Raw genomic sequence first — 66,377 nt, 5'->3', positions numbered from 1 at the left:
CCACATAAACACATGACAACTACTGAACATAAGATTCCTGACTTAGGACAGGTGAAAACAAAACGTGTCCGTTATGCATACATTGGAGATCCGGTAGACCAATTCACCAACGGACGTCTACTGGACGCCTAACGGATAAAACGGATGTGAAACGGACATTAACGGAAGGATAACGGATAAAACGGATGCCTACCGGATGCAAAACGGACAAAAGCCAATTGAAATTTCTAATGGTTTATTGCCTTTAATTTTTAGATGGTTTATTGCCTTTAATTTTCAGATTATTTTGTTCATCCGTTATATCCGTTACGCTTCCGTTAGGTGTTCGTTTTATCCGTTACGCTTCCGTTAGGTGTCCGTTTTATCCGGTACTCGTCCGTCGGATTTACGTTCGACGTTCGTTCTGTCCGGTACATATCCGTTTCGCGTACGTTCAATGTCCGTTGTGTGTCCGTTAGGCATTCGTTACATGTCCGTTAGTACACAAACGGACTCCCAACGGATACAAATTTTGTCGACGGATAACTTTTTTTTTATCCGTTAGGCGTCCGTTCGAGCTATCCGTTAAGGTGTGACCGAGGCTTAAATGACATATTTTGTTTCAATATTTTTGTTTTGCTTATGCATACTGTATGTTCAATGTATGACTGTTTTCTTGTGTGTTTCAATGACAGTATTCTTAGAAACAGTATGTTCAATATCATTCCCTTTTTTCTAGAATATTATGGATTAATTTTGTTCGGCTTAAGCCCCTTTAAATTGGTGAACAATCATTTGAAAAATGACCATATCCGCCATTAGTGAAACATTTTCTGCCAATTGGTTGCTCTTCATATCGCATTGTTATCAGTTGTGCCATCATATATAATTTACTGGGAAATTCTTTCAGAATTCTGGTGACTTTTCTATCTATCAATATCTGTGAAATCTGAAATCTTTATATTTACTAATATTGCATTTTCTACATGACAGTATAAGATAATTTTCCTTTTACATACAAGAGCCTTAGATGTCAACAAGGTTTTTGTCTCGCCTTGACGGAGTCAACAATGTATTAGTTTGTGATTAGCTCAGTTTTATGGGGAACCACTAGTGGTATGTCAATGATAATTGGTATGCAGATGTATTACCATTGCCACATCTCATTGTCATGGAGATTATTTGGCTCCGCCCCCTCAGTCAGTGTCTATTGACTTTGAATGTTTTTCTTACTTTACATGTATTAGTTTGTGATTCAGTTTATTGAGATCCACTAGTGGTACGTCAATGATAATTGGTATGCAGATGTATTACCATTGCCACATCTCATTGCCATGGAGATTTTTTGGCTCCGCCCCCTCAGTCATGGTATATTGACTTTGAATGGTTTGCTTACTTTACATGTATTACTTTGTGATTAGGTCAGTTTATGGAGATCCACTTGTGGTACATCAATGATAATTGGAATGCAGATGTATTAGGATCTATTAGCATTGTCACATCTCATTGCCATGAGATTATTTGGCTCCGCCCCCTCAGTCATGGTCTATTGACTTTGATTGGTTTGCTTACATTACATGTATTAGTTTGTGATTAAAATTACAAAAAGGCGAGACATATCTCTGTGATAACAGTTTATTGTTGCTAGCTATAAAACCATGTTTTATCCACCATTTTCTACATAAAGCGATGTCTTTTTTAAGTCTGGACTATGTTTTCTATTTTTTAACTCACCTGGCCCGAAGGGCCAAGTGAGCTTTCTCGTCACTTGGCGTCCATCGTTAACTTTTACAACAATTTTCTCCTCTCTGAAACTTCTGGGCCAAATTTAACCAAACATGGCCAAAATCATCATTGGTGTATCTTGTTTAAAAAATGTGTCCGGTAACCCGGCCAACTAACCAAGGTGGCCGCCATGGCTAAAAATATGATATAGGGGGAAAATGTAGATTTTTGGTTATATATCTGAAACCAATGCATTTAGAGCAAATCTGGCATTGGGTAAAATTGTTTATTTGGTAAAACTTTTTTCAAAAATCTTCACCTCTGAAACTTCTAAGATGAATTTTAACCAAAGTTGTACACAATCATCATTAAACATTGTGTCCGATGACCCCTCCTGCGAACCAAATGGCCGATATGGCTAAAAATACCATAGAGTAAAATGCTCTTTTTGACTCATATATCTGAATTCAAAACATTGCGAGCAAATCATTCAAAATAAAATTATTCATTAGTTCATTATCTATCTGCCCTGAAATATTCAGATGAACCGAACAACCCGGTGTTGGATTGCTGCCCCTGAATTGGTAAGTATAAGAAAATTTCGCATTTTTTGGTAATTATCTTGAATATTAGTGTAGATAGACCAAGGTGAGCCACACAGGCTCTTTAGAGCCTAAAGTTTGAGGTTTTTGAGCTTTTTGTTTTACCATTTGATAATTATGGACTTTCCGATTAAAATTTTCAATGGAGTTCGGTATTTTTGTTATTTGACTGTTTTCTTTCAATTTTTTTCCAAGATTAAAGAGACTGCAAATTTAGATTTGTTTATTAGAAATGGTCGGAAAATTTCTAAAAGTCAAACACTCTTTTCTGTATCGAAGATACACCTTTCATTATTCTGTACTCGAAAAATACTTTACACTTTACAGCTATGAAGCAACCCGGTCTAGTAATGTGACGTAGCACCATCCTTACATCATATTAATTGGGTTGCAAAATCTGTGAAAAATAATAAACGTCGATATGCTAAAAAAGGGATGAAAGACACCAAATGGACAGTCAAACTCATAAATCGAAAATAAACTGACAACGTCATGGCTGCAAACGATGAAGACAAACAGACAAACAATAGAACACATGACACAACATAGAAACCTAGAGAATAAGCAACGCATAAAACAATGTCTTTTGTAAATTTATAATGTGATTCTATTTGTTGATTCATTTATATAAACATACTGGTTGTTAATATATTTGACCGGTCACTTTTGCGTTCAACAATACAAACAAAATTTAAAAAGAAACCCATTATATTTCAAATCACGAAATAAATTATGTCTCCCAAGGTTAATCTTTTTTGTAAATACTTTATCACAGTGTTTTCTTTATATTGAAAGTATTCCATCTATTCTCACTAAAATATTAAATGTATAAAATAACATGTAATAAAAGAAATACGTAAAAGGGATTGTTCGGATTAAACGGTCTTTTCATACTCGTCGACTTCAAAGATCAATTACTATCACAATTTTACAAAGTGTTGCCTGGAGCTCTAATCCGATTGATATTTTAAAGAAACTAGAACGCACCCACGAAATCGCGGGCATTCAGAGCGTAGTTATAAGTATGTAAAGTGTTGTTGGAAGAATTTTGTAAAATATTGAATGACTGGAGAGTTTCAGCAAAAGTATGTCATAGGTTATTGGGGATAGGATTTTTTTTATCCATCCTCCTTTATTTCCAATTTATCAATTTCAATATGACCATACATTTAGTATGTTATGAACATTTAAGTAATGAGCCTGTTATTCAGTGGTTGCGTTTGCTTATGTGTTACATATTTGTTTTTCGTTCATTTTTATGTACATAAATAAGGCCGCTAGTTTTCTCGTTTTTATTGTTTTACGTTGTCATATCAGGGTCCTTTAAAGCTGAGTATGCTGTGTAGGCTTTGCTCGTTGTCGAAGGCCGTACGGTGACCTATAGTTGTTAATTTTTTGTGTCATTTTGGTCTCTTGTAGAGAGTTGTCTCAACTTGGCATTCATACCACATCTTATTTTTTGGGAATCAATGAATTTTGTAAAAGATTTTTAATGACTGGAGAATAACAGAAAAGGTATCAAAAGTTCACATGAATAATTTTAGCATTTATCTGTATAATATGAACATTCAAGGTGAACATGTAGAGTCACTAAAAGAGTGGCTTCTTGATTACTATGGTACTACAACATTAAATGTATGTAAACATCAACCTCTACCACTTATAAATTACGAGCCTCTTCAACTCCATGTTGATCCTAATGCCACACCGGTAGCCGTCTACAAACCAGCACTTGTTCCTATCCATTGGCAGGATAAAGTTTATGTTGATCTTGAGAGGGATGTTCGCATTGGTGTACTGGAACAAGTAAGTCAAAACACACCTACAATTTGGTGCTCAAGAATGGTTGTAACCAGCAAGGCTGATGGCACTCCAAGGCGGACAGTAGACCTACAACCACAAAATAGACATTCTGTTCGACAAACACATCATGTCCCAAGTCCTTTTCATCTAGCTGACCGTGTCCCTCAAGGTATGAAAAATCAGTGACAGACGCATGGAATTGGTACCACTCAGTGCCTATTCGTGAAGAAGATCACCATTTCGCAACATTCAACATTACACCATGGGGGCGCTACAGGTACATGGTTGCTCCACAGGGATTCATGGCCAGCGGTGACGCTACAATCAACGATTTGATGCTATAATATCAAATTTCAACGACAAGGTTAGATGTGTGGATAGCACATGTATGTGGGAGAACTCCAATGAAGCAGCATTTTTCAGGCATGTGAATACTCGACCTGTGTGCTCGTAACGGCATTACATTAAACCCAAAGAAGTTTCAATTTGCTCAAGACACTGTCAACTTTGCAGGACTTACAATCAACCTAACAAACATACGACCAAGTATTAAGTTCCTAGATGCAATTAGCAACTTCCCAACACCAACTGACACTACTGGTGCAAGAGCTTGGTTTGGGCTAATAAACCAAGGAGGATATGCATTTGCCATGGCAAGACAAATGAAACCTTTTCGTGCTCAATTTAAACCATCCACAACATTCTGCTGGACAAATGAATTAAATGAAGTATTTCACAAATCCATAGAGATCATTATTCAGGAGAGTTCGTCTTTTGACCCTGCTCGTATGACATGCCTAGCTACCGACTGGTCTGTTGACGGAATTGGATTCTTTTTGGTGCAGAAGTACTGTCAGTGCTGAAGCAAAACCCCTACCTGCTGATTTGACGGTTGGAAACTATGTCTAGTTTGCAGCAGATTCACACATCCAGCAGAAAGTAGATATGCTCCTATTGAAGGTGAGGCCTTGGCTGTTGTGTATGTACTTAACCAAACACGCTACTATGTTCTTGGTTGCAAAGACCTTCTAATTGCAACTGACCACAAGCTACTACTCCAGATTCTGAACGATCGATTATTCACAGACATCGACACCAGACGACTTCTCAACATCAAAGCGAAAACTTTGGGGTACAGGCTCACAATTCTTCATGTACCAATCCGAAAGAACCTTGGGCCAGATGCAGCGTCACGGTATCATGTTGGACCACCAGATCATTTGAACTTACATGGAGAAGCACCTGAACTTGATTCCCTAGTTAACATGTCTGTTCGTTATTATGATACACTTACCTGTCTATGTCTGCATACAGATGATAATGATACAGCTAATGACGCCTCCACAGTCGCTGCTGCCACTTGTGCCTTGAATACTGTTATCACAGTTGTTACTTGGAACATGGTTCGTGAGGCCACTGCATCAGACCCTACATTTGTAAATCTAATCAGGCAGCTGGAAGCAGGGTTCCCAGGAGACTACAAGGAGCTACCAACAGACTTGCGTCCTTGATGGCTTGTTTCGAAGCTGAGACATTTTTACATATGTGGTTAAATTTTCGGGGTACGAAGTGTGATTCATTTTTCCGTAATTTAGCAAACCCCGAGTATCCTTTTGCGATGTCGCTCCTCATGGTAAAAAATCCCAATTTTAACACAATAAGTTCTTTGAAATTTTAATACTTTGAACACATTTCCTAGCTCCATGGTTTTTACACATTTATTCTGTGTTCCCTTATTTTCTAAATTAACACTAATGGTTCAGCTCAGTTATTTGTTTATCATAGAAATGTGTCAAATATCACTACACAGAGATTTTTTGTTTACACGTGACTTTTGTGTTCCTCATTTCAAGGCGCATTAGGGATATTGTCCCATATGGAGGCTGCAAAGGGTTTGACTTGGCCATCTGATGGCAGTGAACACACTGGTCTCTCACCCGGGCAATATCTACTGTGATCTCAGGCCAATATACAGAGTCCATGGCCCTCGCACGCATATCGTTGACTCCTTGGTGGGCTGCGTGTAAAGCATTGAGTACTGGTTTGCAAAAAGCTGGAGGTATACCAATTTGTTGGCTCATAAGAACTACACCAATTCACGGTGCATAAAGTTTACGATATGGGCTGAGCAACAGAAGAAAACGTTACCATTACGGCCTATGGAATAACAATTGCGCATATTGCCCCATATTCCATTTTTGTACGAATTTTTCAAACCTCAATTATATCAAAACTACAGATAAAATGATTAATAGAGATAGGCCATTTAGTACATATTCCAAGGGGAAACTTGATGCAAAGCATTATTTTTTACTGTTTCATTGCATTTGATAGAAAAAGAGGACTTTGTGGCAAATACATCAAGATTTTTATAGAAAATCCACAGCTTTTAATACAGAGATTTTTGAAACAGAAATTACTCACTTGATTTTCTATGATGTGCTAGTGTTTATTTTTTACAAAAAGTTCTAAGCAACCTGTAAATTCCAAATCACCTCGTGCTGAGTCACTAAAGTCGAGCGCACCATATAAGGTGTACTTGATTTTGCCCATATTTATATTCGTTTTAACCAATAACTACATTTATAAACTTGTTTTAAGGAAATCAATGCTAGCACTGCATGCAATGATCCTATATCTATCAGTCATCAAATTGCCAAATATGAGAGTACAAGGATAAAGGCTACGGATTTTCTATAAAAAATCTTGATTTATTTGCCAGAAAGTCCTCTTTTTCTATCAAATGCAATGGAACGGTAAAATAATGCTTTGCATCAAGTTTCCCCTTGGAATATGTACAGAATGGCATATCTCTATTATTCATTATATCTGTAGTTTTGATACAATTGAAGTTTAAAAAGTTCGTACATAAATGGCTACAGAAGGGTACATAAACCTTAGTTGTATAAAGTTTTATACTGTTAGTGTTTATAAGTTATAAAGATGACAAACCGTGGTTTAATTACGAGTGCAAAAGACTTCGATGTATCTATATTAGTTCTTTGTATACATTTAATAGAGACAAAAATGTTGAAAATCATCAAATATTAATTACGTCTAAAAGACAATACAAGTGTTTAGAAAATAAACTAAAACGAAAAGATAAGCGTCAAGAGGGGGATATGATAGCTACATTGCGTAAAAGCAATCCAAAGAAATATTATAAACTGTTTCAAAAGAAGAGAGCCATAACTTCTGATGTGTCACTTTCAGATTTCTTCGAACATTTTAGAAATTTGGTCACAAATGATGGTGTTAATGTGACAGTCGATACTCCAGAGACCGTTTCCGACACAACATATGATGAACTTGATCAAATTATTACACAAGATGAAATTTTGAAGTGTATTTCTAACCTGAAACGTGGTAAAAGTCTAGGTATTGATGGTACATTTAAGGAGTTATTCATTGAATTTAAGGATATCCTGCTACCATTCCTAGAGGAAATATTCAATAAGATATTAGCATCAGGACATTTTCCGAAAACTTGGGCACTCGAAGTGTTAATTCCTGTTTAAAAAAAAGGCGACTCGTCCAATCCAGCGAACTATCGTGGAATCAGTTTAGTCAGTAATTTAGCGAAACTTTTTACATCTATTATAAATTCAAGACTAATAAAATGGTCTGAGAATAATGATATTATTACAGATGCGCAATTTGGATTTCGCCCGGGAAGCATCACTGTTGATGCAATTTATTCTTTGTTGACACTCGTTCAGACAGCACTTTTCAAGAAAAAAAACGTTTATATTGCTGTTTTGTTGACTACAAACAGGCATTTGACTCCGTAACCAGACTTAACTTATGTTTGAAACTATCAAGAGTTGGTATAACAGACAAATTACTGTCTGTTTTAAAATCAATGTATTCTACAGTAAAATATGTGTGAAAGTTGATGGTTTTTATTCTGAGCAGTTTACAAGTTCAGTTGGTCTTATGCAAGGGGGGGTTCTTTCTCCTATACTTTTTTCGTTATATGTAAATGACTTCGAAATGGAATTTCTACGTAATAGTAATATACCATATGAAGTGCAAGACTTGTCATTATTTTTACTTATGTAAGCTGATGATATGATTTTATTTTCTGATTCAGTTATTGGCTTGCAAGATATGTTGGACACATTATTATTATATACTTGTAAATGGGGTTTGACTGTAAATATTGCCAAAACAAAAATTATGGTATTTAGAAACGGAGGTTATGTAAAAGACGAAGAAATTTGGTATTATGATGGCAATGCTATTGGCATAGTGGATGAATTTTGTTACCTTGGTGTACTGTTAAATTTTAACGGTAAATTTGTTAAAGCTCAAAAACATTTAGCTGAGCAAAGTAGAAAAGCTGTTTTTGGTTAAAGTCGAAGGTTTCGTCCTTGTATTTGAATGTTTTTACGTATTTGCATTTATTTGATACTTATATTTGCAGTATTTTATGTTATGGTTGTGAAATTTGGGGCTTCCATTTAGCTCCAAATATAAAAAAAAATACAACTTGATTTTTGCAAAAACATATTAGGTGTCAAACAATGTACAACAAATGTTATGGTTTATTTTGAATTGAGTAAATATCCTTTGATATATTTTAGAATGTACAAAATAGTGAAGTACTGGTTAAAATTGTTATCCACAAGCAACTGTATTCTTAAAAACTGCTACAGGGAAAAACTGTACAATTTCTGTAATATTAGAAGCAGTTGGATTTATCAACTACAACAATTATTATTTAACTTAGGTTTAAATGAGATCTGGCTTAACCAAGACATTTTGATTATTGATACAAATTTATTTTTTTATTTGTAAAAACAAGGATATATGATCAAGCAAAACAGACTTTGAATGATCAACTGAACGTTTCATCTAAGTGTTATTTATATAAATATATTGTCAATAATGTCTGTTTACAGAATTATCTAACTAAACAGGGAGAAGGGTTGGCCCCATTAAAACGTTTAATCCCGCTGCAAATGTTTGCACCTGTCCTAAGTCAGGAATCTGATGTACAGTAGTTGTCGTTTGTTTATGTAATATATACGTGTTTCTCGTTTCTCGTTTTGTTTATATAGATTAGACCGTTGGTTTTCCCGTTTGAATGGTTTTACACTAGTAATTTTGGGGCCCTTTATAGCTTGTTGTTCGGTGTGAGCCAAGGCTCCGTGTTGAAGGCCGTACTTTAACCTATAATGGTTTAATTTTTAAATTGTTATTTGGATGGAGAGTTGTCTCATTGGCACTCACACCACATCTTCCTATATCTAGATGAATTTTAGAGTGTATTTAACTCGCCTTAAATTGTCATCTCATAATTTGTTTGTTGAAGTAGGCGGTTATCATGGGATAAATAGGTTAGAAAGAAAGTGTACTCTTTGTTCTTTAAATATCACTGAAGATGAATTCCATTTTGTTTTACAATGTGAATGTTATAGAGACTTAATGAGACAGTGTTTTAAACCTTATTATTGTGGACGTCCATCGTCGTTCAAATAAGTGCAACTTCTCAGCACTGAAAATGTAAAAGATTTGCGTAATTTGTGTAAATTCTTGTTTAATGCACTTAATCATAGGACCAAACTGTTATTGGTCAATACTTCATATTTATTTGCTTCTCTGATGTATTATGTCATGTTGTGTTATAGAAATGTATTGGTATTTATTGCACTGATAAGCATAATGTGCTTAAAGTAATAAAGAATTGAATTGAAGTCAGTATTTATGGCTGGATATCGAGCGCACCCTAAAAGGTGTACTTGATTTTGGCCATATTTATATTTGTTTTAACCAATAACTACATTTATAAATTTGTTTTAAGGATAGCAATGCTAGCACTGCATGCAATAGTCCTATATCTATCAGTTATCAAATTGCCAAATATGAGAGTACGAAGATAAAGGCTACGGATTTTCTATAAAAATCTTGATTTATTTGCCACAAGATCCTCTTTTTCTATCAAATTCAATGGAACAGTAAAAAATAATGCTTTGCATCAAGTTTCCCCTTGGAATATGTACAAAATTGCATATCTCTATTATTCATTATATCTAGTTTTGATACAATTGAAGTTTGAAAAGTTCGTACAAAAATGGCTACAGAAGGGTACATAAACCTTAATTGTATGAAGTTTTATACTGTTAGTGTTTATAAGTTATAAAGATGACAAACCGTGGTTAAACTACGAGTGCAAAATACTTCGATCTATCTATATTAGTTCTTTGTATACATTTAATAGACACAAACATGTTGAAAATCATCAAATATTAGTTACGTCTAAGAGACAATACAAGTGTTTTGAAAATAAACTAAAACGAAAATATAAGCGTCAAGAGGGTGATATGATAGCTACATTGCGTAAAAGCAATCCAAAGAAATATTATAAACTGTTTAAAAAGAAGAGAGCCAAAACTTCTGATGTGTCACTTTCAGATTTCTTCGAACATTTTAGAAATTTGGTCACAAATGATGGTGTTAATGTGACAGTCGATACTCCAGAGACCGTTTCCGACACAACATATGATGAACTTGATCAAATTATTACACAAGATGAAATTTTGAAGTGTATTTCTAACCTGAAACGTGGTAAAAGTCTAGGTATTGATGGTACATTTAACGAGTTATTCATTGAATTTAAGGATATCCTGCTACCATTCCTAGAGGAAATATTCAATAAGATATTAGCATCAGGACATTTTCCGAAAACTTGGGCACTCGCAGTGTTAATTCCTGTTTTAAAAAAAGGCGACTCGTCCAATCCAGCGAACTATCGTGGAATCAGTTTAGTCAGTAAAAGAGGGACGAAAGACACCAAAGGGACAGTCAAACTCGTAAATCTAAAACAAACTGACAACGCCATGGCTAAAAATGAAAAAGACAAACAGAAAAACAATAGTACACATGACACAACATAGAAAACTAAAGAATAAACAACACGAACCCCACCAAAAACTAGGGGTGATCTCAGGTGCTCCGGAAGGTAAGGCAGATCCTGCTCCACATGCGGCACCCGTCGTGTTGCTTATGTGATTACAAATCCGGTAAATAGTCTAATTCGGTAGGTCAAATTCATGAAAGGGAAGGAGATTGTAGTTACGACGTAAGGAACATATCCGATATCATTTGTGAAACGGTTATTCCATAACGGTCAACCAACTCGTGATGGCGTCCGTAAAATTTACGAAGGGATGATTTCAACTTCACCATTTGGAACTCTTGGTTTAATAGCTTCCTTGTGAGCAGTAACCCTCTATCAAGAAAATCATGATAGGAAATGCAAGCACGGGAATATCGTATCAATTGGGAGATATATACCCCGTATGCAGGTGCTGCTGGAATGTTGCTACTTAGAAATGGAAAGTTCACAATTGGAAAGCTGAAATCATCTCTTTTGTCGTAAAGTTTTGTCTTCAACCGACCCTCATTGTCAATTTCTAGATGTAAGTCAAGATATGAAGCCGACTTAACTGTATCTGTAGTATCCTTTATCTCCAATTCGATGGGATAGATGCGATCCACATAGTCACCAAATTTTGAATTGTTTAGTGAAAGAACGTCATCTATATAGCGGAAAGTAGAGTTAAAGGATATTGCTAACTTCTTATCTTTCTTCTTAAGAAGTTCCTGCATGAAGTCAGCCTCATAATAATAAAGAAACAAGTCAGCAAGTAGAGGGGCACAGTTTGTTCCCATTGGGATGCCGTCAGTCTGTTGAAAAACACGTCCTCCGAACGTAACAAATATGTTGTCAATCAAGAAATCAAGCATCTTGATAATATCGGTTTCAGAGAATTTTTTGTTTGAATCAGAATGGTTCTTTACAAAGCAGTAATTTAGCGAAACTTTTTACATCTATTATAAATTCAAGACTAATAAAATGGTAGAATAATGATATTATTACAGATGCGCAATTTGGATTTCGCCCGGGTAGCAGCACTGTTGATGCAATTTATTCTTTGTTGACACTCGTTCAGAAAGCACTTTTCAAGAAAAAACGTTTATATTGCTGGTTCGTTGACTACAAACAGGTATTTGACTCCGTAACCAGACTTAACTTATGGTTGAAACTATCAAGAGTTGGTATAACAGGCAAATTACTGTCTGTTTTAAAATCAATGTATTCTACAGTAAAAGTATGTGTGAAAGTTGATGGTTTTTATTCTGAGCAGTTTACAAGTTCAGTTGGTCTTATGCAAGGGGAAGTTCTTTCTCCTATACTTTTTTCGTTATATGTAAATGACTTCGAAATGGAATTTCTACATACTAGTAATATACCATATGAAGTGCAAGACTTGTCATTATTTTTACATATGTATGCTGATGATATGATTTTATTTTCTGATTCAGTTATTGGCTTGCAAGATATGTTAGACACATTATTATTATATACTTGTAAATGGGGTTTGACTGTAAATAGTGCCAAAACAAAAATTATGGTATTTAGAAACGGAGGTTATGTAAAAGACGAAGAAATTTGGTATTATGATGGCAATGCTATTGGCATAGTGGATGAATTTTGTTACCTTGGTGTACTGTTAAATTTTAACGGTAAATTTGTTAAAGCTCAAAAACATTTAGCTGAGCAAAGTAGAAAAGCTGTTTTTGGTTAAAGTCGAAGGTTTCGTCATTGTATTTGAATGTTTTTACACATTTGCATTTATTTGATACTTACATTAGCAGTATTTTATGTTATGGTTGTGAAATTTGGGGCTTCCATTAAGCTCCAAATATTGAAAAAATACACTTGATTTTTGCAAAAACATATTAGGTGTCAAACAATGTACAACAAATGTTATGGTTTATTTTGAATTGGGTAAATATCCTTTGATATATTTTAGAATGTACAAAATAGTGAAGTACTGGTTAAAATTGTTATCCACAAGCAACTGTATTCTTAAAAACTGCTACAGGGAACAACTGTACAATTTCTGTAATATTAGAAGCAGTTGGATTTATCAACTACCACAATTATTATTTAACTTAGGTTTAAATGAGATCTGGCTTAACCAAGACATTTTGATTATTGATACAAATTTATTTTTATTTGTAAAAACAAGGATATATGATCAAGCAAAACAGACTTTGAATGATCAACTGAACGTTTCATCTAAGTGTTATTTATATAAATATATTGTCAATAATGTCTGTTTACAGAATTATCTAACTAAACAGATGAATTTTAAAGTGTATTTAACTCGCCTTAGATTGTCATCTCATAATTTGTTTGTTGAAGTAGGCCGTAATTATCATGGGGTAAATAGGTTAGATAGAAAGTGTACTCTTTGTTCTTTAAATATCACTGAAGATAAATTCCATTTTGTTTTACAATGTGAATGTTATAGAGACTTGATGATACAGTGTATTAAACCTTATTATTGTAGACGTCCATCGTCGTTCAAATTAGTGCAACTTCTCAGCACTGAAAATGTAAAAGATTTGCGTAATTTGTGTAAATTTTTGTTTAATGCACTTAATCATAGGACCAAACTGTTATTGGTCAATACTTGATATTTATTTGCTTCTCTGGTGTATTATGTCATGTTGTGTTATAGAAATGTATTGGTATTTATTGCACTGATAAGCACAATGTGCTTAAAGTAATAAAGAATTGAATTGAAGTCAGTATTTATGGCTGGATATTGATTGTTTTTATGTAAAAATATTTAAATTGTTGTATATGTTTTACAGCAATCAATATGTGACACTTTAATATACAAATTTATATATTAAACTAATTAGATTTAATTGATACGAATCGAATTCGAATTACGCGTGAGCGCAGCTTAAGGAGTTAAATTAAATTTCACATGGATACAGATTCAATGGGTTCGAATTATTCACTTGCAAGTGAATAGTTCATCATCAATGTATTTTAGCTTAATTTAACATATAAACACATCAAATTACAAACTAACCTGGAGAAGTGACCCTCACATTTATAATTTTATAATTTTTATAATATTTATAAATTTACATAGTATTTCACGAACAACATAGAATGAAATTCAAATCAGTGTGGCTGTGGCCATTGATTGACACATTTAATTCATCCATTGACTAGGACAATTTAGGTGAACGTTTGTATGTAACGACCACTGCTCACTATGCACTTTTAACAGACACTTTAACTATGGAGTCACCAAAGGTTCTCAACACCTAAATAAAGTAATTCGAATAATTAATCAGAAATAACACGATGTTTTGATTTATATCAATTATATAAATCAAAACATAAAGATTATTCCTGATTTATTTTTCGATTTATTTTATAATTAAAGGCGTTAAGAAACCTTTGATGACCCCACATTTTAAATGTCTATCGTAGGTACGTCGTCAACAGTGGTCGCTACAGACAAACGTTCACGTAAACTGTCCCAGTCAATGGATGAATTTAATCTGTCAATTAATAGCCACAGCCACACTGTTTTGAATTTCATTCTAATTACAAAAGCTCATTTAATTGTTGATATTTATATATATTTGGACAAACAACCTTCTTCTCTTGATCTAGCATTACATGACATAGCATAATGGTATGCATCACATAGAATGAAATTCAAAACAGTGTGGATGTGGCTATTGATTGACAGTTTAGATACATCCATTTACTGGGACAATTTAGGTGAACGTTTGTCTGTAACGACCACTGTTCACGCCGTACCTACGATAGACATTTAAACTGTGGATCACCAAAGGTTTCTAAACGCCTTTTATTATAAAATAATTCGAAAAATTAATCTTGATAATCAGCTTTATGTTTTGATTTATATAATTGATATAAATCCAAGCATCGTGTTATTTCTGATTTATTTTTCGAATTACTTTATTTTGGTGTTGAGAACCTTTATATATTAAGTTTAAGAGTCTTTTAAAGTGCATAGTGAGCAGTGGTCGTTACATACAAACGTTCACCTAAATAGTCCTAGTCAATGGATGAATTTAATGTGTCAATCAATGGCCACAGCCACACTGTTTTGAATTTAATTCTATGTCTCTTGCATGCAAAGATGACACAACCTTATTAATCTCGATAGGTAATCGGTGACTTCCAAATCTAAATTTACAGAATGAGATTTTTTTTATCGATAACTGACAATTTTGAAAAATCTTAACCAATTTTTATATCAGTTTTCACAATTCTACAACATAATCAGTAGAGTCAAGTTAATGTATAATTCTTCAACATTTGTAATTATAATTAATGTATATTCGTCAAATATAAAACAATAGATAGACTTGCCAGTAATTTTTTTTTGGCAATACAACTTTTGTTAAAGGGCAGGTATGAAGCGACCTGTACTTGATGTATCATATCATATAAGTGTATACTTCTGATGAATGTAAAATAACCTTGCAACACCATGGCTTAAAAGGAAAAAGACCAACGTACAATCAACACATAAAGACTTAGCAACACGAACATAATTAGATAACAATAAACAAAAGACAACATACCATTTATTAGCGTAACATTTTATTTGGTAATAAAACGTGACAGACCATGTGCTTACTAACTATATAAATGTTGTGTGAAAATGAATAATGTTTTGTAAGTGGATCAACTCTGAAATCCTATCATTGAGGTCATCTAAGAAAAAAAGAGGAAGGAGGAGGAGGGGGTGATTGTTTCCCCATGATTATAAGTCCAAAAAACAATGACGTTAGTAAATGCAAATTTGGGATTTTTTTATGTAAACAGTAGTGTGTCGCTGTTAAATAGTCATAATTCGGATTATAAACTATGACCGAGGAAAACACATCAGCTATAAAAGGAAAACTTAGAAACAAAAGAAACAATGAACTGCAACAAAACCAAACGCCAACATAAATAGAAATCGACTGTAGATAGCAACTGCTATATTACCAATTTTCTTGGCTTCAAACTCCAACTTTTGTGTTTTCATCACTAGATAGACTGTTGGGTCGTGGCCTGTTTTTATACAATATACTAGTAGTCCTCAACATATTTTGGTGTGTTCTCTTCCTTTGTATGTTACTTGTCAGTGTGTGAAGGTTTGGCAATATTCGTCTACTTCGGGGCTATACAGTTTCAAGAGCTATGATTGGTTTATTTGCTTCATATATTGATGGGTTTAAAAACGGAGTAGTTTGGTGGACACCTGAACAGTTGCTTCTACAGCTTCCTCGTCAATTTAGTTTGTTCTACAGCCGTTATGTTGTCCACAGTAAGAGTGATCCATAATTTTAAACCAGTTCCTATTGATCGCTAATACTGCTATATTGTCCACAGAAAGAGTGGTTCATAATTTTAACCCAGTTCCTGTTGATCACTACTATCTGCTTTATTGTCCACAGGAAGAGTTCCTCCCTGTTGATCACTAGATCGGTATCATCATGGTAGACCTATCGGACCATATCTTCTCCATTACTGTAAGTATTTTCCTATGTACTAAATGTATCATAGAAACATACTTCTGTTCCAAATCCTCATCTTATTCCTTTGTTGGTTAGTTTTCGTTGGTTTCCAATACTGTTTCCTCGTTTTCTTTCTTTACACATGACAGTTTTTTTGCCTACTAGTATTTAAATTATTAGAAAATCTCCACGTGGCAAAAGAGGATTCATCTGCAGTGTCTTATTTCTCCCCGAATTGTTCTCTTTCTGTTTTCACAGATGGGATGGATTTTTTTTTTGAAAACCAACACGACAACTGAAACTTGCAACAGTCCATACAGTTCAATTCATATTTTTTTGAAATCCTAAACCAGTTAGAAAAAACTCTATAAACATCGTACGTCTGAATAAAGGCAACAGTAGTATACCTCTGTTTCGAAAGTAATAAATCGAATGAGGAAAACACAGCCTGTTTACAAAAAAGAACCGAGAGAAACACATCAACTATATATAATAGGAAAAAAACGAAATAACAGAATCAGTGTTACAAAAAAAACCCTGAATTTTCCTTCCTTTACAGACTGCAACACATTATAACAGGTTGAAATCTACTAGCAAGTTTGGAATAACTACTAGACCAGAAGACCAAGGACGACCAAGGACATCGAAGGATGCCACAACAGCATAAAGATTAAAGAACCTTAGTGAGCACGCTCACATACCCCACGTCCCCACAATGTCATTGGAAAAATTAAATAAGTGTAAGAAAAAAAATTGTAATTGTAATTTCATGAAACTGTTGAGTAGTTTCAGAGGAGTTTAGATGACAAACTGTTGCAGTAGTACATTAAAGTAAATAAGTTCAAAGGGGCGTAACTCCTAGAAAAAAAATGAATCGCAATTTCCCGTCAATATGCACAACTACATAATATGTCCTTTTTATCTGAAAAGGTTTCGTGAAATTCTGTTGTGTGGTTTGAGAGGAGTTGCGATGACAAACTGTTGCAGTAGTACATTAAAGTAAATAAGTTCAAAGGGGCGTAACTCCTAGAAAAAAAATGAATCGCAATTTCCCGTCGATATGCACAACTACATAGTATGTCCTTATTATCTGAAAAGGTTTCGTGAAATTCTGTTGTGTAGTTCGAGAGGAGTTGCGATGACAAGAAACAGGACTGACGGACGGACGGACTGACGGATGGACGTACGGACGGACGGGTCAAAAACATTATACCTTCCGCAACTCGTTGCGTGGGGTATAAAAATGATTCATGTACCACATCCAAACATTCAAACTTTGATCAAGTACTTAATAGACGATCATTCAGGAAACAAAGTGATCGTTATCCAGTACCAGGCCGCATTAATATAACCTACAGAGCCAAATATATAACATTAGTTTTGTATGTAATTGTACATTCATTTCACAATTTTTAATTCTCTATTTGAATTTTTATTTTGACTGATGGAGATGTGCATGGAAGACTTTTCACACTTTGTGAAATTCAAGGAAGCAATTATTGCTTTTAAAAGGTGGACATGCGACCTCTAATCCGATTAATTTATATACTTTGAACAAGATTTTAAAATGTGTTATCCAAACAGTTGACGTTTTATAAGGTTTATTTTGAATTAATGGATAGATGTTTGTTTATTGTTACTTAGAAAATATTCTCTTATATTTTGAACTGTAAATAAATCGGATAAATAAATCTATATATAGTCAAAACGGTTTAAAACAGACACGATGTCAACTACTGACCAAATATAAGTTATAGATAATGCATATTTTAAGGTTTTTCTTGTCGTAGAACACACCGAGGGGTGTCAGGATTGATCAAACGAAAGACCGACCGGTACTAATACTAGTAATAACAAAAATACTGAACTCCGAGAAAATTCTAAAACAAAAGTCCCTAATCAAATGGCCGGAAATCAAAATCTCAACAACACCAAACGAATGGATAACCACTGTCATATTCCTGACTTGGTACAGCCATTTTCTTATGCACAATGTAACATATGGCTGTATAATATTATTATTACTGTCTGTATTTTATATTTTGCCTGGTAGTTAATAGTTTGAATGGTGCATTTTTTGTTAAATCAAGGTCGATAAAAGTCAATACTGAACATTCCTAAATTTCGATAGAATGAGATAGAATAACTTTTACTAGTCTTTGTATGCTTTTTTTCTTCTTCATAAAACCATTCGAACATAATTAAACAGCATATAATAATTTGAAATCAAATGCGTATCACAATGTTTACACATGACAGAGGCAAAATCCATTTGATCTTACTGTGGGCACTGGCTAAATCTGGATAATGCACGGGTCAGGTGTGCATTAACTACTTCATTAATTGCACAGGTAACGTGTACTTCACATCCTTAACGGATACATGTATCTATACTCGGACATACAAAACATTCACTTGATAAAACATCAGAATTGAAAACATACAAAACAAATGTAGTAGCATTACAATCAACAAAATAAAAATCTAAATTAGATAAAGAACACAGGTTTTCATAATACTAAAATTATTTTTCCATCAATATGAAATAATTGTCATTAAAAAAATGAAAATAAATAATCCTCGACATTTTCCTATTATAGTCTTGATATGTAATTCAAAAATTATCAGTGTCACAACCTGACACAGTGAAAACTAAAAAGCACCCAACTTTTTCATACATTTCTATGTACGGCTTGAAAACAACTTAAAATATCGATTCAGTGTTTTAACAATAGAAAACAAAAATCTGTGAGGTTCACATCTTCGTAACAAAATTGAACACGCAGTTTTGAAAAGAGCTGTCACTTGGCAATCCCCGATATTTTCCTTCTGGTTTTGAAACATTAAATGCATTTTCTGTATTTTCAATATTATCTTGTTCAGGGAGGATTGCACGAGTATTGGTTAATGGTTTGGAATCCTCAAGTTTTATCTGCCTATTAGAAGGATTCAAAATGTTAGAGACATCTTTCAGCATAGAATCCACAGGTCTTTTGTAGGTACGAACAGCCTTTTTACTCCTGTGACCTATTCTATCCATTATCATCTACTCACTGACTCCTTCTTGGTACAATCTAGTTGCAAGTGTTCTTTTTCCCCCAGTGGTTACTGAAATTCCCCTTTTGGCATATTGTCTTCATGAGTGACCCTAATCTATTAGAACCCAGTATGTGGTCAAACTTAACAGAACCATATGATAATAAAAACAGGTCTACGATAAAAAGGACTGCTAACAGATTTATCAATTTCATATATAAAAAAAAAGTAAAAACACAAAAATACTGAACTCCGAGGAAAATTCAAAAAGGAAGTCCAAAATCAAAAGGCAAAATCAAAAGTCCAAACGCATCAAACGAATGGATAGCAACTGTCATATTCCTGACTTGGTATTGTATTCATACAAATCTGATACGATTCAAGTATCTGACAATTCTTCTCCGTTCATTCAAAGAAAAGACAACCAGAAATTTCAAAGCTGAGAGGAAATAGACAACAGAAATTAAAAACAGATAGTGATGCCAAAAAAAATTAGTCTTTGCATCGGAATGTAATACATTTATTCTGAAACCAGTTGTTGGCATGACAAAAAATGATGGGTTTCCCTCAGTTTTAGTTGTAACCCGGATTTATTTTCTCTCAATCGATTTATGACTTGCGAACAGCGGTTACTACTTTTGCCTTTATTTGCCTACTCGCGTTGTGGTATTGACCATATGTAAATTATAAAAAAAATACCTAAAGACCATCTGGATAATGTTTAATCACAATCTTTCTCTGAATATAAACTCATTATAGATACCAGGACTAAATTGTGTATATACACCAGACGCGCGTTTCGTCTAGTTCTATAATAAAAAAAAGTTGCAACTGCTACTCAGACTTTATAGAACGTTGATAAAGGGTTATGTCGAAGAACGTCTCGTCCTTTGTCTAAAAAAGTTTTTATCAGAGGATACTAAGACGTTGTTGATAGATATACCGTGTCAACTCCACAAATAATACACGATGGTCTTAAAGTATGGATTATAGGTACTGACGTTGTTTATCATTTTAATGACGTGTTATAACGTTCTTTTACTTCATCATAAATCATTACTTTTCTATTTAGTCTAGATATTCATATGACGTGGCTTGGTATTAAGTTTCAAATATGACGTCACTTGGCGTTGAGGTTTACGAATCAGGCAGTGGTGAAAACATGACCAAAAAACCCCACCCAATTTGACATTGATTTCAGTTCATAATATGTAGTTATGCACAAAAATAACACTCATTTCCATTTTCTGTTCTGGTAAAAGAAGATACAATTTGGTTGAAATGCACTAGAAATTAACGAATAAGGGGAAATAACTCTGTAATTTGCTATCATTCTAAAGCCTCGGTCACATCTTACCGGATAGCTCGAACGGACGCCTAACGGATAACTTTTTCTTCAATCCGTTCATGTCCGTTAGACGTCCGTTCTTATCCGTTAGACGTCCGTCCATATCTGTTGCATGTCCGTTAAGCGTACGTTTTAACCGTTGACGTCCGTTCTGTCCGGTGGAAATTGTTTAAGCATATTCAAAACTTTGAACGGACGTCCAACGGAAAAAATGTCCGTTTTGTACGGTACTCTTCCGTTTTGTTTCCGTTAATCCGTTGGAGGTCGGGAAGATAAATTCACCAACGGACTTCTACCGGACGGTAAACGGATAAAACGGGTGTTGAACGGACTTCTAACGGACGTATAACTGATAAAACGGACGATGAACGGATCTGAAACGGATAAATACCAATTGAAAATTTCGCGTCAGAAATGAAAATTATAAGAATGTCAGACTTCTTTAGTTTTATGAATTTTTATTTTAATAATCGATCTTAGAGTATAGGCACATCTTCACAATTTAGCAGTTCTTATTCAGGCCAGACACTGCCCTTTGGTGGAATTTCGATGAACAAACCAAAACCAGTTAAACAGAAACATTTTGAATATTTATGCGATTTACATGCATTTTTATTGTCGCATTTGATTTTTCCGTATATCTTGTTTATCCGTTTTATCAGGTACGCTTCCGTTAGGTGTTCGTTTTATGCGTTACTCGTCCGTTGGGTGTACGTTCGACATCCGTTCTGTCCGGTACGTGTCCGTTTCTCGTACGTTGCATATCCGGTGTGTGTCCGTTATGCATCCGTTACACGTCCGTTTTATTCGGTCAGTACATCAACGGACTCCCAACGGATAACAATTTTGTCAACGGACAACTTTAATTGTCATCCGTTATGCGTCCGTTCGTGCTTTCTGGTAAGGTGTGAACCAATTTTCCAACCAAGTTATTTGATATTACCAGACACACACAAACGAAAAGCTAACAATTTTTAACTCAGGATGATGGTTAGTACTAATATTAAAAAGCATGATTAGCTCGGTGTTTTTTTTTCTAATCATGTTTTAAATTTTACCTAAATTGCCTAATTCTTACAAAGACTGGCACTTAAACTTATTTAAAATTTATTTATATTGTAGTCCTGTGGTGTTGTGTTGTCATTTTGATGTTATAGTTCACATGGCCATAAAAGTGCGAGGTTTGGGATGCCACAAAACCAGGTTCAACCTTTAAAAATGTCCTGTACCAAGTCAGGAATATGGCCAATGATATATTTGTATTATAGTTCGTTTCTGTGCGTGTTACATTTTAACGTTGCGTCGTCTGTTTTCTCTTATTTTTTAGGGTAAATTCACATTGCGATAAACGTGTCACAGTACTTGTCTATCCCAAATTCATGTATTTGGTTTTGATGTTATATTAGTTATTCTCGTGGGATTCTTTCTGATGCTCGGTCCGTTTCTGTGTGTGTTACATTTTCGTGTTATGTCGTTGTTTTTCTCTTATATTTAATGTGTTTCCCTCGGTTTTAGTTGGTTAACCCGATTTTGTTTTTTGTCCATGGATTTGTGAGTTTTGAATTTCTCGCTACATTGAAGACCTGTTGGCGACCTTCTGCTGTTGTTTTTTTTTCTATGGTCGAGTTGTTGTCTCTTTGACACATTCCCCATTTCATTCTCAATTTTATTTGAACAGCGGTATACTACTGTTGACTTTATTTATACATCCCCCTTTTGCATAATTGTTCGATAGTTATTATTGTATCATTGTCTATCGGTTTTGCTTGTGTGCTTTGTCTTGATGTCTTTTTGTATTTCTTTGTTGATAGATTCGGATGTGTCTACTTTTTGTGTTGCAAATGTCTGGTTATGTAATGTATTTTAGTTTTTTCCTGTAATTAGTTAATACTTCAGTTTTATCATGTACATCTTTTGTATAGTCATTTTATGAAATTTACTGTTTGCAAAAGTATAAATTATTCTAAATAATAGGGATGTTCTTGTTACTAACAGAAAACCCTTGCCGTTTTTGGCACAACTTTTTTTTTATCTTTTGGTTCTCGATGCTGTTCAACTTTGTACTTGTTTCGGTTTTCAAACTCTTGTATCTAGGTGTCACTAGTAGGTCTTGTGTGGACAAAATGCACTTTTGACGTATTAAAATTTTGAACTTGTTGTCTTTTGCTGGCTGTTGTTCATGTGATTATTTGTCAATTGTGTTCTCCAATTTATGTATATTGTAGTCATGTGGTGTTGTGTTGTCATTTTGGTGTTATATTTCACATGGCCATAAAAGTGCGAGGTTTGAGATGCCACAAAACCAGGTTCAACCTTTAAAAATGTCCTGTACCAAGTCAGGAATATGGCCAATGATATATTATAGTTCGTTTCTGTGCGTGTTACATTTTAACGTTGCGTCGTTTGTTTTCTCTTTTTTTTTAGTGTAAATTCACATTGCGATAAACGTGTCACAGTACTTGTCTATCCCAAATTCATGTATTTGGTTTTGATGTTATATTTGTTATTCTCGTGGGATTCTGTCTGATGCTCGGTCCTTTTCTGTGTGTGTTACATTTTCGTGTTATGTCGTTGTTTTCCTCTTATATTTAATGTGTTTCCCTCGGTTTTAGTTGGTTAACCCGATTTTGTTTTTTGTCCATGGATTTGTGAGTTTTGAATTTCTCGCTACATTGAAGACCTGTTGTTGACCTTCTGCTGTTGTTTTTTTCTATGGTCGGGTTGTTGTCTCTTTGACACATTCCCCATTTCCATTCTCAATTTTATTTGAACAGCGGTATACTACTGTTGACTTCATTTATACATCCCCCCTTTGCATAATTGTGCGATAGTTATTATTGTATCATTGTCTATCGGTTTTGCTTGTGTGCTTTGTCTTGATGTCTTTTTGTATTTCTTTGTTGATATATTTGGGTTTTTTTTCCATATTATTCAATGTTAACTGCTGTACCTCTATATTTGATATTTTGCCTATTATATCTGCTTGTTTTGTTCACATAATGTTTTCAATATAATGGAATTTAAAGCGATTGTCATACAAATGAGAGGATTAGCTAGCTATAAAACTTGGTTCAATCCACCATTTTCTACATCAGAAAATTCCTGTACCAAGTCAGGTAGATGACAGTTGATATATATTCGTCTGATGTGTTTGAGCTTTTTATTTTCACATTTGTTTGATTTTCCTCGGAATTTTGACGGTATTTAAAATGTAACAGACGGATATGACTTTGAAAAATTGAACTTTGGTGAGATGGATGTTTTAAATGAGAAGAAGGAAAAATATACAAAAAAAATAGCACCGGTTAAAATAAGTGTACGTCCTGAAACTATGAATGCATAATTTTGTTTTGTTATCATGCATCTATTAATCACTTACTGTTTTAATAATATAAAAGGAACTTAATAAAATAAAGCACCAAATAGTGGCAGGGAAGGTATCCCATATACAACATAGCAACGATACAATGGACTTAGTATCTACATTGGTTCAATATAGCTCCAAAATCAATATATATATGCTACAAAGACAAAAATCGATTTCATTGAGCAGCAACTCATCTGAAACAATATTATTTATTGTCAGAATTATTTGTGATATGATGTATAAATGTAGTGTTTTTGGAGTTCCTAAATTTGTCCATGAAACACTCTTATATTCCATTCTCAATTTCAATATTTTTCCACGCCAATTTTAAAAAAAATGAATATTCGGAGAACGTTGTATTAGTCAGTCAATTTAGCATAAAGTAATTGCAACATAAGATGTTTAATTTTTAAACTTAAGCATTATACTTCAAATATACACAGGAAAAAGTCCTATAAAATCTATCTTGAGGAAGACTAAAAAATCACCTTGTAAAATTCCTATGGAGATTTGCATTGAAAAGGGAGATAACTCTTGCAAAAAAAGACAGAAATATCAATATAAATTGATACAAAATTATAACTTTACCTCTTCCATTCATCAGAATGTATTATGTATTGATTCTTGGTATTTTAGCCGGCTTTAGAGTGTAACAAACAACTCTACAGGTGTTTTCATATATTTTATCCAGCTATAATCTAGATTTCGTAATTCATTAGTTGACCATTTACTGAATTTTTCAGCATGTCGAGTTTAAAGAATCTCAAAATTAATACAAATAATTAAGCATGTATTCTATTTGTGGTTTAAAGTTACTTTAGATAATTTAAGCGCTGAACAAATATATTATACAGATATAAACAATACCAAATTTTCACATTTTTTTTTAAACGGTTACAGAGCTTCAAATTTGCAATTTCTTAAATGAGAAATGCACAAAAAAAAACAAAAAAACTACCAATAACATTTTGGTTTTGTACATTATATGAGTGGAAGATTATATAACTTAGTCAAATACAAACTTGTATTCCCATCAAAGTATCGTACGTAGCATTAATTTCAAGAAACACAACCAAAAACTGACCAAAAATGACTCATTTTTGCAAGAGTTATCTCCCATTCCAATGTTAATTTCCATAGGAAATTAAAAATGCTGATCTTGAGTTTTCCTCAAATTATATTCTATAGGACTTTTAACCTGTGTATATAAAGGGTATAATGCTATAGATTAGAACTAACACATTTTATGATGCAATTAGTTTGAGGTTAAATCTTACTTTGACTGGACTAATATCCGGGTCTTATACGCTTTCGCACATACTCAGTCGATGAACTAAGACTAAATAGTAATAAATAATAATAAATAAACTTTATTAAGAGTCAACATAGTATACAAGTATGGACATAACATAAACTCATGAGCTTTTAACCGACTTTTAACTGCCCGAGAAATCCAAGTAAAAGGGTACCCCGACGTTCGGACCTTCATCCTTTTTGTGTGTTAACTCCCTACCCAATGTTTAGACTAGCAGATGAAATACTTCTAACTGAAAAAAAAATATTAGCAAAACAAACAGAGAACGACATTTTCGGACTCTCCTGCGTTTCTTAGGAATCTTCAAGTACTTTCAAATTTCGACTACGCCATTAATATATATTGACGAAATTTCCATAAAACATATTTAATTTGGAACAGACGAAATAATTGTTGAACAAAACATAATTCTTTTTCGAAACATAATACAGTTTTATATGCCATAAAAAATTCTTTGGTTGATATTGCTATATTAAAAATGTACTTTTATCCATCAGTTACTGTGTGATGTAATATAATATAATATGTTTAATGTTTAATTTTTTTCATATATTTGTCATCTTTGAAATTTTGCATTTTTTTATTTATTTGGAGAGGATAAATTTGTTATCATTTACATTCAATCCTATTGTTCATTTATACAAAACAATATTTTTAAAAGTTAAACTGAACTAAACTTATCAAATATATGCTGGTGTAAGGGACGACATCACAAGTTCAATGTAGGATAAAAAAAAAACTTAATTCACATAGTTTTTTCGCTGACTCCCCTACCCCCCTTCTTAACTTAATTTGGCCCGGAAACTTTAAATTTTTTAAACCTATATGGATATATGTGTAAGACTCAAATCTATGGTGGGTTCCAAATCTATGGCAGATTCTGGATAATGGGTCACATCTTTATGTAGACCATCGTCAAATTGTTGTCATCTAAAATTTTGTTCAAATCTATGGGTTCCGTCATCGTTTGCGACGGCGACGATGTAATATGGCGTTACAAACTCCCCGGCAGTTCCAGTTCCGATCCGCATACGGGCCCGAATACTACTCTACACTAATGTGATGGAGTAAAGGAAAAAAGTTCCGGAACGGAAACGATCACTGTACGGAGTTTGATGGCGTTATTGAACTGTGACGTTATATGTTAGATCTGCCATAGATTTGGAGAAAACAAAAATCTGCCATAGATGTGAGTTGTTTGGCGTTTGTAACGTCACATTTGCCATAGATTAGGAATCTGCCATAGATTTGGAACCCGCCATAGATTTGAGTCCTACATATGTAAAATCGATTTTATATTAACAAAACTTGCAGCAAAGTTGACACCTATCCCCCCTCCCAAAAAAAAAATCCCCAAACTATTCGATTTAAGTTTTTTATCCTACATCGACCTTTTGATGTCGTCCCTTACAGTATGTATCATATTTTTTCATCGGTTATAATTTCATCATCAATTGACACATTTGCAATGTCGGAGATGGTAATAGTATGACTTCTTTCAATTTATGCAGTCTCTCAATTGAGACTAAATAATTCCTCAGAATATTCTCCACCAGGACAAGATGACCGTATCTGTATTCGCTCTAACCTTTCGTAACCTTGGGTCTACAATCCTCTTGAACTTCGTAATTCTTCATTTGGCCTTTTTAACTCGTTTGATTCGGGCCTCGCCGTACCTTCTGTAGGCCAATGAGCATCTGGCGTACATCATTTTCATTTGCATATGCATAATAGGCCTAGTATTTTTGACGAGTTTATTGATGTAAACGCAATAATGGTGCTGGTAAAAGTTGTGTGTGACTATTTTCAATAATCTTCCAGTCTCTAAGCAAAGCATATGTAAGTTCATATCCAGGAGAAGATAATATTTCAGGTAAATGATTGGGTGTCTTTTGTTTATATGGTAAAAATCCAGGGTGATGTTTCATTTCTATATTAAAAGCTGTTGCTATTATTCCAATAAAACTGTCCTCAACTTGAATAATCTTTGCATAAACGACACCTAATGCTAACAGTTTTACAGTTTTCATATTTGTCAAGATCGTTCCTCCTATTATATATGATGGAAAATATGAAAACGGATACTCATTTGGCGAAATGTATACTTTGGAATTGATACCTCTCTGCGGTTTTGAAAAATCTAACTTATAACCTATTATTACTAAATCTACGGAGGTGATGCTGTTGATAGCGACGTTATATACATTGAACGTATTAACTAATCTATCATCATCTACGAAATGCACAAACGCACTTGGAATATCTAAGTCTGATAACCACAAAAGGGAATAAATTGTCTTGTAAACAAGATTTTCGTACGTATCTTCAATACTTAGCTGAAGAATATCTTTATACTGTTTTGATTCTATTTCAATGAAACTAGGATTCACATCGTCTATATAGCCTGTAACAAAAATAACTTTGGTTCGTATTCCATCAATACCTCCCCAAGTCTTACGTATAGCATTACGTTGACCAAAGTTTAGCACATATGATTTCACCACTAATAACAACTTTAAGTTATCACAATTTGAATTATCACAGATTTTTTCGGACGGATCTATTCTGTATGCATCCTCCTTCATAAAAATATTTAATGGCTCCACTTTAGAAGTTCCTGTTTCTTGTATGTTAGCTGATATTCGTTCTAAATTAGGTATCAGAAAATCTAAGTTCATATACACATCTATGTAAGTAGAGTAATATTGCAAGTAGGCTATTTGGATGGAACAATATCCACACATCAATAATATAAATAACCTAAATTTTAAAAGAGAAAAAATATAACAAGTTATTCGTTTGTTTATGTGTTACATATTTGTTTTTCGTTAATTTTTTATACATGTATTAGGTTGTTAGTTTTCTCGTTTGAATTGTTTTACATTGTCATTTCGGAACCTCTTATAGCTGACTATGCGGTATGGGCTTTGCTCATTGTTGAAGCCGTACGGTTACCTATAGTTGTTCATTTCATTACAAAAGGATTTTCTATCCAAGGAATTGATTTCCTCAGTTGTATTTGACAAAACCTTCCGATTTGTTAAGTCCTCATGCTTTAACTTCCTTATTTGGCTCTATCAACTTGTTTTATTTGAACGTCATTTGTGAGTTCTTTGTATACGAAATTTCGTTACGTGGAGTATAGTAATGAAATCAGTAGCGAAATGGTATATCAAATATTATTTGAATACTCTTTTAGCACAAACCTGAGACTTCTATAACACATGGTATAGTATGTGTTATAGAAGTCTCAGCACCCCCCCCCCCCCCCCCCCGGACACACAAAAAAATAAAACTGCTGTCGGTAAAGAGATGCAAATAAATTCTTATCATAGATCAATCTTTAAACTTATTCCTCTTTGAATTAATGTTTATGCATCTACGAGATCAAAAAGTATTTACCATATACCTTTTAATTTAAAAGTTTACAAATATCCCTAAGGTTCATACTATAATTTGAATATAAGGAGTTTGTTTTATTTTCAATAAGATATAAGCCCGAGTAATATATGTTGTAAAAAAATGTCTTTTTCTTGTTCTCTTAATGAATTTCTTATAAACTAAAAAGTTGAGACACACTAAAAGAAAGTATAAGATTAACTCACGTTTTATTACGTCCACATCTTCTGAATGATATTTTCTGCATTCGTTTCATGCTACCTGCTTAGCTGGAAATAATTAAAACTTTGTAAAAAATACAGTTTTTTTTAACTTTCGACAGTCATATTATAACAGTCTGATATTGGGCCATATTCTGAATATAATCCTTCAAAATATTCTTCTTTACCGAATGACTTTTATAACGAGTTTGTATTTTTCTTATCGTTCCAATATTTACCTTTTCCACTCTTTCCAATATTTACCTTTATCCAGTCTTTCCAATAATTTCATGCATTGTTGAACATCTGTTCAGAGAATTCGTTTTTATTTAATGAAACAATAAATAAGCTATTATCAAAATGAAAACAAACATGTAGAAACATTAATGGCCTGTGGTTGTTGTCTGCTCTATAGTCGGGTTGTTGTCGCTAACACATTCCCCATTCCCTTTCTTAATTTAATGTAGTACTTTTTTGACATTATAAATATTTAGATATGAGCGTCACTGATGAGTCTAGTTTAGAGGAAACGCGCGTCTGGCGTACTAAATTATAATCCTGGTACAAATAATGTACCTTTGCTCACTATTATATGTAGTAATTAAATGATAGCGAAATATGCAAATAATCTTAGATTTGAAAATTACATGTATGTGTGTGTGTGTGCTTTTAGCAGTACTTGTTGGTAAAGAGTATAGTAGAATTTTGATGGAGTTTATTGGTTGCTATCTGAAGAACTAAGCACTACGTCTGGATGGAATAACATTAGACACGTCGGTTAAAAACTCATTAGAGCTTATGTTTGTCTATGTTTATATACCTTGCCGACTCTAAATAAAGCTTATTTATTATTATTATATTATTATCAGTCCTACACTACGTTCTTGCTGATGTAAGGGCATGTATATATATAAGTCAGAAGGGCGGATCCAGCCATTTAAAAAGGGGGGTTCCAGCTATACGCTCCCATTCAAATGCATTGATCGGCAAAAAAAAGGGGGTTCAACCCCCGGACACCCCCCCCTAGATCCGCCAATGACGTGTGTTTTTTTTTCTTTCCTATTGTTTTGTAAGTTATGCTTTCATTTCCAAATAATATATCATAGAGCGCTGCGTTTGATGTATTTATTGATTTTTTTTAATTAAATTTGCATTTATCAATTGTTCAATTTCATTTAATAATCACACACATATAGTAAATCTTTACCTTCTGTTTCTGAGTATTGAAACTTAGTTTACTCCTGTCGATGTTTTACACTTTGATGTTAATGTCTGTAATGTGTATTTTAAATATCCCTAACATAAAAGACAGCCCGTCTCTGAAATGGTTTTAAACGATGTCAATCACCTAAGAAATTATGCCTGCTGGTCAATTCGGTTAATTGAGCAGCACTTTGACTTTTCATAAGTGAACAGAAATCTTAATACGTTGATCGAATTCACAATGATCCCGAAGGTATTTTGACCACTGTTATAAATAAACTGGAAGAATTGACCGGAAATAATGATGCAACTCAAAATGATATAAACAATATAGTTTTAGATATCAGCAAAATTTTTGAAGATACGGCGGCTGAAACGTTTGGGAAAATAAATAAACATAAACATTTTTTCAAACATGAAGATTCAAAACCTTGGTTTAATAGAAAATGCACGATGAGTAGAACAATTTTTCATAAAGCTCGAAAGAGATCTTGTTTTTTTGAAAAATGCTGAAAATAGTAGTAAAATGAGACAAGCTTGTAAAGAACATAAAATAACATTTGAATAAAGCTTTTGCAAACTATCACCAGAGGGCTCCTGATGAGTTGCGTAACATTTCTTAAAAGGATACAAAAGCTCTATGGAAAATCCTTAATAGTCTAAATGATAGTAAAAAAAAAGGATAACAATGACGATATATCTTAAAGCATTGTGTGATCATTTTAAAATACTAAATGAAACTGTTGAGACAGAAAATGATTTCAAAGAAGATTTGGAATTTGATAGTCTATCAGACGATGTTGCGTTATTTTTAAACAGTCTAGTAACAGAAGATCAAATTAAAAAAGTTGTATCAAATTTAAAAATGGCTATTCAATTTGATTTTAGATACCGGAATTGTCCCAGACAGTTGGTCTTATAGAATCATGATTACAATATTTAAAAATAAAGGATCAAGATCTGATCCCGAAATGTACAGAGGAATCACTTTGAATTCATGCTTGAGGAAAGCTTTTTCTGCTGTGTTGAATTACAGGTTAAATAATTATGCAGATCACGTAGGCCGGATTTCAAAGTCCCAAGCAGGTTTTCGTTGAGGATTCTCTACTGTTGATAATATATTTGTATTGTACTCTTTAATTCCTATACATTTTTTTCATTTGGTAAGAAGCTATTTTGCACTTTTATAGACTTTAAAAGTGCTTTTATACACTGTATAAGAGGTCAGGGAGCTTATTCATGAAACATCCGTTAACTTTGTGGCAAAAAAAAATGCAAAAATTAAACATTAAAGGTAAATTATTTCATGTGATCTATAATATGTATCAAAATATAAAAACATGTGTCAAGAACGGAAATAAATTTTCCGATTTTTTTATATCTCATACAGGAGTAAAACAAGGTGAAAATCTATCACCTTTTTTTATTTTCTTTGTTTCTAAATGATTTAGAAAGTTATTTTGTGGAAAATAATATAGAAAATCTAAATAATATTTCAAAGCTTGAAATGTATGTTAAATTGTTTATTCTAACATGCCGTCCTTCAAACGCTTTGAGTACACAACCGTGAAAATAAGAATATAATTTATATATATGGGCTATTCCCATTGTACCCCACGTCATATGTTTTTTAATGAATGAGGAACCCCGACGTCATAGAACGATGACGTAAGAATATAAGCATTTTACGGGAAAATTCACGCTTGTGAATCCGAAAATCATCACAACAAGGAAACGTAAACAAACGATGTTAAACAGTGATATTAGCCTTTTTTTTTAGAAATATAAGTATATTATCATTTAAATGCATCCAAAGCTATTTAAGTACGTTATTTTAAATAGTTAAAACATGTCACTAATTCAGTTTGCTCCGTTCTTTTACGTCAATTTAATAGTGCGTTTATTTATGAGAACGGCAAATATTTGCCTCCACCTAGAGCGCTTTGATTCAAAAGAATTGCCGTATTTGTCCTATTAGAATCGAAATAATTCATGGGGGCTTGAATATATCTAGATTTTACCACGGGTTGTCCCTTTATGCCGATATTTTACCCCTCGCTAACGCTCAGGGTAAAATATTTGTCATAAAGGGCCAACCCGTGGTAAAATCACGATATATTCAAGCCCCCATGAATTATTTCTTAATCATTGTACTGTACGCAGATGATACTGCGCTATTGTCTGAGAGTGCAGAAGGATTACAAAAACCCTTGTATGTTTTTTGAAGAATATTGTAAAAAAGGGAAACTTAAGATTATCACAAGCAAAAACAAAGCAGTGATTTTTAATAAAAGGAAAATAAAAAGAAATCAGAATTTTATGATATATGGAGAAAAAATTGAAATAGTTGATTTCTACTGCTACCTTGGTGTACTTTTCAATTTCAATGGTAGCTTTTGTACTGCACGAAAAAAAACTTCTTGGTCAGGCACAGAAGTCTTTGTATGCTCTATACCGAAAATAAAAAAAATATATGTATTCCCGTCGATTTGCAGCTAAAACTTTTTAACTCATTGGTTGGTCCTGTTTTATTATATGCTTCAGAGGTATGGGGATTTGAAAATAAAGAAAGCATAGAGAAAATACACCTTCAATTTACATTTTCAAAACAAAATTTAAATGGATTACGTACGTTAAATCCATATTTAACGAAACGAAAATGGAATTAGTTTTTTTGGCAAAATCAACTTCCATTGGATAAACGGTTAAAAGAACATTATTTCACAAAATCTGAATGACCAATTCATCCAACATTGGTTTTCAGAAATAAATAACTCTTCAAGAGGTACATTTTATTGAATTTTTAAAGAGGAATTTCGTTTGGAAACCTATTTGATAAAGTTAAAGCTGTGTGACAGGATTTATATGGCAAAACTCAGATGTTCAAATTTAAAAATTTCTGTAGAAACGGGAAGATGGTCCAGAATTCCAAAACTGCCCGAATTAGTCATCTCTGTGGACATGGAATAGGAGATGAATTTCATTATCTTTTAAAATGTCTAAAACAGGAAATCAAACTGCTTAGAAATAAATATATACCACAAAATTATATTGCAAATTCAACGGAGTGCAAATTGAAATAGCTTTTAACATTTTGTCATGAAGAGAGAACTTTATAAAAACTTAGCAATATTTAAAAAAATTCTTACACGATACTTCAGATTTATGTTAGTCTTTTTTTGAGTTGAAGGTTATGGTAGTTTGTAAATTGACATTTTACTATAATTTACCATGTATGTATAGCATTATGATGTTTAGTGTGAATGTATTGAGTATAACAATGTGTATACGTGTATATATATATTTCTCTAATTCTATGGAAATTTATCCCTTTCCGAACCCATTGTATAAAAAAAATTAATCAACGTGTGGTTGCTGGTGATCTCAAAAGATCATTGGATGATTTTCAGGGTCATGACCTTTTTTAGCTAACTGGATGAATCAAAATATGATAACAGGTGTTAATGAAATTGACAACTTCGTGCAATGTGAAAGGCACTCGAAGCGGATTTTCGGTAAAAAAAAAAAGATAATGTCTTTTTAATCATTAGAGAAACAGATTCTTACATTGATACCAGTGGATTATCGGATTTATCCAATCTCGATAGTTAAATTATAAATTTTAAAGTCCTCGCCGAGGCGGCTCGGACTTTAAAATTGATAATTTAACTATCTCGATTGAATAAATCCGATAATCCACTGGTATCAATGTAAGAATCTATATATATATATATATATACGAGTCTAAATTGAAAACTACGTTCAAACCTATGACTGCGTTGGATAAAAACCGCAATTTGTATACGTGTGCATGTCAAACAAATTTCGTTGTAGAAGGGTCTAAAAACAGCACAAACAACATTTTCCAAAAGACCAAAAGCGTGAAAAAGTATATTTAAACAAAACGCATTTGACTAACAGGTCGAAAAACTGATGTTCTTTAACCCTGCTGACTGCCATTAACGATTGCCAAATAAAATTGATCACAAGATGTTAATATAAATTTAATACGTCACAGAAAAAAAAAATTTGTTAACTTGTGGACAGGATGTTGTGCCACAAACATTCGGTGTCAATATTTCTTTAGTTCACCATATCCGGATTTCGACAATAAATGTCTCTTCAGTGATGTTAGGGATCGAAACGGTATTATATATATATATATATGTTCCTGTGTACACCTATGTGTCTGAGGTTTAGTAATAAAGTATTGTCTATTGACTTGATAAAGTAGGATGATATAAGTGGTAAATAAACTATCATAGATACAAGGATTTAAACTCTCTGTTACACGTGTTATCTTATTATTTAGAAGTAATAAGGATATCTAGAAATATAAAATTTTGTCCAATACGTCCTTCTTTTTTATCATGAATTACGGAAATTGCACGACCACGTAAATAAAAGAACAAGTGATATGCCTTCGAATGGTATATATGATTAAGTTGTAAGTAAGGTGAGTGCAATGAATTGTATAATTGTTTATGTTGGAACTTTATAACTAATTTTATAGAACTGTTGAGCAACAATAAATGTTGTACATAAAGCAAAGGAAATAGATAAACACATAAAGAAATGAACATTGAATAACACAGAACAGTTACATTAATAAAAGGAATAAAAATAAGCATCTAATATAAGAACAAGTTGTAATTTTGTTATATATTGAATCTTCTCGATATGAAAATATTATACCTTTTTCGAAAATCTGATTTATCAATCATTGTGTGTTTTTTGTAATTAAAGAATTAGACAAAAATAAATAATCGGTTACACCTTCGGCAGGCACATTTAATTCGTTTCAAACCAATTTATTCTGTCTTTTCTCACAAAACTACTTTTTTCATAACGCCTCTTTGAATTATTATCAAAAAATCAATTAACTTCCCGTTAGTATACTTATAATAATTGTTGATGAATAGGAATTGGAAATGATCAATTTGTATTACAACCAAGACGGTGCATATAAATTAGTTTTGAATTGGTTTACCGTGTTCATATAAATATTTTATCGATAACTAAATCCCTCGACTACGCCTCAGGCTTTAAATGGTCATAACATGTGGTTAAGTATTCAATTCGGTTAAAGTTAGAACTCCGGGTGCTTTAAGTATCATTGGCAATCAAATCATATATACATATATATATATATATATATTCATAAGTACGTCTGAGTCAGTGACAACTCTACAACAGATGTATCCATCGGATCGCCATCAATGATGGTGATACATGGCTGTGTGTATAATGTATATACAACTCGTCTAAACATCAACCCAACAATGTTAGATCTGTAAATTTGCTTTCGCCAATTTTTGGTTCTTCCCTCGCCGGGATTCGAACCCATGCTACTGTGATATCGTGACACCAAATCGCCTGCACTGCAGCCGTCCCGCTAGACCACACAGACGTACTTATGAATATAATTATTTTCTGTGACTGTATCTTACATTAATTTGTAGGATCCTTTACTATAGATAATTTAGCTGATCTGTAACAATAACATCTTCATGCCTTATATATCATGTACTGTAGTACGCCGCTAGATAAAAACTGACGTGGAAAGGTAACACATGGCCAGCGAAAGCTCTTTTTTTGAGAGCCCAGGTGGTCGTGTGGTCTAGCGGGACGGCTGCAGTGCAGGCGATTTGGTGTCACGATATCACAGTAGCATGGGTTCGAATCCCGGCGAGGGAAGAACTAAAAATTTGCTTTCTCTACAGATCTAACATTGTTGGATTGATGTTTAGACGAGTTGTATATATATATATTTATATACTTGCGCTTCGCGCTTCTCTATCATTAACAAGAAATAATGGTAAAAATGCGGTAACACAATTTGTGTTCCAATCTACTAGTTACATAATTAATACAATTTCAAGTACATGTATTTGACCCCTGTAGACATTTATCGTACATGTATTTTTCTGACGTTATATAATTGTATGGAACGCCATAGCTGTCTTATGTGTCTTTTTTATTGCTTTTCTATTATAAGATGGTGCTTTTCTATTATAAGATGGTGCTTTTCTATTATAAGATGATGCTTTTCTATTATAAGATGGTGCTTTTCTATTATAAGATGATGGTTTTCTATTATAAGATGGTGGTTTTCTATTATAAGATGGTGCTTTTCTATTATAAGATGGTGCTTTTCTATTATAAGATGATGGTTTTCTATTATAAGATGGTGGTTTTCTATTATAAGATGGTGCTTTTCTATTATAAGGTGCTTTTCTATTATAAGGTGCTTTTCTATTATAAGGTGCTTTTTTATTATAAGGTGCTTTTCTATTATAAGGTGCTTTTCTATTATAAGGTTGTTTTCTATTATAAGGTGGTTTTCTATTATAAGTTGCTTTTCTATTATAAGGTGCTTTTTTATTATAAGGTGCTTTTCTATTATAAGGTGCTTTTCTATTATAAGGTGCTTTTTTATTATGTGATGGTGGTTCCCGTGATTAACCGGGAGTGTGGGGAACCACAGTGACTAATGACAAGACGATTGTCCGGATAGTGACAAGACGGTTTACCGGACGAGATATAAATAGTCATAACTTTTTTTGTTATTCGGTAGATTGGTTTAATATTTGTAGACCTTAAAGATATTAAAATATATTTTATGAAAATCAAACAAAATAAGTGAAAAAAAATATTTTTGAGCAAATAAAGTTGACCGGACGGTATTCACACTCGTCGTTATACGCTGTACATATATTCAACTTGTCGACAACAAGTGTTAATATCTTTGACAATAATTGGCCAAGTAATTCAGGAATCTGTGAGATTTAAAAACAAATTATACGAAAATATAAATTTATAGTATCTGATGATCTTGACTGCCATTATCAGCATACCTCAATCTTAGTAGATTTCGGTGTTTATACAACCTTTCTGTTTTGACTGAGGTATTTTTTAACTTGGCTGGTGTTTTCAACTTGGCTGATGTCTTTAACCTGGCTGGTGTTTTGTTGTTTTTGGAGACTGAGGTTCCAAGGGAAAGGACACTCAAATAATGTGCCTCCTAAGAGTCCGAGAAGCTCTCGGGATGCACGATTTTGCGTATTTTTTTTCAAAGGCTTCTGGGGGTCTTGAGCGACCGCCAGACCCCTCACCGAATGGTGAATATATTTTGCCTCAATTTTAAATTTAAATATAGTGACAGACTAGTTAGTGACAGTGCAGTATTATACAAAAGTAACTTTGTGTTCGATGCCTGTCCTTTATTTTCTATTGTAAAGTGTCTGAACACGATTGAATGCAAGTTTACTTCTTCGATGTTAAAGGTCATATTGGAATACATTGTTGTTGTTTTTTCAAATGATTTGATACCGGCAGATTGGTGGTCTCACTTTAATTTAATCCATGTCAGCTATCTAGTTTTATCTTTAAAAAAAAAGAGAGAGTCAGTTTTGGCATTCTTTAATAAAAAGTTCAATTCACTGTAATCTTTGTTTGGGCGTATTGCATTTCCGCTAATTTTTCAAAGTTAGAATTCTACGTTTCCGCAAATTTAAAGTATACGTTTCCGCAATTTGTATTTATTACTTTTCCGGAAATTTACCTGGTAAATTATAGATATTTGAATATAATTATATTAGATAAATATTTTATTTTATTTTTTTAATTAATAAAAGGTTCTGATCTTATATCTTCAATATATTATATATAACTAGTTGACTCTGGATTTTGGTAAATGGCTAACACATTTCTTTGGTTTGGCTTACTTGCCAACTGACATGATTAAAGCATGCTTTGTTGAATTAATAGCCGATTCTCCATCTGACGATAAATGCTGAAATTTGCCGATTATATATTGGAATTTTATATAGATAGCGATTCGACATTTCCACCAACCATTTGGGCATCATCTTCTGATCCCAACTAAAAGAGAACAACGAATGGTGCCGAGTCTTTTCATGCCCAACCAAATAATATTGATTTTTTTATTATGGCCTTGCTTTCGATCAACGGTATTCCTTAATTATTTGGGGAAAAGTAATAATTATTTTTTGCGGAATAGTTACTTTTTTCCGGAAAAGTAAGATATTTATTTGCGGAAACGTAAACTTTTTTTTCCGGAAACATCATCTTTTTTTTTCGGAAAAGTAATGCCAATTTGCGGAAACGTAAAACGCCGCTTTGTTTGGATTCTGATTGCCATCTGATTATATAAGTTAATTCAATTAAATGTATCTGATGTCTCAGGTGTGAAAACTTAAATGACATGATTATTTGCTTGATTAGTGATTACGACAGGTGTCAAAATTATATAGTAATCTAATTAAATACATGTAATAAATATTTTATATATCAGGTCTTCTAGTGTGCTGGTGAACTTACTCAAGTCAATATTTTGAGCTCAATGTTTTTATTAATTTATTTTATTTATTTATTAATGAAATGCACATTTATACCCCTGGGGGTTAATAAAAAAGCACCTTATAATAGAAAAACACCTTATAATAGAAAAGCACCTTATAATAAAAAAGCACCTTATAATAGAAAAGCACCTTATAATAGAAAAGCACCTTATAATAGAAAACCACCTTATAAAAGAAAAGCACCTTATAATAGAAAAGCACCTTATAATAAAAAAGCACCTTATAATAGAAAAGCACCTTATAATAGAAAAGCACCTTATAATAGAAAAGCACCTTATAATAGAAAACCACCATCTTATAATAGAAAACCACCATCTTATAATAGAAAACCATCATCTTATAATAGAAAAGCACCATCTTATAATAGAAAAGCACCATCTTATAATAGAAAAGCACCATCTTATAATAGAAAACCATCATCTTATAATAGAAAAGCACCATCTTATAATAGAAAACCATCATCTTATAATAGAAAAGCACCATCTTATAATAGAAAAGCATCATCTTATAATAGAAAACCACCATCTTATAATAGAAAAGCACCATCTTATAATAGAAAAGCAATAAAAAAGACACATAAGACAGCTATGGCGTTCCATATAATTGCATTGCGCAGATGTTAATAACATGGTCAACTGACCAACCTAGTACATGTATTACTTACTAGCTAGACTACTCTATACAACGGTTGACATTTATGACTCTACTGAACTATATAAGATCCAGCTTTGGACTTGAAACAGGACAGATCGGTACAACAGATTGGTAAGGAGATTCCGCCAAGGTCTCCCCCCCTCGTGGGTAGGCTGGAACTCATGCGCTTAATATCCAAACGTAAACCATAAGGACTGAACAATTATACCACTATACGATCATGTGCCCGTGTGAGATATTGAACATTCGAACAATTGAACTTTAAAAACAGTTTGTGAACATTTCAACATTTTGAACTTTAAAAACAGTTTGTGAACATTTCAACATTTGAACTTTAGTATCTTTCTTGACTTTGTTATTTCGTAATAAAATTATTTAATCCACTGACTATGTTACAATGCTTGATATTACCACTGTATTGATTTGAATGAAACACGCATTTGACAAATACATGGGATCTGTCAACACGAGTTTGACAGTTATCGAGAACATTTCTTTCACGGTCAAATCTAATAACACGTAAACTTTGATTTTATGTTCATATACTGATCATAATGTTGTACTATTTTGAGAGACTACTGATCCCGCCATATCATGTATGCGCCAGTCTTGTAATCATTGGCCGTCGGTTGTTGCTGTTTATCGTGTCTGGTTTTTTTATTATATTTACTTTTTTTGTACATAAATCAGGCTATTAATTTCGTCGTTTAAATTATCACACATTGTTTATTTAATTTTCGTTGACTTTATTTAAAAACTTCATAAGCGGTATTGTTTTTCATCAATGTTGAAGGCAGTACCTGGCGATTAATAATTGCTAACATATCTGTCATTTGGACTGTGGTAGGTAGTTTTCACATTAACAATCATACCAAATCTTCTTGTACAAAATGTATATGTAATTACTGTATTTGACTTTTTCGTTACTTATTCACTTTTTTCGAGTTACAGACGAAATTTCCGGCCTTTAAGGATATTACCCTATAATGTCTTTCTTTCACGTTGTAGTACTATCCAATAGAAATACGTTAGGGTTCCGTTTATAATCCCTGGCCATAAAGAACTACCGAGACAATGGGTCCAGAAAGTGGGTGTCCCCAATGCTGATTTGATCGTTATCTGGTTTAGGACGACATTTTTGGCTTTTCAGAATGCTTACCCCAGAAGTTCTTTACCTTTCCGCTGTAATTCTATCCAATAGCTATTCATTAAAGCAGAGTCTAAAATACCAAGACATACAGAACTGCCAAAGCAATGGGTCGGAAATGTGAATTATGAAGTGGTATTGTCGGTATACCATAAACAAAATTAATTTACATAATAATTCTCTATTTTTATTTGTTTTAAATATGAGTTTTGAAATTCGCAAATGTGGGTTAAACATGCGTTAATGTGAATCACTACGGGGCGCCGAATGGGACTCTTGTGGTTTTGTACAAAACTCAATTCTGTCAATAACAAAATCATTTTTGTCTTACAAAATTATGTGATGCAGACTTCTTTTATGAGAACTCCAATTTTGAAATGACAAAATTCATTTTTGTAGACAAAATACGATTTTGTCATGACAAAATTCATTTTTGTAGACAAAATTCATTTTTGTTACGACAAAATTCATTTTTGTTACAACAAAATTCATTTTTGTTACGACAAAATTCATTTTTGATACGACAAAAGTCAATTTTGTCAAAAAGGTATGCAAATATAAACTTATTTGCATACAAAACTGACTTGCGTTACCTTATATGGAAATTAAAACACCAAAGTCAATTGTGTAAGACAAAATTGAGTTGTGTGAGACAAAGTTGACTTTTGTGAGACAAAATTGACTTTTGTGAGACAAAATTGACTTTTGTGAGACAAAATTGACTTTTGTGAGACAAAATTGACTTTTGTGAGACAAAATTGACTTTTGTGATACAAAATTCAATTTTGTCAATTTTGTCTCACAAAAGTCGATTTTGTGAAGAAAAAAATAAATTTTGTGTGACAAAATTCATTGTTGTGACAACAAAATTCACTTTTGTGAGACAAAATTAACAAAATTGAATTTTGTCTCAATTTTGTGAGACAAAATTTAATTTTGTCAATTTTGTCTCAACAAAATTAAATTTTGTGACGACAAAATTCAATTTTGTCTCACAAAAGTCAATTTTGTCTCACAACAGTCAATTTTGTCACAAAAAAGTCAATTTTGTCTCACAAAAGTCGATTTTGTATGCAAATTAGTTCACAGAATCCAAACCAAACTGTCTAATTTGCATACAAAATTGACTTTTGTCACCCAATTTTCAAATTAGGTAACAAAACTTAAGTCTGTGTAACAAAAATGAATTTTGTCATGACTAAAGTGACTTTTGTCGACTAAAAGATAATTTTGTATTACAAAATTTTAAATTTGCAGTATGTTACAGTCCCGTTCGTCGCCCCGTAATCACAACCTCTATGGGGCGCCGAATGGGACTCTTGTGGTTTTGTACTCAAAATTCAATTTTGTACGGACAAAAGTGACTTTTGTTCAACAAAAATGAGTTCAGTTTAACAAAAATGAGTTCAGTTTAACAAAAATGAGTTCAGTTTAACAAAAATGAGTTCAGTTTAACAAAAAAAGTCAATTTTGTAGACAAGACAAGACAAGACAATATTTTATTTGAGTCTCACCTCTTCTAAAACATTTACATAATATTACACCTTACATATTACAATATAAAACAAGAGCCACTCTAAAAAGAGTTATGAGAGACTATAAAAAAATGGTATATACATTTACATATATATAAAACATAAAACATAAAACAAATTAAAAGTATACAAATGTTAAGAATAACATAAAACAGTTTAAAAGTAAACAAATGTTAAGAATATAATAAACATTTTCTTTTCAGTAAAATATCATAGCAGATTTTGGCAGTGTAAAAATAAACATTTTCATCACTAAATAAAAATACAAATTTATCATCATCTGACATACTATTAAAATCATGACAAAAAGAATTAGCATGACTAAATAACACAGCACGGAAATCTGCATATAGTGGACATTTCAAAATTACATGTTTCTCATCTTCTATGGTTTCATTACAACTAAAACATATCAGTGCCGTGCAAAATATATGCGGATATTTTGAATAAAAGATTAACAAATTGGTTAGAACAAAATGACATGTTAGCAGAAGAGCAAAATGGATTTAGACGTAACCGAAGCTGTTTGGATCATTTATATATACTTACAACAATTATTAAAAATAGAAAGTTACAAAGGAAAGATTCTTTCGTGTGCTTTGTGGATGCGAAAAAGGCTTTTGATAATGTAAATCGGGACATGTTGTGGTATAAGCTGATGAAAATGGGTATTAACGGAACGTCTCTAAAAGCAATTCAGTCTCTTTACGATGCGACACAAAGTGCTGTAAAATTAGGAAACAACTTAACAGATATTTTCCCGGTTCAATACGGTGTGAAACAAGGCTGTAAAATGTCTCCTACTTTGTATTCTATATATGTTAACGATCTTGCGGAGGATATTCGCTCGCTTAATGCTTGTGTAGATATTGGTGACTTAAATGTATCTATTCTTCTTTACGCTGACGATGTTGCGTTGATAGCTCCAAATGAGCAGAATTTACAAAAGATGTTGGACTGTTTAAACACCTGGTGTAGGAAATGGAGAATGACTCTAAATACAGAAAAAACGAAAGTTATTCATTACCGTAATAAAAAACATTGCTAGATCTGCCGTTGAATTTAAATGCGGAGATATTTTAGGTAATTATATTTCATCCTACAGATATTTGGGACTACATTTGAATGAATTTCTGGATTATAAACATACAGTACGAGAAATTACTAAATCAGCAAGCAGAGCACTTTCAGCCTTATATGCTAAATTTATTTCGTGTGGTGGAATGACTTATGATGTGTTTACGAAATTATATAGGTCGGTAGTTGAGCCTGTTCTATACTATGGTTCTGGAATATGGGGACATACAAATTGGAGAGAGGTACAAGTTATACAGAACAAAGCATGTCGGTTATTCTTAGGAAGTGCTTCAAATGCGTCAAATATAGCCATTCAAGGTGATATGGGACTTACAAGTACGAAATCAGCAGAAATTTTGGAAACTTTTCGTCTATTTCTTAGAGTGAGCAAAGCTTATGATACAAGACTTACGTATAAGGTTCATATGTGGAGTAAGGATTGTTCTAGGTCTTGGGATAAAAATTGTATAAAGAAAGCACAAATTTTAGGTATTGAAAATGTTATTAATGATACTTTTTCCATTAAACATAAACTGCAAGATATCAAATCTAAACTATGTGAAAAAGATAAAAATGAGTGGGTTGAAAAATTGTTTAATGACAGAAATCAATGTAATGGTAATAAATTACGTATTTATAGAGAGTATAAAAAAACGGTTTTTTTCTAAAGTGAACATTGATTGGTTAAATATTTCTCAGTGTGTTTGAATTTGTTTGTAAGCCTTTTGGTCATGAATGTTTGTCTCTAATATTTAATTAACTGTGCATTTGTATTCAGATATCGCAGATCAAATTTATTCGTTCATTGTGTAATCATACGTTTTTGATTGAGTTAAGTCTGCCAATTGATATTTTATCGTATGTTTTTATATGTTGTGATGTTATGCTATTGTTTCAGAAAAAGGGAGAAGGTTTGGGCCCATTAAAACGTTTAATCCCGCTGCAAATGTTTGCACCTGTCCTAAGTCAGGAATCTGATGTACAGTAGTTGTCGTTTGTTTATGTAATATATACGTGTTTCTCGTTTCTCGTTTTGTTTATATAGATTAGACCGTTGGTTTTCCCGTTTGAATGGTTTTACACTAGGTATTTTGGGGCCCTTTATAGCTTGTTGTTCGGTGTGAGCCAAGGCTCCGTGTTGAAGGCCGTACTTTAACCTATAATGGTTTAATTTTTGAATTGTTGTTTGGATGGAGAGTTGGCACTCACACCACATCTTCCTATATCTATTTAGAATTTAGTTCTTATGTAAAATTAGTTCGTAACAGGCAGCATAGACGTGTTTTGTCAAATTTTAGAAGTGGCTGTTTACCACTGGCAGTTGAAACGGGTAGATACACCAAGCCAAAAATTCCTTTAAATGAGCGCACTTGTATATATTGTACAGATAATTGTGTAGAAGATGAAAAACATTTTTTATTAGGCTGCGAATTTTATGCAGATTTAAGATATGATTTAATGAAAAAATCTGGTGATATTTGTGATTCTTTTATCGATCTTGATTTACAGGAAAAAATTATTTTTTTAATGTCAAATGATGCTATTCAACCATTTTTAGCTAAAACTTTATATCAAATGTTTTATCGAAGAAGGTATTGTGTATAGTTATATTTTATTACATTAGTTTTAATTGTTTTATAATATATGTGATATTTTTAAAGTGTCTCATAAGTCAGTAATTTGGCTGGATACCAATATTTTAATTGTAATATTTAATAATTTTTAATTGCATATTATGTAATTATATGTATTCATTGTGTTTTATATTGGTATGTGACACTATAATAAATTATTCTGATTCTGATTCTGTTCATTAATAGGTAGGTTCTGATACCGGCCCGTTTCAATTTTTAGGGGCGCAACACCACAACGAAATTTTGCAAAAGCACTTCTATATTTTCCTGCAATAGTTTTACAAATGTAATTTTCTACCCTAAATTCTGTTTTAAATAATTTATAAGTACGAAGTTTGGCATATTCATTCGAAACCAACTTATTATGCCATTCAGTTTTATATAAATCAACAGCTAAGCATTCTATATCCTTAATTACATTTTTAGTTAACAATACATCACAGTTACAATATGGTTCAAGATTATACTCTTTAAACTTAGTCATCACTCTGAAGCACCAGTTTTTAATTGGCTTATTTCCATACTTATATGACCATATAAATACTCTTTTGTTCAATCTATCATTGTCCATTTTACAAAATCTGGACCATAATCTAAAAACAGCTGTCCATTGCTTTACATTGCATGGAATCCAGCCCATATCACCATACAGAGATAAGTTTGGTGTATACTTTCCTACACCCATAAAAAATCTCATCGCTCTGTTTTTAACAGCATTTATGCAAGAGAATTCTCTTGTTCCCCATATTGAAGCACCATAATCGATGACTGACCATACAAGTGTGTCAAAAAGCTTTGTATAAGTAGAGTAACAAAAACCACCATTTGATTTACATTTTGCGATCAACAACCCAAGAGCTCTACTTGCCGACTTGGCAATAGCTTTTGCCATTAAATCATAATCTAAAAATTCTGTAAGATGTAAACCAAGATAAGTATATTGTATTACAATTTCAATATTATCATTACCCAGCATAAATGTATAAATAGACCTTGGAAAAGAAGGTGGTCTAAAATTAATAATCTTAGATTTACTCAAATTAACACTAATATCATTTGTATGACACCACATATGTAAAACATTTAAGAGCATCTGTAAGTCTGATTCATTTTCAGCAAGTAAAACAATATCACCAGTATAGAGCAAAATACATATTTTCTCTTCCTCTATCGGAATACCAATATTTAAACTTTTAACCTCATTTACTAAATTATTAATAAAAATATTGAATAAAATGGGCGATAACACACACCCTTGTTTTAAACCACATTGAACATCAAACCATTGGGTTAAATTCCCATTAGCTTTAACACATGACTGTACTTTATGATATAAAGATTTTGTATTGAAATTAGTTTAGTTTGGTTTCTGTGACCTCATTTGCATACAAAATCGACTTTTGTTACACAAAATTTACTTTTGTTACACAAAAATTTACTTTTGTTACACAAAATTTACTTTTTTTACACAAAATTGAGTTTTGTTACACAAAATTGACTTTTGTGAGACAAAATTGACAAAATTGGCTTTTGTCTCAACAAAATTGACAAAATTGACTTTTGTCTCAACAAAATTGACTTTTGTGAGACAAAATTGACCAATGTGATCAACAAAATTGACAAAATTGACAAATGTGAGACAAAATTGATTTTTGTCTCAACAAAATTGACAAAATTGACTTTTGTCTCAACAAAATTGACAAAATTGAATTTTGTCTCATTCAATTTTGTCTCACAAAAGTCAATTTTGTCTCTCAAAAGTCAATTTTGTCTCACAAAAGTCAATTTTGTCTCACAAAAGTCAATTTTGTCTCACAAAAGTCAATTTTGTATCACAAAAGTCAATTTTGTCTCACAAAAGTTAATTTTGTCTCACAAAAGTCAATTTTGTCTCACAAAATTGAATCTTACCTCACACAATTGACTTTTGTGATTTAATTTCCCTATCAGGTAACAAAAGTCAATTTTGTATGCATATTCCTTTTAGACAAAATTGACTTTTATCATGACAAATATGTATTTTGTCTACAAAAATGAATTTTGTCATGACAAAAATGAATTTTGTCTACACAAATGAATTTTGTCATCACAAAATTGAAGTTCTCACAAAACAACTCTGTAGCACATAGTTTTGTAAGACAAAAATGATTTTTTGTTATGACAGAATTGAATTTTTTACAAAACCACAAGAGTCCCATTCGGCGCCCCGTAACCTCGAGTTATTAATGATTGTTCTTGTTGAGAGATGAGACTTTAATAAAACATTGAATTGGATTGAATATAATTCAATAAATTAGATTAAATACTGACATGGCATTTGATAATTATCACATTTCGATCGCAGAACTTGACCAGAGTAACATAGTTTATATCATGAGCGTCTCGATATGCAGAATGACGGCCATGCAGTTGCACAGTAATGATGGGCGTCAAGTTGGTTACCTATTCCCTATTCCCTTTTCGTTACCTTTTCCCTATTCCCTATTCGTTACCTATTCCCTATTCCCTATTCGTTACCTATTCGTTACCTATTCCCTATTCCCTATTCGTCACCTATTCTTTACCTATTCCCTATTCCCTATTCGTTACCTATTCGTTACTTATTTGATTTTTAATATCCTTCCCCCTTTTTTAATTATGGCATGGAATGGTTTAATATGGCTCCCGTTACCATGGAAACGGCACAAATGTGAAAAAAAATCAGTTTTTGGTTTTTGGTGAACTGTTTGGATATGCTTCAACTCAGAATCATCATATTTTACAACAATGTAGTTGCCCACTATATACAGGTGTTGGGTGATTTTGGCGATCATTGGAACTATTATGTTGCCATGGAAACTACACCAAAATTTTCTAAATTTTCAAAATGCTCAAAACTTCATGAAACTTCACAGCAATGATGAGCAACATTGGAAGATGTGGCATTTGGAGTTGGAATTTTCAAAATAGGTCTTGTTACCATGGAAACAATGCAGAAAGGTCAAAAATTTCAAAAATAAGAATTGAGCAAACTGGATGAAACTTTACAGGAATTGTAACTGGTATAGGCAGAGTTGGATTTTGAAGTTGGAATTTCCAAAATAGGTCTTGTTATCATGGAAACAATGCAAATAGGTAAAAAATTTCAAAAATAAGAATTGAGCAAACTGGATGAAACTTTACAGGAATGGTAACTGGCATAGGCAGAGTTGGATTTTGGAATTGGAATTTCCCAAATAGGTCTTGTTACCATGGAAACAATGCGAAAAAGGTCAAACATTTCAAAAATAAGAATTGAGCAAACTGGATGAAACTTTAAAGGAATGGTAACTGGCATAGGCAAAGTTGGATTTTGAAATTGGAATTTTTAAAATGGCCGCCGTAACCATGGAAACAGCAAAAATATTCAAAATTTCAAAATGTTCAAACTTAAAGTCATAAGAAACCTCAAATCAAAAAAAAATAATGCATATGTTTTTTATAACTCAATGGATAGTTTTCATTATAAAACTTATGTACATATACTTTTTTCTGAAGAAAATTCTTTAATTTATTCATATTTAGAAGAAGTTTACTTTATTTTAATTGCTTGCTTCCAGCAAGCAATTCCCCCGACATATTTTCCGTATGCAAAGTGACCTCTGTGTGACCCACCTCGTAAAAATCCGGTGATCACAATACGCATGGATGTCCTTAAAATAAACTATTATTTGAATTCACATGTGAAACACGTGCTCAATTTCCATGCTTTTTGTTGATTTTTATGTCGATTGTTGACAAACAGGTGACAATCGTTAAACTTCGGATTCAAAAGACGAACTTTAATTACCTGCCATATTTTCACACCAACACTGGCCGATTGAAAAAAAATTGACGATTATACAAAATTTACACGCAAAAAAAAGAGAAATTCGTGCACAGAAGACTAAGTTTATGATGTTTGTATGGATAGGTTCAAGAATTGGAAGAACACTATTTTTCACCGGTCACTCGTTTCTTATGACTTTAATGAAACTTTTCAAAAATGTTACTAGACATCTGTAGATGCTCTCTTTGACTTTGTAATTGTCAAAATGGCTGCCGCTCACCTGGCAATAGGGGGAAGGGTGCCATCCTTTATTGTTAGCAATTACAAATCTAGTTGTTAATACTCTAATATCTGGTAATACTTCTAAATTTTTGAGGTAAAATGATCTTTTTATGACCTATTTATATGTGTTTGTGCTCAACCGATCCTTTTACTGCATGTTCGATACGCATTTATTCCTTATTTGTTTTTTTTTTACGTTCTACCTTTTAACTGCTTTATGTTTGAAGATGGATCTTGGTTCGACGGGATGAAATCACCGTGTTAGCGCTTGCATACAAAATAATATGTGGTATGACTGCCAATGAGACAACGCTCCACAATAGACCAAAATGACACAGAAATTATCAACTATAGGTCACTGTACGGCCTTCAACAATGAGCATAGCCCAAACCGTGTAGTCACCTATAAAAGGCCCAGACATGACAACCTCTCACAATTCAAACAACAAAACTGATGGCCGTATTTCATATACAAAAAAATAAACGGAAAACAAATATGTAACACAAAAAAAAACACGATAACAACTTAATTTCAGGCTCTTGTCTAGGGACAGGAACATACTAACATAATGTGGTGGGGTTTAACATGTAAGCAGGATGTACATCGTTTCGGAGCATGCTATTACCTTGTTTTTTTTTTTGTTTTTTTTAATTTCTAAAAGGTGCAACGTATTACAAAAGTATTATAAGCGAATAAAAAACGAATGGGTAACAGGTTATTAGCCGAACGGGTACATACGCGCTAATAGGGTTAGTTCATCTTTAAGAACACATTGTTACCACCAGAGACATGAACAGAATTGAAAATCCTATTCTAAAAGGTGCAACATATTACAAACGTATTATAAGCGAATAAGTAATGAATAGGTAACAGGGTATTAACCGAGTGCTGGAACGGGTGCATACGAGCTAATAGGATTATTTCGTCTCTTAGAACACATTGTAACCACCAGAGACATAGTCACAATTGAAAATCCTTTTCTAAAAGGTGCATCGTACAACAAACGTATCATAAGTGAATAGGTAGCGAATAGGTAACGAATAGGTAACGAATAGGGAATAGGGAATAGGTAACGAATAGGGAATAGGGAATAGGTAACCAACTTGACGCCCATACAGTAATGGTCTTTTGTATATATGAATTATCTATAGTTTAAGGGTTGTACGTATGGAACGCCATAGCTGTCTTCTGTGTCTTTTTTGTTATAAGAAGGTGTTTTTTTTATACGAAGGTGCTTTTCAATTATACGAAGGTGCTTTTCTATTAATAAAAACACACTTCGTATAATAGAAAAGCACATTCGTATAATAGAAAAGAACCTTTGTATAATAGAAAAGCACATTCGTATAAAAGAAAAACGCCTTCGTATAATAAAAAAACAACTTCTTATAAAAAAGAAGACATATAAGACAGCTATTGCGTTCCATGTGTATGGGATGCGGACCTTTACGATGACAGCGTTAATTTTAAGACACTACTCGCATTTAATATACTAAGCATAAAATATAATGTAAGGAAAAAACCTGTATTTCTAAAAAAAACTTACCTTAGCAGTATACTTAATACGCTCTGTGGTACTCTGATTTCTCGATCTGCGATAAGAAAGATTACATTTCAAATATTTCAGTCCAAGTCAACAAAGGAAATAAATAGTGTTATAACAGTCAGAATATTTCTATTGATTTAACTTGCATTTATCAATTTCATTTAATAATCACACACACATATTAAATCTTATCTTCAGTCTCACAGTATTGAAACTTAGTTACTCCTTTCGATGTTTTACACTGTAATGTTAATGTCTGTAATGTGTATTTTCAATATCCCTAACATAGAAGACAGTCCTCACATTCCTAAGATTAGCCCGTCCCTGAGATGGTTTTAAACGATGTCAATCACCATAGAAAATATGCCTGCTGGTCAATTCGGTTGAAATTTTAATAAAGTAGGATGATATAAGTGGTAAATAAAATCTGTATGTACTGTATATTTATGTATTGCAAGTAGTGAGACTATAATAAAATATTGAATATTGAATATTTTGTATTTTTCAAATCCCTAACATAGAAGACAGTCCAAAGATTAGCACGTTTCTGAAATGGTTTTTAACGAAATTTTTCAATCACCAAAGGCTTATCAAAACATATTGATTTGTTATTAAGCAACAGTTTAGATTTAAATAAAGTAGGATGATAAGTGGTACAAATAAACACATCATAGATACCAGTCCAGGATTTAAACTTTCTGTAACACGTTTTATCTAAAAAAAGGCACATTAGTTACGACAAAATAAAGTACGAATTTATAGTGAACTGACGATCTGTCTTACAAACTTGATAAATGGTTACCCTCCTCTAATAAAAAAAAACCCAACTAGAACACACCCGCGAAAAAGGCACATTAGTGACGCTCGACAATAAAAAAAAAAAGACGAAATAATGTACGAATTTGAAGAGAACTTACGATCTGTCTTATAAAAGTGATTAATGGTTACATACCTCTAATAAAAAAATCTGTAAAGGGAGATAACTGAATACAGATGTTGTTCTAAAGTTGATACCTTGCATATCTCTATCGTTATTTTTTTTTCAGTCATTTACATTCATTCAATCATCTTTATCAACAGCTTCAAGTGTTGTGTACTGTTGTGCGTCTCTTTGTCTCTTTTTTTTTTACCATGGCGTCCTTTTATTTTCGAAAAAGAAACTGAGAATGGAAACGAGAGACTGTGTCAAAGAGACAACAACCCGACCAAAGATCATAAAACAGCCAAAGGCCACCGATTGGTCTGCAACACCAATTTGGTTGAGAAATATTCGAAATCGAGACAAAGTTGTGAACTTAGCATAACGAAACTAATCGTAAATATGCAAATAATATAAATATGAAACTATAATATGAATTGGGGAAACTAGCTATTAAAATATACATGCTTGTTTTGGTGACATCCCATTAGTCCGACAACCATTATTCCGACAGCCCATTGCTCCGACAACCCATTATTCCGACAGCCCATTACTCCGACAGCCCGATACTTCGACAGCCCATTATTCCGACAGCCCATTACTCCGACAGCCCGATACTTCGACAGCCCATTATTCCGACAATGCATCTGTCTTGTGTGTATTGGTAATTTTTCTTTAAAAAGACCAACTCTGTTCTCTTGAATATTTGTGGTTCGTTTTGATTCCAATTATTCTTTCCATTGGGGATGTTGTCTCATTATATTGGAGTTGATACACATGCTAATTGCAACTGCTCAGTCCTTGCATTCGACCCTCTTTCGTTTTACGTGTCTGTGTATTTATTTGTTTATATTTCGTCGTTTATGTGTCAACTGTCAGTGTGTGCTGTTCTAGTTCGCTTGGTGTTTTTTCTATGAATACAGTATCATGTTCGGGAATGTGAATCCACGACATACGGAGACAACTACCAGTCACTTCCAATAGCGATAGATCAGACATAGTCTGAGAGATGACACTCAATATATTTGTATAGGGATACTAATTTTATATCCCGAGCTTATTTTAAAATCTAGAAAAATATGCCTTTTTTATAATGGTTGGGGAGGTGCAGAACTTATGATTTACAACAAAACTTATTACGAAAAACAAATGTGACGGACAAGAACATTTCGGCAACTTCTATTTAAATATTCATGAGGAAAAGTGATATCGGGTCAGGGACTGTATATGACAACGAAACAAACAGTCAACGCACTTAATTTGACTGCTTTTAAAAATAGAGCGAGTGCAGTATAAAAGCCAATAAAACTATTAAAAAGTCTAAGACAAATGTGTGAAATTTTTGTCACTCTTGTGTCTTAGTCAAATTATCTCATTGTAAAAACTTAGTACATTATGTGTTTTGTGGCATACTTGACACTTATTTTTCATTTAAAGATTGTTTCAAGGAAAAACATATTTAGATATCATTGATTTTAAGAAAGGTAGTTTATATGTTAATTAAGAATCGGTGCTCACTCATTACATTAGGAATTGAAAATGCCAGATACTAAAAAAAATCGTATTGTACAGCTGATAAAGTTGAGGATGGGCGTCATTTTTCAATCGAGTGCTCCCTTTATAACAATTTGAGGGAGGAACTCTGTCAGCATATTTCTAGCACTTGTCAGAACTTTAAAATGTTAGATAAATATGATTAATCTTCGATGTTAACACAAGAAAACTTAACTTCTATGAGAAAAATTATGATTTTATTGTTAGTTCATTTGAATTATTTAGTGTAGGTCTTGATACTTACTGACTGTTGTTTCATATCAATGTGTAATTCTTTTTTTCCTATTTTGTTTTGGCTCATATTGTGACTGAGGCTTATGGTGAAATAAAGATAGCTAGCATACTAGTATATTAGTATTGTAATGTCTTAATGTTGACCCAATCATTATACCGCGGCTTCAAAAAAGTGGGGAGTCTACTATTTTACCTCTGATCGTCCGTCCATTCGTCAGTTCGTCCGTCCGCCCCGTGAATATTTTCATTGCATCTTTTTCATGAAAAACATTACAAGGATTTCTGAAATTTGGTGTCAGGGTTTATTGAAGTTGGGTTTATCGCGCGATGCATTTTCAGATTCTTAACTCAACAACTTTCTATTTACCGAACACTTTTTACATGAGAGCTAAGTTGAACATTTTCGTCATAATTTTCTCAGAAACTATAATACAATACAATGATTTCTGAAATTTGGTTATAAGGTTTATATAAGTCAATTATTTTATTTGATGCTTTTTAAGATTCACATTTCAACAATTTCCTGTTTACCGAAATATTTGGGCGTGGGTATAACCAGTAGCTCGCACCATCACTGGTTGGTCTTGATTTATATCCTCTTTATAGACCCTGTTATTTGAAAAATGAAATATTCTTTTCTGTTCTATTCTATATACAGATTTCGAATTGAATATATAGAAAGTATACGAACTACCTTAGTCTTATGTAATATATACAGAGTTATTTCTTAAAATATGCTATTACATAAACGTTATTATACAGACAGACAAAAAAATGTTTTACCCTGATACTCTGATATTTGACTTGAAAAGTGTCGGACTTATGGGTTGTCGGAGTATTGGGCTGTCGGACTGTTGGGTTGTCGGACCAATAGGCTGTCGGACTAATGGGCTGTCGGAATAATGGCGTGTAACCCTTGTTTTGTATCAAATATTTATGACTCGTAATAATAAAGGACTAAATGACAAGAATGGTTTACGATAAATAATTTCTTATTAAATTAACCTCCACATGTGAAAATTTCGCATAACGCGTTTATTAAAATAGTTCAATATCTTTAATATCTTGCGGAACTGACCTTAATTCGTATTAAGTATGAACAAGCGATAAGTTTCCAACATGCAAGCGTAAAACTTAATGCTATAACGCGTTTAAAAATACCCTTGAGTACGGAAAGTTTGTGAGGAATAAACCTATCTTTTTTTAACATATATACATCTATTTACACTGATCGAGAAACAACAATTTGGTCTTGATTTCTTTCCTTGCAGAACTCATAGATAATAAACTTCAACTTTACTAAATAAGTGGAAATGAAACTTAACGAAGTTTCATGGTGCAATTAAATAAAATTGTAAATAAAAGTACTTGACTCACCTGAAAACATTTAAAACAATCACAGTGAATTTGATTGTAGAACTTGTATCTTCTACAGCGCATTCGATAATGTCACATTTGAGACCGAAATTCACTTATTCGATTTTGTGTTACTGTTTCAGGTTTGTCCAATCAGATTCGTTAAACAATCAAGCTATCTTAGTTACCTTGATATTTTGGGTAAAAAAGGGCGAGGGAATGTCTCTGCTGGACAGGACAAAGATTCCTAATTGACCAGGTTACCTAGACATATGTTGTTTACACAACAACTTGTTTGTATTTACAGGACAATTGAATTAGTAAAAAAAACCATGTCTAATTGTGTCCACTTAGCTCGACACTGACCTGAAATTCATATATTAAATCAACTGGTCAAAGGCAAGAACATTCCTGATGCATCAAGGGAAGAAATTTCAAACGCAATCAAAAATGTCAACAAGGGTAAATCTGCTGACTACTATGGCATCACAATTGAACATATAGTTAGTGCGGGAGAAATCATCGGACTTCTGACACCTATTTTCAAAACCAAAGGAAGTAAGAATGGAGCAGAAAATTACAGAGGAATAACAGTGCTACCAGTAGTGAGCAAAATAAAAAAAAACTGTGCTGAAAAATAGAACACAGCCATCAGTAAAAGCCGTGCAACATAAATATCAACGTGGATTCACAAGTGGTTCAGGACCAATGAACACAGCATTACCAGTGGAACACGTGTACCGTGAAGTTCATGACGGTGAAACAGAAGCACAAATAGTGCTGCTAGATGCCAAATCAGTCGTTTGACAAAGTGATACATACCCATATGATGAGAAGAGTGTATGTACCAAGCAGGGAACGAAGACAAACATTGGTCACTAATAAATAGTCTGCACCAAAATGCTGCCAGTACCATCAAATGGGGAGGAAATATCTCTGAGTGCTTCCCAGTCTCATTGGGTATTCGTCTAGATGGAATACTCAGCACAGACATATACAAACTGTACGTAAATTCACTAATAGACAGATTGAAAAACTCAAATCTTTGTATAAGGATTGGTAAAATAACATGTAATGCCAGCGCCTGTGCAGATGATATAGCTTTAATGAGTTTAATGAAAACGACACACCTTGGTTGGTATGTTGTTAAAAGTAATGATGGTGGCTGGATAGTTTTAAGTGGAAGACTTCCAGTAAGTTCTTATGCCCCTTTTGTTCTTTCCTGGAACTTAAACCAACTGTAAACATGGTTTTTGATTTTTGTTTCTGAGTCTGTTTGTAACAAATTTTACTTGTAGTTGTGCATTAGCCATTGTAACTGAATAATGTCTTAACTGGATGGACCACAATGTATATCAATTTTTAATGCTTTGAAGTTTCACCCATTAATTTTTATCTTATATTATTGGGCCAAGTAATTATATTTTTAGAGAATATACTTTTATTCCACATCTTAAGATTAATATACTTGGTTATAATATTATTTTCATCATGATTAATTTTATTAGTACAACGGACAATTTTTTGAGGTTACAAATTAAAAAAAAGTGTAAATTAATCTAACTCAAATCTATTTATCATAATTTTTCTTTATCTTTAAGTAAGTCTTTGGTGAAAAAAGAAAACATATTACAAATTAACAAGGTATTATACCTGAACAGTGGACCAAATATGTTATGCTTTGAAAAAAATACAGGTAAATCTGAGGTGAAATTCTAATTAACCTTGATTGTTATAAAAACAAATTATTTATCAAAACATCTATTGTAATTGCAAGTAGAAATAGAGGGAATGAATAGTATTTTAAAAAAATGGAAATAGGAGGAAGACACCGGACAAATAACCCTCATTGACCAGAGGCCGTGTCAATGAAAGTATCCTAGGATATGTCCTAAGATAGGTCTTATGACATTATTTAGGATGGTCTTAGGACATGTCTGAGACATTTTTTAGGATGTAAAACAAAGCTGTCTTAGGACAGTCCTAACTAAGATGGTCCTAGGACCATCTTAACAAATTCATTTAATTGAAAATATATGTAGAGATTTGTATGACATAGATTGCATTGTATTTTAGAACCTATATGTAAAGAGAGGGAGGATGACTCTTATATAGAAAACAATTAACGCAAAATAAAAGTAAAGTTTTTACGGAACACTAATAAATACGTTATTTTAAAAATATGATATAAGACATACATGAATTTAATACGAACACAAACGTAAATGGTCACAAAACTTTGTGATATTCGTTCTGCAATTTTAGTACATAAACTAGTTTTGTCCTTAGGTCACTCGATTTCATTATATGTATCGAATCAGGATTTGGTAAACAAAGAAGTAAAATCTTTAACAAACATTAAACAATATCTTTTTTTTTTATTAATTTTATCTAAATTAAATGATAGTTTAGTATTGAGTGTATGCCATATTTTTTGTTTCTATTACGTTTTAGGACGTTGTAACCTTTAGGACTATCCTAAGACACCTGATTGTATATCCTAACTTTAGGAACAAATTTAGGACATATCTAATTTTAGGAGACTTTCGTCAACCCGACTTATCCTTCACACACATGATAATAAAAACACTGAGATATAATTTACAATCCATGAAAGAAAATTTGTTTTTCCCTCAAGATACTATGTCGTTTCCTCAAGATGCTATGTCGTTCCCACAAGATAGCTATCTCGTTCCCTCAAGATCATTACAGATTAGGTGATCAGGAGACTAGTCTTACTCAATTGACAAGAATGTTCGAGGTTGTCTACGTTGTTCTTCATCAATCTTATTTTGTACCCGAGCAGTGTACAGCTTCATACGATTCGGACGTAAGCGGATTTTAAAGGTTTTTTTTTATATTTTTATAATGTACTTAGTTTCTTCTTTATTGAGATAGTTTATACTATAAAACTACGTTTGCTGTATTTGACAAAACCTTCCAGACTTTTTCAATTTCGTACTGTGTTTGAACTTTTTAACTTCACTGATTCGAGCATCACTGATGATTCTTTTATAGACGAAACGCGTGTTTGTCGTACACATTTATTATAATATTTATAAATCTTCTGTTTACAAATCTTTTGAGTGTTCGACATACTTAGGATTTTCTACCTCTGTTTTTATATATCTTATAATAAATAACATGACCTGTATTTGGCAAACATTTTCAGAATCTAGGGTCCTCTCTTTTAACTTCGAACTTAATTTAGCCTTTTTTACCCTCATCGAACGTGACTGATGAATCTTTTGTAGACGAAACCAAAGAAAATAAACAAAATGACAAGAATACATAATAACATCAGACATGCCAGCTCCAGACTTTAATTAAACTGATTGAAAAATTATGTCTTCATCATATGAATATGAGGCACTATTCTCTCCGTGAGGGGTTTAGTATCATACCATTGTAACATATATGAGAAGAACATAACCCGTGTCATACCAACAACTGGTTTTTGAATAAATGTGTTTGGTTCCGATGCAAAGTGAATCAATATTAACGCCAAAATATGCAATCTTTAATGACCTGACAACAGTATCGTAACTATTTCCCTTCTGAATAAGTCTATTTAAAGGTTTTGTTAGCCTCTGAGGTGAATACTGATATTTTTGTGCTTTATAAAGAATATTTCCATAAAATATTGGATATGAAATACCTGAACGTATAAGAAGTCTGCATGTTGAGCTATATTTACGAATGATGTCCTTATACCGTAGATAAAATTTAGTAAATGTTTTGACTAGGATGTGTTAATTTGATTTCTTTTTTAGTGCCACTTTTTCATCTGTACGAGAATTTGTTTTATGAGGCACATGTTCGTGCACAGGACATATGCGCTTTTTTACCTGTAAAACGATAGGACAGTTGCGCTTCAAATACTATAGACATTTGTGCTTTTAATTTTGATTCATCTGTTTTAAATTGACCGGACATTTGCGCTTTTCCCTTATAGTCGTCTACCTGCAAATGAATTTAACTTATATTTATTAATTATCATTAGTAAGACAAATGGTCCAAATTCCTTCCATGTCCACGATAATGAACAGTTCTTATCGACTCATCCATTTTTTAACATATTTGAAGTTTATCATTTAACAACAGTCGGCGAATTACATTAAGATTCGTTTTTATGACAAACAGGCACCCCAGTCAAGAATTAAGAAAGAGAAACTTTATTATTTATTTGAAATTTTGGCGCAATACTAGTCAGACACTGTGTTGACATCAGATATCAAGCGAAAACTGACCTGTGATGACTGTACGTGATTAAATGACTTTAAAATGTGACGCGGGCATTATGCCCGCGTCACATTGTCCCGATTTTTATATACGATGGACACCCCAATGCGAAAATTGTAAGTTCGTACGAAGTTGGTCCCGATCTCGTTAAAATACCAAAAAGTGACCGAACCAGGTACGATGAATAACGAAGTCTATATGATGTTGCCGAAATTATATACGATAGCAAAAGATGGACATACGACGGTTAACCGAAGACGGGTATTTAAGCTTCATATCTCAGCCGAAACCTACACGATGGATCACGAAGGCTACACGATGGATTACGAGGGCTACACGATGGATTACGATGATAAAGCGATGGCCATACGATGTCTAAAAGACGTCGTGTACAGTTGCGTGTAGATAAAACTATTATGGACACTCTAGAACCAAAATGCTCAAAACTTGGTATGGTGTTACTCGTTAAGAGTATCTTAAGCGCTATTTACTTTAAAATTCAAAGGTCAAGGTCACAGTGGCAGTTGTATTACAAGGCAATATCACCCTTGTGGACACACTTAAACCAATATGCTTCAAAAGATTTTAACCACATTTGGTATATTGTTCCTCCTTTTAATGATCTGACATTTTTTACGTTCAAGGCCAAAGGTCAAGGTCATGCAGATGGACTTGTTTTTTCCTTGAAATAGCATAATACATAGTAAATTGGTTGCTCATTTTAGTACTTGCTGGTTCTATAGACAATATCAAAGGTATTTCCAGCTACTGAATGTTTTGGTTGATTTCTAAAAATAATAGTTTATGTATCAAATATGCATATTCAATATACCATTTTCTGCATGTGTCATATACTAATATAATGTCCATTTTTGACCCCAATATGTTACATACGAGGGGATGCCACGCACGGCATTGCCTTGTTTGAACTGTAAAATGTTTGCAATAGTCTGAACAATCACCCATAATTATGTCCATGTTTACTGATCTATCTTAAAGGTAAGGTAATGGGTTCGTTGATCCCTTTTTTTTCAAAAAGAGCTCTTTCCAGGAGAATATCATAATAATATAGACAAAAGGAAGGATGTGGGGAAAGCAACAAATACGGCAAAATATGACATATAGAAAACAAAATGATTATAGAGTAAACATTCGTGTGACAACAACGATACATAAAAAATCAGAATAATGAAGAAAAAGTTGGATTCCCTATATACGTGTACGACACAGGCACTTGTCTCAAAAAAAAAATTCCTATATAACTTAATATAACGTATATAGGAAAAATTTTTTGAGACAAGTGCCTGTGGTGTACGAGGCGCGTTTATGAATTTCATTATGTTTATTGATATGAAAAATTGACAAAAAAAAATATATTTTACTTGTAAAAGTAAATCATGAGCCTGTAATAGCTGCTCTTCTTATTCCATTTGAATTAATAGAAACAACGTTGTCGCCTTTCTTGTTCTCATAGAATCATATGATATGAGCTCCATGTTTTGTGAACGTCTTTCTTAACTGTCGTATTTGACTGACCAGTGCATATCGCGCATGGCACTTTAAAAGTATTTTAGCGCGACAATTAACTTACATTTAGCTGGATTTATTGCCGTCGTAGTTCAATCTTGTCGCCTTCGTACTTTTATTCGATGGCAACACGACGGGATTACGAGGTCTTCACGAAGTCGTGTTGCCATCGTAAAACCTTCGGGTAGCTTCGTGATTTGTTCTTGTAGACATCGTAATGTCAAAACTGCCCGATGGAAACGATGGAAACACGAATGCAATACGATGTTCAAAGATGCATTCCCGGTGACATTACGATTGTGAGGATGATGATACGAACTCAATACGAAACCTCAACATCGGACGCACCTTCGGGGATTTTTTAACATGTTAAAAAAATTAGAACCCTTCCCGAAGTTGTCCCCGAAGGCTAGAAAAAGTGGCCGATGGTTCTACGATGGTTAATGATGGCACTACGGATAGCCCGATCTGGATACGATCAGTCCCGATTTTGAAAATTTCCATAATCGTGTTGCCATCGGCGTAAAAATCGGGACAGTGTGACGCGGGCCATCGTAAGACCTTCGGGTAGCTTCGTGATTTGTTCTTGTAGACATCGTAATGTCAAAACTGCCCGATGGAAACACGAATGCAATACGATGTTCAAAGATGCATTCCCGGTGACATTACGATGGTGAGGATGGTGATACGAACTCAATACGAACCCTCAACATCGGACGCACCTTCGGGGATTTTTTAACATGTTAAACAAGTTAGAACCCTTCCCGAAGTTGTCCCCGAAGGCTAGTAAAAGTGAGCGATGGTTCTACGATGGTTAATGATGGCACTACGGGTAGCCCGATCTGCATACGATCAGTCCCGATTTTGAAAATTTCCATAATCGTGTTGCCATCGGCGTAAAAATCGGGACAGTGTGACGCGGGCATTTGCTCTATCTATATAAACTTTAAATATATATCAAAGTGCTATGACATGAAATTCAATGTGCTATGAAATGTGCTATGAAGTGAAACTTATAACCATAAAGGAAAATATAACTTTAACGCTGCCAGGTTAAACCTGCCAGTCCCAAGTCCGGATAAAAGACTACGAATAGTCATAAATATTACAAAAGCGCAAATGTCTTATGTAAAAAGTGCAAATGTCCTATGATTTGAAGCACAAGTGTCCAAATAAAAGAGCGCAAATGTCCTATGAAAAAGCGCAAACGTCCCGTGCTGGTGTTATATAGTCATTCTTCCCCCATGCCCGGGGAAATTTTGGATCATTGTCATTCTTCCCCTGCGGAAAGTTGACAATACGTATACATATAGTAACTTTTTCCTCATGCCAATCTTTCCCCCATCATAGATTTCACTATGTTTATATAGAGTCTGGAAATTAAACCGAACAGTGTTAGAATTAGATTTATTTATAAATATACAAATTTGTTGTTCATTTACATTTACACAAATCTGTCTACAGGTTTATCAGTCTGTCTATGAGTCAACAAGTCTATCTTTCTGTTCAACAGTCTTTCTATGTGTCCCCTAGTCTTTTTACATTTTTAAATGACTGTCTATATGTCCGCATGCAAGGAAAAAACTACTGACTGACCAGAAGTGGTTAAAGTAATTGTATTTATTTGAATGATACCAAGGGTCCACGAAAGAGAATGGATGTGATCAGAATGTGCTTCGTGTGAATAAATATATAACATGTATATAGATATAGGAAGATGTGATATGAGTGACAATGAGACAACTCTCCATCCAAATAACAATTTTTAAAAGTAAACCATAATAGGCCTTCAACACGGAGTCTTGGCTCACACCGAACAACAAGCTATAAAGGACCCCAAAATTACTAGTGTAAAACCATTCAAACGGGAAAACCAAATGTCTAAGTTATATAAAAAAAAACGAGAAACGAGAAACACGTATAAATTACATAAACAAACGACAACTACTGTTCATAAGATTTCTGACTTAGGACAGGTGCAAACATTTGCAGCGGGGTTAAACGTTTTAATGGTACTAAACCTTCTCCCTTTTTCGGAAACAATAGCATAACATCACAACATAGAAAAACACATATAAATACACATCAAATGTATATTCACACGATGAAGCTTTGGTAACTATAAGCTGAAAAAAGTAACTATCATTTAAAAAATCTTATCGTGACGTCGCCGACGTTATATTACAAGGCGGAAAATTTAGCTTATCATGCTTCTTACGGGGGAAAAAATGGCCTGATCCTAGTTTTCCCCTTATAACGCTGAGGGGGAAAAGTGGGATCATGCCAATTTTTCCGGGGGGAAATATTGGATCGATCCAGTATTTCCCCCCGGAAATTTTGGCATGGGGGAAGAATGGCTATAGGACACCTGTCTGTTCTCCTTTCTGAAATCAAAATATACGATTAACGACTGCATATATCAAGTAATTATACAATTCCCTCATATTAAACATTATAAAATCTATGTCATTTAATGGGACAAATGATTAAAAGCAAGGGCTTAAGTTAATCTCATTTGGGTAGGAAAATCGCAGTCTTTTACGAAACATGTTTAAATGGGTCATATTTATATTTAATTGTCTGATGCTCTGACAAAATTTCATTATTATTCTATATCTATACAATTTTAAATCAATCTGTTCAAAATAACCCCGGGGTTTTGATAATAAACAATTGAAGGCATCAAGGAATTATGAATCCATTTCATTGGCCTCACTCAAACACATTGTACATTTTATTATAATTTTGTTTAAAATTCCAATTATTTCAGATTAAAATTATGTATAAATTCCATCTAGCTATGAATAATGTATTGGAACTTTGGACGACCTTTGTTATTACAAATACTTCATGATACACAGGGTCAATCAATGGCATTTGATCAATAGAGTTACGGTTCGTAGATTTATCAGTTTCAAACATTCTTTACAAAAGTCAAATTTTAAAATCTAATTGTAACAACAAACTTGGAAAGCTGGCATATATAGATTGAAATTATAATAATATAAAATAACAGTTTATTTCAATTGTTAATACAAGTAATTGATAGATTTTACAAAGCGCTTGTAGGACATAGTAACATGACATTAAAAATCTGCTTATATTGAACGAGTCCATTCTTAAGTCGGTTGTTCTTTATCGTATACGTGTTCAGTTAAAGTTTCCGAATAATTTCCATCTCTGTTTGTTCAATCTAGATGACAAAAAAAAAGAACGGCGGGATAGATTTTGATATAAAATATCGTTATACATGTAATGGTCTTTTAAAAACTGTCTACTTTAGCGGAAATTTTGTGGACTTTAACGGCGTTGTGGACTTTAGCGTAAATTTGTTGTGGACTTTGGCGGTGTTGTGGACTTTAGAGGAATTGTGGACTTTAACAGTGCCACACACAACAGATTTCGATTATATTCATTGTTTTCAACATTTTTTTCAAAAACCATGTCATTAATATATCTTATGAAGTCCTATGTTTTTCCTTAATATTTTTCTTGTTCTAGTTTTTTTGTACATTTGACTGATTCTACATTTATAAATAGTTTAATGTTTTCTCTCTGTTCAACAGAATAATTAGATACTTAGAAGAGGAATGTATGTCACGTCGAGTCTATCTTCGTAAATCACAAGATAAGTTACACGGTAGACTGTATGTCACGTCGAGTCTATCTTCGTAAATCACAAGATAAGTTACACGGTAGACTGTATGTCACGTAGAGTCTATCTTCGTAAATCACAAGATAAGTTACACGGTAGACTGTATGTCACGTCGAGTCTATCTTCGTAAATCACAAGATAAGTTACACGGTAGACTGTATGTCACGTCGAGTCTATCTTCGTAAATCACAAGATAAGTTACACGGTAGACTCTATGTCATGTAGAGTCTATCTTCGTAAATCACAAGATAAGTTACACGGTAGACTGTATGTCACGTAGAGTCTATCCTCGTAAATCACAAGATAAGTTACATGGTAGACTGTATGTCACATAGAGTCTATCCTCGTAAATCACAAGATAAGTTACACGGTAGACTGTATGTCACGTCGAGTCTATCTTCGTAAATCACAAGATAAGTTACACGGTAGACTCTATGTCACGTAGAGTCTATCTTCGTAAATCACAAGATAAGTTACACGGTAGACTGTATGTCACGTAGAGTCTATCCTCGTAAATCACAAGATAAGTTACACGGTAGACTGTATGTCACGTCGAGTCTATCTTCGTAAATCACAAGATAAGTTACACGGTAGACTCTATGTCATGTAGAGTCTATCTTCGTAAATCACAAGATAAGTTACACGGTAGACTGTATGTCACGTCGAGTCTATCTTCGTAAATCACAAGATAAGTTACACGGTAGACTGTATGTCACGTCGAGTCTATCTTCGTAAATCACAAGATAAGTTACACGGTAGACTGTATGTCACGTCGAGTCTATCTTCGTAAATCACAAGATAAGTTACACGGTAGACTGTATGTCACGTAGAGTCTATCTTCGTAAATCACAAGATAAGTTACACGGTAGACTGTATGTCATGTAGAGTCTATCTTTGTAAATCACAAGATAAGTTACACGGTAGACTGTATGTCACGTCGAGTCTATCTTCGTAAATCACAAGATAAGTTACACGGTAGACTGTATGTCACGTCGAGTCTATCTTCGTAAATCACAAGATAAGTTACACGGTAGACTGTATGTCACGTCGAGTCTATCTTCGTAAATCACAAGATAAGTTACACGGTAGACTGTATGTCACGTAGAGTCTATCTTCGTAAATCACAAGATAAGTTACACGGTAGACTGTATGTCACGTAGAGTCTATCCTCGTAAATCACAAGATAAGTTACACGGTAGACTGTATGTCACGTAGAGTCTATCCTCGTAAATCACAAGATAAGTTACACGGTAGACTCTATGTCACGTCGAGTCTATCTTCGTAAATCACAAGATAAGTTACACGGTAGACTGTATGTCACGTAGAGTCTATCTTCGTAAATCACAAGATAAGTTACACGGTAGACTGTATGTCACGTAGAGTCTATCCTCGTAAATCACAAGATAAGTTACACGGTAGACTGTATGTCACGTAGAGTCTATCTTCGTAAATCACAAGATAAGTTACACGGTAGACTGTATGTCACGTCGAGTCTATCTTCGTAAATCACAAGATAAGTTACACGGTAGACTGTATGTCACGTAGAGTCTATCTTCGTAAATCACAAGATAAGTTACACGGTAGACTTACAAATGGGGTATCTATAGGCATCATTTACGACAGACAGCTACAGAAGGTACCATAACAGGCGCGCATCCAGAGGGGGGTCCGGGGTTGAAACCCCGGGGACATATAATTGGAACCCTCCCCCTTTGTCCTGGGTTAGGAACCCCCCTTTTAAGATGACTGGATCCGCCCCTGCATAAAATACTAAAGTATACACAGGCCAGAGTCGGGAAGTGCTATTATGCATGTTGCAGTTCATACATATTAATATTAAAATACTAGAACACACGCGTGATATCGCGGGTCCATGACTGAATTAAAGTATATAACTATGCGCAAGACTTATTTTTCTATTAGTATTGTCATCTGATAAAGTCAAGCCGATTATAAGATAGTTATCACAGTTTTCTCTGCTTTCAAATCTTTCTGTTTGAACCCGTCTAACTGGAACTTATCAATTATTGGTAATATTAATTATCTGGAAAACAAAAGGTCCTGGGATGGAGTATTTTTTTAATCAACAGCATTGTCCTATATTAGTAATAAATAAAGTTGAATTCTTTGATTCGCTCTTTTACGTCATGCCCGCTAACTAATTGAAAACTGTACATATACGCCTTATTTTTAGTATTCGTATTGTTGTCTTATAAAGTCTTACTGATTAAAATACTACAATAGGTAACAATTTGACAATTTAGTAGTGTCAACCCTGTGATTATGACCCGTGTATATAGCATATCCTGAATACACCGTTTGGTGGTGCGCCTGTCAAATGCGGAACGTACATATAAGGTAATAGGTAACAGATGAATATAATATTAGAATCGGTATCGGACTCGACCCGGAACTTCTTAATTATTGGCAATATTAATTACGTGGAAAACAAAACGGCCTGGAGTGGTGTAATTTTTAATCTACACCTTTGTACTATATTAGTTAT

General features: G+C 33.2%; 1 protein-coding gene across 7 annotated transcripts; it reads right to left on the bottom strand.

Moving 5' to 3' along the window:
- Positions 1 to 25,570: 25,570 nt before the first annotated feature.
- Positions 25,571 to 54,531, bottom strand: LOC134689447 (beta-1,3-galactosyltransferase bre-5-like). Of its 7 annotated transcripts, XM_063549522.1 has the most exons (5): positions 54,469 to 54,531; positions 51,337 to 51,544; positions 50,385 to 50,430; positions 29,141 to 29,203; positions 25,571 to 28,295 (listed from the first exon to the last, which is right to left on the bottom strand). In XM_063549522.1, the coding sequence occupies exons 4-5, from the start codon at positions 29,188 to 29,190 to the stop codon at positions 27,290 to 27,292; spliced, it is 1,056 nt and encodes a 351-aa protein (XP_063405592.1). In that variant the 5' UTR covers positions 29,191 to 29,203; positions 50,385 to 50,430; positions 51,337 to 51,544; positions 54,469 to 54,531; the 3' UTR covers positions 25,571 to 27,289. The 7 variants fall into 7 exon arrangements, with proteins under 7 accessions (XP_063405592.1, XP_063405593.1, XP_063405594.1 ...); XM_063549523.1 differs by lacking the exon at positions 51,337 to 51,544 and having other exon boundaries at positions 54,469 to 54,484; XM_063549524.1 differs by lacking the exons at positions 51,337 to 51,544; positions 54,469 to 54,531 and adding an exon at positions 50,563 to 50,896.
- Positions 54,532 to 66,377: the final 11,846 nt, after the last annotated feature.

The sequence above is a fragment of the Mytilus trossulus genome, chromosome 1 (genome assembly GCF_036588685.1).
Source record: "Mytilus trossulus isolate FHL-02 chromosome 1, PNRI_Mtr1.1.1.hap1, whole genome shotgun sequence".
NCBI lineage: Eukaryota > Metazoa > Mollusca > Bivalvia > Mytilida > Mytilidae > Mytilus > Mytilus trossulus.
This window is presented reverse-complemented; position numbering and strand designations above follow the sequence as displayed.

Excerpts from the sequence above, each read along its gene's own strand:
- LOC134689447 (XM_063549522.1), bottom strand. The coding sequence starts at position 29,190 with ATGAAACGAATGCAGAAAATATCATTCAGAAGATGTGGACGTAATAAA. Across the intron at positions 28,296-29,140 it reads AGATGTGGACGTAATAAAAC|GTTATTTATATTATTGATGT; the intron begins GTGAGTTAATCT and ends TTTAAAATTTAG.